The sequence below is a fragment of the Humulus lupulus genome, chromosome 9 (genome assembly GCF_963169125.1).
Source record: "Humulus lupulus chromosome 9, drHumLupu1.1, whole genome shotgun sequence".
Taxonomy (NCBI): domain Eukaryota; kingdom Viridiplantae; phylum Streptophyta; class Magnoliopsida; order Rosales; family Cannabaceae; genus Humulus; species Humulus lupulus.
Genome location: NC_084801.1, coordinates 149519200 through 149591288, shown reverse-complemented (window position 1 = coordinate 149591288; position 72089 = coordinate 149519200). Strand labels below are relative to the sequence as shown.

The 72089-nt window shown below is 36.8% G+C and overlaps 1 protein-coding gene across 1 annotated transcript; it reads left to right on the top strand.

Annotated features, from left to right (window-relative positions):
• The first annotated feature begins 58555 nt into the window (after positions 1-58555).
• LOC133800580 (uncharacterized) lies at positions 58556-67661 on the top strand. The gene is made up of 3 exons (XM_062238581.1): positions 58556-58908; positions 58992-59087; positions 63512-67661. The coding sequence occupies exon 3, from the start codon at positions 65424-65426 to the stop codon at positions 67659-67661; it is 2238 nt and encodes a 745-aa protein (XP_062094565.1). The 5' UTR covers positions 58556-58908; positions 58992-59087; positions 63512-65423.
• The last annotated feature ends 4428 nt before the right edge of the window (positions 67662-72089 follow it).

Sequence of the window (72089 nt, the reverse complement as noted above, 5' to 3'; positions counted from 1 at the left end):
GTGCCATTTCAATGCTTCATCGATGGTAATTCGATGACATACAGTGCATGTGTATATTTTTAAATTATTGAAAAGTTGTTCATTGATGCGCAATCGATGCTCTATCAATAGTATTTTGATGGATCAGTAAATGAAGGCGATAATCAATCGATGGTATATCGATATCATTTAGATGCTTGCATGGTTTTCATTTTTTTTGTATAAAATCGATGATATGTCGATGATGACTTCGATGCAATTTCGATTATAGTTTGATGGTATTTTGATGCTTTCTTGGTTTTAGTTATATTTTGATAAATCTATTAATTTCAATGATATGTCGATGTTATTTCGATGCCATTTCGATGGCTGTTCGAGCACATTAATTTGATGGTGATGCCTCGATGTTAATTCAATGCTATGTCGATGCGATGTCGATGGCTTTTATATGTTATCTATTTGAAAGATATTTGATGCTCCATCGATGCTATTTCGATGGTACATCAATAGAATTTTGATTCCATTTTGATGGCACATCGATAGTTTGTTTGTGTATTTGTAAAATCAGTTTTGATGGTATATCGATAGTATTTCGATGTTGATTCCAGGGTGGCTTAGTCAGTTGTATATCAATGGAATTTCGATGGTATATCGATGGCATTTCGATGGTATATCAATGGCATATCGATGCATTTCGATGGTATATCGATAGTATTTCAATGTGTTTCGATGCCATTTTGATGGAACATTGATGACAACAACAGACTGAGTATTTTTTGTAAATTCAACTAATTCTCTTTTTTTTTAGATATTTTGCAGATGCCACCCAAACGTATCCCACCGCTTGAGATCCTTTAGAGGATCATTATGTCAATCGTATGACCTATAGGGGTTCCAAGAGGTTAACAAAATTGAAGAAACGGTTTGAGGAGCATGGATTGTTGGGGAGGGTGAATGAGTTTGTTTTTGGACCATTCTTCACAGCCCCTGCCTTTTCATTCTCTAGGGCATTTGTGCACACACTGCTTTTGCGGAAGGTAAAGTCTCTGCGTGGTGATGAGGTGCACTTCTTGTGTAGTTGGACGACTGCTCTCTCAGCCAGCAGTCCTCCATCCTTGGCTTTCTTGACGTCTTGGCAAGGGTCGTACATTTAAATTATCTACTTGGACCACAAGTAGCATCGACAACCGATCCTTGGAGTTATCATCAGAACTACTGCACCCCTTAACTCTTTCATCGTCATCACCAAAATGGGCAACTAGATCATCATTGACATGAGGCTCATACTCATAACCATCATCATGCGGGAGATTTGTTGGGGGAAAAAAGTTTCATTATGACTAGGACCTCCCATGCATACACTTGGCCCAGGAGCTTTTTGTGGAACAGCCGTGCAGGATTGATTATGATTTTCCATATTAACACTCGCTCTAGGAGATGGATCAAGAAGAGCAATGTTCTTTGCAATCGAACTAACGCATAAAGGAACCTGATGTCTTAAGGACTTCAAATTGTCAAGAATAAGAGCATTAACTCCTTCATCATCTGTGATTTCAATGGGTTCTATGCTAAAATCATTGCATGTAAACGGAGCTTCCAACTTTATGTCAAACAATGACCTATCCACTTTTAGCTTTGAATACAACTTCTCCAATAATTCTATGCAACCAACATCTATTGGTATGTGTATTATAGTGTTCAAACCAGCTTTGAAATTCCATTTCTCTCCTTTCTGTTACTAAACATCGTTGTAAGAAACAATTATATTAACTCTGGAACTTACAAATTTACAAAAAAAAGTATAAGAAAATTATAAAAATAAAGTGCAATCGATTCTAAATCGATGATGAATCGATGCCTATGAAAATTTGTATTGCAGTTCAACATCGATGCCGGATCGATGACATTTTGATGCATAATCGATGTTGATGGTTGCCATATATACGTGATTCCATTTGGATGGTATATCGATGCTGAACAAAATCAACATATATGGCATCGATTCAGCATCGATATACCATTGATATTATATCGAACATAACATCTAAATTATATGTTCGCCCCAACTTCGAAATTTCATCGATGTACCATCGATATGGCATCGATATACCACTGAAATGTCATCGATGTATAATCAATGCTGATGGTTGCCATTTGTACGCGATTCCATTTCAATGGTAAATCGATGCCATATCGACGCTGAACCAAATCAATATATATGGCATTAATTCAACATCGATATACCATCATTATTGTATCGAAAATAACATCTAAATTAGATGTTCGCCCCAGCATCGATATTCCATCGATGTACCATCGAAATGCCATCGATTTTGGAATGGCACCCACATATTTCCAAATCCGAAGAACATATAAAAAAAATGCATAAAAAATACCACACTCAATTGCGAAACAGTTCAAATCTAATATCTAACCATGGCATTTCATATTCACAAGTAGATAGAATGAAAGGATACTTACCCATGATTTTTTCTCTTAAAAAACGCCAAGAATGACAATTTCTTCACTTGAAATGAAACTTGCAGATCCAAGCAGTCCAATTTCTTCACCAATTTGGCTATGAAAATCAACAATGGGTTGCTGTGAAAATGGCTGTAAATGATGGATGAGAGAGATTGATAGAGAGAGAAATGTGTGAAGTGTTAAATTTTACTAATGAGGGTATTTTTGTCCAAAATAGGGGAGGGGGCACATTAGTGGGAGAATTTTTATGATGGCATGTTAAAAAATTTAACTATATTATGATGCATATAGTGTAAAATTTCCCTCTAATAATCCCCAGTAATTCACCAAATTACCAAAATACCCCTAGGCTCTCCCAGAGCCGGGTATTAATCCTTGTTGTGACCATTCCGCTAATTGCTCAAAAGACTCGACTCGTGTTGAACATCTCAAATATATCCACATAATAATGTGGTCTGAAAAATATAACACATAATTACTGTTATACACATAATTACTATTACAATTATTGTCCTAAAATTACAGAAATGCCCCTTTTTAACAAAAGTGGGCCTTTAAGGATATTTAATACACATAAACATGCATAATCAGTTATATTATAATATAACTCATGTAATTCACATAATCATATAAATATTCAATAAAACCATAAATAAATTCAATTAAGTCCTCCCAGCCCACTAATCAAGACACTAAGCCTTATTAGGAATTTTGGAATGGTACACGTGTTTTGATGTATGGATTGATGCTAGCGTGTTTTTATGTATGGATTGATTCTATGGTTTAAGATCATGTATGGCCCATGCAAATGTGGGGTATGCTTGTATGTTTATGTATGGTTTTACATGATATTAAGACGAGTGTTTGATTGATTATTCTAGAATCGTTGTGAAGTTATCTCACCAATTTAATGGCTTGGACTTGAGGTAAAGAAGTTAGTAAAATTCTTATGTGTTATGTTAGATCATTGAGAATTGATCTTGATATTATGAGATGAATTGTATGTTGTTGATATGATGTATGATTGCATTCAAAGACGTAACTCATAGGGCAGACGCATCGAGGTTATTCTGGGACTTGAGATCATAGTTACCTCACATAGATATAGCTTATATGTTTATGTTGTTTATCATATGAAGTTTATGTTATTATGAATTATGTTACTTTCATATTAAAGTTATGATGTTTGAGACTAGTTTGCTTTATGAATATCTGTTATGTTTTGTGCGTGTACTTCCTTACTGGGCTTTTAACTCAGCCCCTTACTATCCACCTTTCAGGTAGACGATAGGATTTCTATTTGGCACGGATTATGATCTGGGGAGTTCCAAAGTCAAGTGTGTATGTCGTGGGGAGCTATGAACGAAAAAGATTTAGGAATGCCAATAGACATATTATGAGTTTTATCATGTTTTTATTTAACTTTCGGTTGTACTTTTTGTTATTTTCTCTAATGAATTGCATAAAAGATATTATATTTTTTATAAAACAGATGGGCCCATATTGCATGTTATAAGAAGGCCCCATTGAACCTTTAGATAATTGTTGTCATTTTTCTAAATAAGCATAAAATGGTATTTTTGCAATGATAGTTGAGATATGGCGTTTTATAGTAAACACGTTCTCCATTGTCAAGGCCATTGGGCAGTACATCCATTGGGCAGTACATTGAGATTAAGATCAAGATCATCGTTCCCAAGAACTTGGATGATTGTTTTTCTTCTCTGTGTAAAACTTGTTGTATCTATTTTCTAATATATAGAATATATAGACATTATTATCATAATAATAATAATCATCTTTAATAATAATAATGATAAAAGATAGTCTTACATTCCATTTTAAAACTCATTTTTAAATGTTTTATTAATTAATTAAATAAAATAAAAAAACCAATAACTGATCACAATTAGTAGTGCTACACGCATAGAGTAGTCCAAGCCCTATGCGTGTGGCACTATCCCTAAAATATGGGATTTGATTTTTCATATGTTTTTTTTATTTTAATTATTTAATAATTAGGAATTCAAATAATGTATCATCTTTTTAAGGAAAAGATAACAACTTAAATTTCAAAATTCAAAATTTGAATTTCCCTTATCATCTTATTATTAATTAAATAAATATAATAATCAAAACCAATTTGACTATCCATATTTATCCTTTCACACTTAAATAAAATAATTGATTAAAATAAATTTCTTTTATCTCTACACAATTTTGAAAATTGCACAAATGTAATAATAAATTGTGCAACTTCAATTATCACATAATTGCACATTTATCCCGAAGAATAAATATTCTCTCGAGTAGCTCATTCACAGTTTGACCCTTGTATCAACTCTTACCTTGAATAGTGTTGATAGACCCACCCCAGGGACCTATGGACCAATAATTCCAAGCTCCAATAAATAAAAGATTATTAACCAAAACTCTTTGATTCAATAATCATATTTATTAATCTCATGATTATTCCACTATAAATATGAGATTGTACTCTTGAGAATTAAAAACATATATTTACTGAGTACTTTATTGTGACCATAAAGTGTCCATTGATATAATCATTACAAACAAATTAATCTTCTATTGATGATTCATAATTAAGTGGGAATAAAATTACCGTTTTACCATTTTAATTATATCTTGATTCCTAGTATACCATTGACTTTACTAGTGAAGGATAATTCATAATTTGATTATGAATTTAACGTCAATAACATTTTCAATTCCAAAAGTCAACCCAATATGGAACCATCATTCAATCTATAAGAAGGTATAGATTCCATATCTGTTAAGCTATGTCCCCAGCCATATACATCATTGAGTCCCCAAAACAATAGTTCTTAGCCTAATCATTCTGACAAACCGTAACACATGAATCAAAGGATCCAATAACATATATAAGGGTTCATAGTAACTATGCCTCTCGGAGTTCAACCAAAAATGGAGACCATGGGACTTATTGTCATAATTCCCTCTCCCACTCACTATATTTGAAAATGTGTTTTTCTCAAAATCAATATTTTTCAATTTTTGTAAAACTAATTAAATTAATTTTACCAAATCATATTCTAATAAATACTAATCCAATTATGCAAAATAAATAATCATGCCCTAGATTTTATTTTTCCTTTTTAAATAGAATACCATTTTATTAAATAAGAAAATAAACAACTTTAAATTCTTTTTACCATCTTAACTAAATAAGACTAAATTAAGTATATGAGTTATCAAATAAAAAACACATAATCAATCCTAAGCATGTTTCTAAAAAATACATGTGCAATATGTACTATGTGGGTAATATGTATGGCATATTATTATGCATGATAAAGTATTAAACAATTTAATCATGTTCAAGCAAATAAATAAATAAATGCGGGTTAGGTGCTTTGGGTATTTCTAGAAAATTACAACACTTGCAAAAAATATACAAAAATAATTATACTAACTAAGGGCTAATGAAGAACAACTTCTTTGATCTTGGACCTTCTCATTTAGTCTTTGGGTCATTACCATTTTCATTATCCATTATGAATTAAATAACCTTTTAATTGTTTTAAACAACTTTAAAATAATCAAACTTTTGTTTTTAATTCCCAATAATTTATTGAGGCCCAATTGGAATTTGGACTCACCACAATTAACTCAAAAATTATAATTAAAACACTTTTAATTATATTGGGCTTAAAATGACCCAAATGGATAATTACACATCCATTAGGGTTTGCATGACACAAACCCTAATGGGTGTGTCAATGATGGGCGACGGCTGGCAGCCATGGGTGGCTGTCAAGGGTGCGGGGTGCAAGTAGCAAGGCAGTGCAAGCAGCGAGGCGTGCAGGGACCGCGTGGTGCAAGCGACGCTGGGGCTGCAGGGTGCAAGCGCGCATGCAGGCTGCAAGGGCAGCGACTCGGCGTGGTATGGGGCAGTGGCTTGGGCCTCAGGATTCGTGCTCGGGGCCAGGGCCATTACAGAATTTTATCCATAATTTAAAAAATAAATTACAAAATTCCTATGCCCCAAAATGACTTAAAATTTTTGTATATCTAGAAAAATTAAGAACTTTTCCTTATTCAAAAACACCATGAAAAATAACCCCTAAGTACATAAACGATTCATACATAAATATCCATTCATTCATATATTACACATAATATAAAAAATGACCCACACAGTAATTAACATATGCAGAGATTAAAGATGGCTCTGGTACCAATTGTTAGGAACAGTTCTTAGTGCGCAGCGAAAATTGTGGTAATGGTAGTATTGTATACAACAAAAAAATTTCATATAAACAACTTTATATGAGGATCCTTTAATGTGCAATATGTTAATCAATATATAATATGTAATGTAAAAAATAATACGAAATTATTTACATCTTGTAACCTATCAAGAATCCTTGAATATTTGTATATTTTGATATTCCTATCCTCGCTAGAGCACTCACGCCTAGATCTTCCAAGACGTTCTCTACACCTCAAGATGTGGGTGGGTACATAGAGAACAAGAATCAATTTTGTGAATCAAAAGTATTCTCAACACATGAGACTCTTGATTATAGGCTAGAGACAAAGGTTTTTCTTTTGTGTGAAAAAGATGATAGTTTTTCTTCTATGTGTAAAACTTGTTCTTTCTATTTTCTAATATATAGAATACATAGACATTATTATCATGATAATAATAATAATAATAAAAAAATTAATCAACTTTAATAATAATAATGATAAAAGACAAAGTCTTACATTCCATTTTAAAACCCCTTTTAAAATATTTTATTAATTAACTAAATAGAATAAAAAACCAATAACTGATCACCATCAGTAGTGCTACACGCATAGATTAGTCGAAGCCCTATGTGTGTGGCACTATCCCTACAATATGAGATTTGATTTTTCATATGTTTTTTTTTTATTTTAATTAATTAATAATTAGGAATTCAAATAAGGTATCTTATTTTTAAGGAAAAGATAACAACTTAAATTTCAAAATTCAAATTTCAAAATTTGAATATTCATTATCATCTTATTATTAATTAAATAAATATAATAATCAAAACCAATTTGACTATCCATATTTATCCTTTCATACTTAAATACAATAATTGATTAAAATCGATTTATTTTATTTCAACACAATTTCAAAAATTGTACAAATGCAATAATAAATTGTTCAACTTCAATTATCACATAATTGCACATTTATCCTGAAGAATAAATATTCTCTCAAATAGCTCATTCACAGTTTGACCCTTGTATCAACTCTTACCTTGAATAGTGTTGATAGAGTCGCCCCGGGGACCTATGGACCAATAATTACAAGCTCCAATAAATGAAAGATTATTAACAAAAACTCTTTTATTCAATAATAATATTTATTAAACTCATGATTATTCCACTATAAATATGAGACTGAGAATTAAAGACATATTTACTGAGTACTTTATTATAACCATAAAGTGTCCATTGATATAATCATCACATACAAATTAATCATCAATTGATGATTCATAATTAAGTGGGAATAAAATTATTGTTTTACCCTTTTAATTATATCTTAATTCCTAGTGTATCATTGACTTTACTAGTGAAGGTTAATTCATAATCTAATTATGAATTTGATGTCAATAACCTAAGCCAACCCAATAAGGAACCATCATTCAATCTATAACAAGGTATAGATTTCATATATGTTAAGATATGTCCCCAACCACATACATCATTGAGTCCCCAAAACAATAGTTCTTAGCCTAATCATTCTGACAAACTGCAACGCATGAATCAAAGGATCAAATAACATATATAAGAGTTCATAGTAACTTAAGGATTAAGATCAGTTTGTATATGATCATCAGTTGATGTGTTTTATAATACTACGAAACGATATTTAAACAAGTATTATTAAATCACATCTGATCCAGTTCTACATACTCTCAGCATGCAAAGTACCTCCACCAAAGTGTCCTACTATAGTAGTAACTCAGATCTAGGTCACATGTATTCATAATACTAGTGGACCGTACTAGCAGTAATTAATCTAAATATTCCATAACTTTATTTTACTGCGAACCATTTAAATTCATTATCTCAATCTCGATTGTAACGCCCTGGATAGCCAAGACCGTTAAACTGTGTACTTATAAAGGTGCATGACTCGCTAAACAAGTCATTAATTTGAAAACGTGTCACTAAACATGTAAGATCTATGGTTAAAAAGGTTTTGGTCTCAAAAGAATCATTTCATATATTTAAACTGTAGCAAACAAGGGATCCCATACAAAACAAAGTTAAAATAAGTTTACAGACTCCCAAAAGTACATGAGTATCCACTAGCCATACTAAGGCAAAACAGACAGTCTTTAGGTTCCATGTCCTTGCCTAGACCTCAACCATGGCGGCCGAGCACCTGGCTATGTACATTCCGCTCGCCGAGCTCTCCAGTCGGGGCTGATCTAACCTGCCCTTGCCTTTACCTGCACCACGTAGCACCTGTGAGCCAAGGCCCAGCAAGAAAACATCACAGATAACTCAAACAATAATAACAGACGAATAGCTCAGTAAGCAAGTATACCCATCAGACAATCCACAACAGATAATTAGCATGTACAATCCAATGCAAGATATATTCAATCACACATACTGTTCATGTCACATAATATTTAGGGCCGACGACTTAGGCCGCACCCTCTGTTTAACCCACTGACTCTGGCCCGCTTAAACCAAGCTCAGTGCATAATAAGCTGTCCTCGGCTACCAGTGGCCGAGCCGCGCCCTGTGCGCTAGTGAGACCCTTGGCACCCTTAGGCCGTTGGTTCACTAAATGGCTCGCATGGCATAATACCATCTTTTCAAGATTCTACAATAGGGAGCCCTTAGTCCCGTCACATATATTCAACCAGGTGCAGTTTTCTTACCTTTAGTTTTCAGATGAATTAGTTACGGGCGATACTCCTTGAGCGCGATCCGATCCTCGAGCCCTAGCTAAACACCTAGTCACAACCATCAGGAAAGACATCATTAACAACCTTAAATGAGTTTCCCAGCCAAGTTTTAGTACTCGGAACATTGAACTTCACCAAATATGGTAAAAGACTCAACCCCGAGCACCCTAGGTTAAATTCCCAAGCCTAAAATCTTAAAATCCCAAAATCCCTTAAGCGCCGCGGCATAGGCCACCCATTCCACGGCATGGCCCCAAACAGAGCCATCCAAGGCACAAAAATAGGTAAGGGCCGCGGCATTGCTTGGACCATGCCGCGGCCCGCCCTCCTTCCTCAGCATGCAACAAGCTCGAAGGGCTGCGGCTCACCAAGAACCATGCCGCGGCCCGACCCTTCGAACCCAGAAAAAACCACCATTTTCAATCTCTAAAACTCACCTTAAGCTATCCCAAAGCCCCCAACTCAAAACCAATTAATAATAACAACATTAGAATGATTAAAACAACGCAATCCAACCAGAAATGCAACTTAAGACTCACTAAAATCCCAATTCTAATTTCTGAAATTTCAAACCCACAGAACTCAAGACCAGCCATGAAAACTCTCAAATTCAACCATCAAACTTAAAATTAAACCTGACCTCAGTTGTAGAATCGTTTCTCCAAGAGTCCCCTGACCTATCTTCAAAGTCCCAAGCCTCAATTTCCACCTTAAATGTCAAAACCATAACCATTTAAAACTCAGACATTTCTTTAATTTCCTAACACCAAAAACGAAAAATTCAAAACTTACCTTAGCACTAGCTTAGACCTTGATCAGTTCCTGAGCTAATCCTCCAGATTATTCCCTTCAATTCCCAAAGACACAGCTCAATTCCAGCAGTTCCCTCTCAAATTTCAGTAGTTTTTCCTTTGCTAAGAGAGAAAAGAGAGAGAAGGAGAGATAGGGTCGGTTTATACTTTTCTGTCTAGTATTTTCTAAGTCTTCCAAGTATATCCTTAGATTATTAGACTAATCCCAAAGCTCGGGGTGCCGGAAACATCCCCGAGGCCAAAACGGTAAAATCCCCCAATAATCCCGCCTAGACATCCTAACCTCAAATGTGTCTCCAATTATTTATTTTCATCACCCGATAGTCTAAATCACTACCTGATACCTAAAATACCCCTGACTTGTCCAAAGTCAATTATAATACCCCATTGTGACTTTTCCCGCTATCTAGCCCTAGGATCGCCTCGAGTCGCCGGCTGCAGAATTATCCACATCATAATGTGGTTCTCGCATATATCTCAAACATTTATATCACATTATCATATAATATCATCAATTATCATAAACACACATTTAATCATATATTTACGCATTTAAATCAATAGCATTCATTCTAATCCCAGTTATGCCTTCCCGGCACACTAATCAAGGCCCTTAAGCCTTATTAGCAAATTTGGGTCATTAGAACTATCCCCTCCTAATGAGAATTTCGTCCTCGAAATTGACCTAAATAGTTCGGGATACTGATCCCGCATCGCTGTCTCTAACTCCCAGGTCGCTTCCTCAACCTTGCTATTTCTCCATAATATTTTCACCAACGGAATTGTCTTATTCCGTAAAACTTTGTCCTTCCGATCCAAAATCTGAACTGGTCGCTCCTCATAGGACAAATCTGTTTGTAACTCTAAATCCTCGTACCTCTGTACATGTGTCGTATCAGAAACATACTTCCGCAACATGGAGACATGAAACACATTATGAACTCCTGATAGCAACGGTGGCAAGGCCAGCCTATACGCCACCTGCCCAATCCTCTCCAGGATCTCAAAAGGTCCAACAAATCGAGGACTCAGCTTGCCCTTCACTCCAAACCTCCTCACACCCCTCAATGGTGAAACTCACAGAAACACATGGTCCCCAACCTGGAACTCCACGTTCCTACGCTTAGGATCAGTGTAGCTTTTCTGTCTACTCTGCGAGGCAAGCATTCTAGCTCGGATCTTCTCTACGGCCTCATTAGTCCTCTGAACCATGTCTGGCCCCAAATACCTTCTCTCACCCATCTCATCCCAGTGAATGGGCGATCTACACTTCCTTCCATATAACATCTCGTAAGGAGCCACTACAATTGTGGACTGATAGCTGTTGTTATATGAAAACTCAATCAATGGAAGGTACTTACTCCATGAACCCTCAAAGTCAATCACACATGCCCTAAGCATGTCCTCCAATTTTTGAATCATCCTCTCAGACTGTCCATGAGTCTGAGGATGAAAAGCTGTGCTAAACTTCAGCTGAGTCCCCATAGCTCTCTGCAAAGCTCCCCAAAACTTGGAGGTAAAGATAGGGTCTCGGTCAGATACAATAGACTTTGGAACCCCATGGAGACGAACTATCTCCCTCACATACAACTCTGCATACTGTTCCACTGTATAGGTCGACCTCACTGGTAGAAAATGAGCTGACTTGGTGTACCTGTCCACTTTCACCCACACCGAGTCATGAAGTCCAACTGTCCTGGGTAATCCACCAACGAAATCCATCGTAATGTCCTCCCACTTCCACTCTGGGATACCCAAAGGCTGAAGCAATCCCACTGGTCGCTGATGCTCAGCCTTAACCTGCTGACAGGTTAAACATCTGGATACATACTCAACTACATCCTTCTTCATCTCGGGCCACCAGTATAATGTCCGTAGATCTTGATACATCTTCGTGGTACCCGGATGAAGTGAGTACGGCATAGTGTGGGACTCATCCAATATCTCTCGCCTAATCCCCTCATCTGCCAGAACACATATCCGTCCCTGATACCCAAGCAGACCTGTCTCTGAAACTGAATAATCCTTAGCTGTCCCCACTAAGGCATGCTGCCTACTATCCTGCAACTGCACATCAGTCAACTGACCCTCCTTGACCTGCTCCAACAGGGTCGACTGCAAAGTGATATTGGCTAACTGGCCCACCACCAGTTCTATCTTTGCCCTAACCATCTCATCAGCCAAGTCCTTCGAGATCTGAGTAAAACTATACAACTGTCCTGGGCCCCTCCGGCTCAATGCATCTGCCACCACGTTGGCTTTCCCAGGATGGTAAAGGATGTCACAATCATAATCCTTAACCAATTCTAACCAACGTCTCTATCTCATATTCAGATCCTTCTGCGTGAAGAAATATTTCAGGCTCTTATGATCAGTGTAGATCTCGCACTTCTCTCCATACAGATAATGACGCCACACCTTCAGTGCAAACACAACTACCGCTAACTCCAAATCATGAGTCGGATACCTCTGCTCATACTCCTTCAGCTGTCGAGATGCATAGGCTATAACTTTCTTGTTCTGCATCAACACACAGCCTAAACCCATCCTCGACGCGTCACAGTAAACCACAAACTTCCCTTCCTCCGAATGAAGACTCAACACAGGCGCAGAAATAAGTCGTCGCTTCAACTCCTGAAAGCTGTTCTCACACTTCTCTGACCAGACGAACTTCTCATTCTTCCTTGTCAACTTTGTCATTGGTGAAGAAATCATCGAGAACCCCTCTACAAACCGTCTGTAGTAACCAGCCAACCCAAGGAAACTCCGCACCTCCAAGGCATTCCTCGGCCTCGGCCAATCCCTAACTGCTTCAACCTTAGACGGATCCACCTTAATCCCTTCTGCCCCAACTATATATCCAAGGAAGGTTACCTCTGGTAGCCAGAACTCACACTTCTTAAACTTGGAATATAACTGATGCTCCCTCAACCTCTGCAGAACCTGTCTGAGATGCTGCTCATGCTCTGCCTCTGAACTGGAATATACCAAAATGCCGTCAATGAAGACAATGACAAACTGATCCAAGAAATCCTTGAACACTCTGTTCATTAAGTCCATGAAAGTCGTTGGGGCATTGGTCAGACCAAAAGACATGACCAAGAACTCATAATGCCCATATCATGTCTGGAAAGCTGTCTTTGGTATATCCTCATCCTTGATCCTCAGCTGGTGATAACCAGATCGAAGATCAATCTTTGAGAACACCGTCTTACCTTGCAGCTGATCGAACAAGTCATCAATCCTTGGCAGAGGATACTTATTCTTTATAGTCAACTTGTTCAATTCTCTGTAATCGATACACATCCTCAGAGTCTCGTCCTTCTTCTTAACGAACAACATTGGAGCACCCCATGGAGAGTAACTAGGCCTGATGAATCCCAAATCCAAAAGTTCTTACAACTGTATCTTCAACTCTTTCAGTTCCGCTGGTGCCATTCTGTACGGTGCCCTAGACACTGGTTCTGTCCCTGGTGCTAACTCAATCTCAAACTGAATCTCCCTACGCGGCGGCAACCCTGGCAGATCCTCAGGGAAGACATCCAAAAACTCACACACCAATCTAGTCTCTCCCGGCCCTGCCGGCATGACCCTAGCGGTATCCACTACACTAGCCAGAAAACCTATGCATCCTCCCTGTAGCAAGTCTCTGGCTCTCAATGCTGAAATCATAGGTACACGGGGTCCAGACACCGCACCCACAAAGACAAAAGGGTCCTCGCCCTCCGGCTCAAAAGTAACCATCTTCTTCCTACAATCAATCGTAGCCCCATACCTAGCCAGCCAATCCATTCCTAGAATCATATCAAAGTCTCCCAAATCTAATTCAACCAAATCCACCGAAAGTTCTCTTCCATCAACCATCAATGGCAGTGCCCTAATCCACCTCCTAGAGACTACCAGCTCCCCTGTAGGCAACAAAGTCCCAAACCACGCAGTCCAATACTCACTAGGTCTACACAGTCTATCAATCACTCTACTAGAAACAAAAGAATGTGTAGCACCAGAATCAATCAATACTGTAAAAGGAAAGCCAGCACTAGAAAGCTGACCTGTCACTACTGAGGGACTAGCCTCAGCCTCCGCCTGAGTCAAGGTGAATACTCGAGCTGGGGTTAAGCTATCCACCTTCCCTGCTTCACCTTTCTTCACTGTTGGGCAGTCTTTCCTGAGATGCCCCACTACCCCACAAACGAAACATGCCTTAGCCTTGCACTCGCCCAGATGGCGTCTTCTACACCTTGGGCACTCTGGATAGGTCCTCCATGCCTCACCGCCACCCTGACGACCACCCTGACCACCCCGACCCCTCCTATCGGGACTAAAAGCGGCCAACGTGTCAGGACTCTTCCTCTTGAAGTCACTGGGGCCTCCGCCCCTACCTGTTCCGGAATAAGGAGGAACCGCCCTGCGGCCCTCACGCCTCACTGTGCTCTCCTTCCATATTTTGTTCTCCGCTTCCTCAACGGTAAGAGCCCTCTCAACGGCCTGGGCATAAGTTATTCCTCCAGGTACCGTGGTAATCCTAACATCCCGGGCTATCATAGCATTAAGCCCCCTGATAAAACGATCTTGCCTAGCAGCATCAGTAGGCACAAGATCCGGTGCAAACTTTGCAAGCCTATCAAACTTCAGGGCATACTCTGTAACAGTCATACTGCCCTGTACCAGACTCACAAACTCATTAACCTTCGCTACCCTAACAGCAACATTGTAGTACTTTTGGCCAAACAAATCCTTGAAACCTTCCCAAGTCAGTGTGGCAACCTCTCTGGTCTGCGATGCCACTTCCCACCAAATACGGGCATCCTCCCTCAACATATAAGTGGCACAGGCCACTCTATCCTGTCCTTCAACCCTCATGAAATCCAGAATCACTGTAATCATAGTTAGCCACTGCTCAGCTTTCAATGGATCTGGTCCTCCCTCAAAGACTGGGGGTTGCTGCTTCCTGAACCGCTCATATAACGGCTCCAACTTGTTAACAACCTCCCCAGGCTGCACAGCTGGTACCACCGCAGGTGGTAAAGAAGGAGCAGCACTCCCTGATGGAGCCTGCTGCTGTAGAATACGAATCAGTTCATCCTGGCTCTGTAATCGAGCCTGCATCTCAGCCATTAACTGCTGCCAGTTCTCAGGGACTGGCAGAGGTGTCTGGCCCTGACCATTGCCCCTGGTCCCGGATCCAGTGCCGGCTAGTCGTGAAGATTTCCTTGGACACATAACTATCCAAGTCAATCTGCAAATATCGACTCGGCGATCAGACCACAATGACAGGGTAAAAGTTTCTCCAAAACTCATCAACAGAACATAATCATTCACAGGTAGCCAACACATATAAGCATCCATGCACCATAAACAGTCAATCATCCTTATACTCATTTACATGCACGACAATGTTGATAAACATGCCTCAATACCTTCACACAGCAGTCAAGGGCCAGGCCCTATCAATATCTCATGCTTCCTAACAATTCAATCAATACAAACATGCATAACTCATCTCAGGTACATAAACACATAGACACACATATACACATTACCAAACCCCGACTTGAGCTTGTCTGCAGTAGCGAATGTACATATCCAGACTGTCTTCAAGAACCCTTAAACCTAGGACGCTCTGATACCAAGTTGTAACGCCCTGGATAGCCAAGACCGTTACACTGTGTACTTATAAAGGTGCAGGACTCGCTAAACAAGTCATTAATTTGAAAACATGTCACTAAACATGTAAGATCTATGGTTAAAGAGGTTTTGGTCTCAAAAGACTCATTTCATATATTGAAACTGTAGTAAACAAGGGATCCCATACAAAACAAAGTTAAAATAAGTTTACAGACTCCCAAAAGTACATGAGTATCCACTAGCCATACTAAGGCAAAACAGATAGTCTTTAGGTTCCATGTCCTTGCCTAGACCTCAACCGTGGCGGCCGAGCACCTGGCTATGTACATTCCGCTCGCTGAGCTCTCCAGTCAGGGCTGATCTAACTTGCCCTTGCCTTTACCTGCACCACGTAGCACCCGTGAGCCAAGGCCCAGCAAGAAAACATCACAGATAACTCAAACAATAATAACAGTTAAATAGCTCAGTAAGCATGTATACCCATCAGCCAATCCACAACAGATAATCAGCATGTACAATCCAATGCAAGATATATTCAATCACACACACTGTTTATGTCACATAATATTCAGGGCCGACGACTTAGACCGCACCCTCTATTTAACCCACTAACTCTGGCCCGCTTAAACCAAGCTCAGTGCATAATAAGCTGTCCTCGGCTACCAGTGGCCGAGCCGCGCCCTGTGCGCTAGTGAGACCCTTGGCACCCTTAGGTCGTTGGTTCACTAAATGGCCCGCATGGCATAATACCATCTTTTCAAGCTTCTACAATAGGGAGCCCTTAGTCCCGTCACATATATTCAACCAAGTGCAGTTTCCTTACCTTTAGTTTTCAGATGAATTAGTTACGGGCAATACTCCTTGAGCGCGATCCGGTCCTCGAGCCCTAGCTAAACACCTAGTCACAACCATCAGGAAAGACATCATTAACAACCTTAAATGAGTTTCCCAGCCAAGTTCTAGTACTCGGAACATTGAACTTCACCAAATATGGTAAAAGACTCAACCCCGAGCACCCTAGGTTAAATTCCCAAGCCTAAAATCTTAAAATCCCAATATCCCTTAAGCACCGCGGCATAGGCCACCCATGTCGCGGCATGGCCCCCAAACAGAGCCATCCAAGGCACAAAAATAGGTAAAGGCCGCGGCATTTCTTGGACCATGCCACGGCCCGCCCTCCTTCCTCAGCATGCAACAAGCTCGAAGGGCTGCGGCTCACCAAGAACCATGCCGCGGCCCGACCCTTCGAACCCAGAAAAAACCACCATTTTCAATCTCTAAAACTCACCTTAAGCTATCCCAAAGCCCCCAACTCAAAACCAATTAATAATAACAACATTAGAATGATTAAAACAACGCAATCCAACCAGAAATGCAACTTAAGACTCACTAAAATCCCAATTCTAATTTCTGAAATTTCAAACCCACAGAACTCAAGACCAGCCATGAAAACTCTCAAATTCAACCATCAAACTTTAAATTAAACCTTACCTCAGTTGTAGAATCGTTTCTCCAACAGTCCCCTGACCTATCTTCAAAGTCCCAAGCCTCAATTTCCACCTTGAATGTCAAAACCATAACCATTTAAAACTCAGCCATTTCTTTAAGTTCCTAACCCCAAAAACGAAAAATTCAAAACTTACCTTAGCACTAGCTCAGACCTTGATCAGTTCCTAAGCTAATCCTCCAGATTATTCCCTTCAATTCCCAAAGACACAGCTCAATTCCAGCAGTTCCCTCTCAAATTTCAGTAGTTTTTCCTTTGCTAAGAGAGAAAAGAGAGAGAAGGAGAGATAGGGTCGGTTTATACTTTTCTGTCTAGTATTTTCTAAGTCTTCCAAGTATATCCTTAGATTATTAGACTAATCCCAAAGCTCGGGATGCAGGAAACGTCCCCGAGGCCAAAACGGTAAAATCCCCCAATAATCCCGCCTAGACATCCTAACCTCAAATGTGTCTCCAATTATTTATTTTCATCACCCGATAGTCTAAATCACTACCTGATACCTAAAATACCCCTGACTTGTCCAAAGTCAATTATTATACCCCGTTGTGACTTTTCCCGCTGTCTAGCCCTAAGATCGCCTCGAGTCGCCGGCTGCAGAATTATCCACATCATAATGTGGTTCTCGCATATATCTCAAACATTTATATCACATCATCATATAATATCATCAATTATCATAAACACACAATTAATCATATATTTACGCATTTAAATCAATAACATTCATTCTAATCCCAGTTATGCCTTCCTGGTACACTAATGAAGGCCCTTAAGCCTTATTAGAGAATTTGGGTCGTTACATCGATCCTCTCATACCAATATGAGATTGAGACTACATAAATGAACTTGGGAATTTTATGATTTTTACTTAATATTATTGACAATAATATAGTACATAAGTTACATATATAAAATAATTCAATTCATTCTTTTATTTCATTAAAACTATTGTCAACTACAATTTCTTTAAGGGCACAATTCCCAACAGGTCGATTGTTGCATCACAGAGGGTTATTCCTTTACATTTTCAGAACTTCAAACCTAGCTCAAACCAACCACAACCTGAACCAAACCCAATATTTGCATCCCAAAACATGTATACAAGTTAACATACACCTAATAACAACATTTACACTTCAAATTGCAACCCCAAACTCAAAGATTCATGGTTTTTAGGTCAAAATTAATATTTCATTAAAACTCAAGAACTCGAGCCAATTTTCTGGTTTCCAATTTGAATTCAAACTTCAATCTCTTTAAAAACACAAAACATGTTTCAAATCATCATATAACCATTCAAACTAACCACAGCCACCAAATTACAAAAATTAAACCAAAACCTCTCAATAACATAGATGAACAAGCTAAAAGCATAAAAGCAAATCCTTACCTCTTTTCCAATCCGAAATTCCTAGCCTTAGTAGCTGCTAATCCTCCCCTTACAGCTTGAATTCTCCTCTTGATTTCCTTAAAAATCCAGCACCCAAAAGCTAAGTTCCTAGTATTTCTTTGAAAGCTTGAAGATAGCCAAGAAAATGAAGTAGATGAGCATAGAATGTACAAGGAGACTTTAGCCGCAAAAGACCACTCTACCCTCCCTATATACTTAGAACCTTAGCTAACCTAAAGGGTAGCCTAGTAATTCCCTTTTCATTTGCAATAATACCATAATTTCACTCTATTTCCATAAAACCAACTCAACATAAAAGTCCCCAACTAATACCACAAATTCAACTAAGCACCAACTATCTCACTTTGTGACTTTCTACTAATTGCGCTTGATGGGACCCACCAATGCCGAATTCGCTGAGCACATAGCATATAATTACAAAAATACCCTCAACGAGTTAAATTTATGAAAGTGCCCATGTTTACCAAGAATGGGACTAAAACATAATTATACTCACATAACCACAAATATATTCAATTATAAACATATAATTTCACAAATATTCACTTATATCGTCCCAGCACACTAACAAAAGTATAGAACCTCATTAGGGATTTTTGAGACGCTACAACTATCCCCTCCTTATAGAAATTTCATCCTCGAAATTCACCTGAACAACTCGGGATGTATTCACTCTTGGTGGAGGATTTGTAGTCTGGAGAAGTATTAAACAATCCAGCATTACAGATTTAACCATGGAAGTCGAGTATATAGCGGCTTGTGAAGCAGCTAAGGAGGCGAATTTGTTGAGGAAGTTCTTCACTGATCTGGAAGTAGTTACAAATATGGATAAATCACTAATCATGTACTGTGACAACAATGGAGCAGTAGATAATTCCAAGGAACCTAGAAGCCACAAGAGAGGAAAGCATATAGAAAGGAGATACCTTCTGGTTAGAGAGATTGTGCACAGAGGTGATGTGACTGCTATGAAGATAGCATCGAAACAGAACTTGGCACACCCGTTTACCAAGACACTTCCTGCAAAGTTGTTTATGTGCCATGTATGCAACGTGGGATTAAGGGAGATGCCTCACTTTCTTTAAGGGCAAGTGGGAGATTGTTAGAATTAATGCCCTAAAAGAATGTAATGACATTTTATTGATTTAAATAAAAGTACAATTTCATTATGTTTGAATGTTATTATTAATGTTTGAATTAATTATATGATAATATCAAGAAAATTCCTTCCTCATTCATAAGAATATGATCTTGTATTAGTAAGAGAGAATTAAGACCATATATAATGAATAAAATAGTCAGTAACATATTAAAGTAGGGAATCTTTAATGAATGGTTAACAGTATGGTTTACTAAGCATACGGGATGTGAATGATCTAGATTCGGATTATTGATGTAGATAGACATCTTACTAAAGGTTTTATATATAATAGAGATTATATATGACATGATTGATGAGAATTAATTATCTTTATATACTTGTCGTTTTCATAAAGATTTAATTATTATCATAATATATGATCATTTGTAGATCAGTCTAAATCCTAAGTAATCATGAACTCTTGTTTGTGTTTAATGGATCTTTTGATTCACTCGTTAAGTTTTCTTAGTATAATGAGGCTAATGACTTTTGATTTGGAGATTCAATATCATGAATGGCTGATAACATGATTTACAATAATGAAATCCATTCTTTCCTAACAAATCGAATATTAGTTCCCTTAAGGGTTATTTTGGAACTGAATAGTTATTAACCTCAATTCTATAATATGATTATAGATTAATTATTCACTAATGAATTAATGGTACTTAAGGATCAACGGGTAATTAAAAGGGTAAAATAGTAATCTTGACCAGCTCTAATTAACGAACAAATAAATGGAGGACATAACTACATTTATTGATTATATCAATGGACAACAAGAGAAAACTTTGTATATATAATTCTATAAATACTTAGAGTCAATTCCATATTTATAGTGGAGTAATCATGGAATTAATAAATAAGACTATTAGATTAAAGAGTTTAATTAATATTCTGGTTTATTGGAGCTTCGTATTATAGGTCCATGGTCCCCAGATCACCTCTGTCCTATAGTGTCAATTGTAAGGATGTCAAAAGAAATATTTGTAGAGAGAAGGACTTAATTGCAAATTAATTAATTTTCCAGGGCAAGGAAATAATTATGTGATGATTATAGGCAATCGATTAATTATGAATTAATTTATTATTTAACTATATAGATTTTATTTTGAAAAATTATATGTTAAAATAAATATTAATCATGTTTGGATTAATATAAAGAGAGATTAATAATTATCTTATTTAAAATAAGATATTTATTTATTTATTTAAAACTAATATTTTAAGATAAAGTTAATTTTGAATTAACTGATATTTATTTTGGGATAAATATATTTTCATAAATATTAATTAAATAAACGAATGAGAAAATTAGGGATAATCCTAATGTGGCTCACGCCACTCACTGTATTGCACAGTGAGTGGCGCCACACAAAGGGATTCCCTATCCTTGGGATTTGAATTTTGAATTTCAAATAATTTTTTTATTTAATTATTCTTTTTAAATATGATTTAAATTAAATAATTAAATAAGATTATAACTTATAAATTTTATTTTAAATAAAATAAAGATTAATTAAATTAGTTAATTATCTTTATAAACCTTAAAAGAAGCGATACTTTTCATGAAGTGGTTTTCATAGATTGTCAGACTCTCTCTCTGAAAAGAAAGCGATAGTTTTTCCATAACTGAAAAACTATTCAATACATCTTCTCTCAATCTAACCTCTCTAGACATCTTGTGTTGAGTACATCTAGAGGGTCATAAATCAATATTTTGAATCCTACGTGCCCACACACGTCCTTGTGTGTTTAAGGATTGGTCTGGAAGATCAAGGTGTGAGCTTTCAGAATTTGGATTGGAAGATTGTTGATTTATACAAAAAGATTTATGGATACTTGATAGGCTTCCAGAGGTAATATCTAATCTATTTGTATGTGATTTAATATATCTATATACGTATGATCTTATTTAGTATTAATAAATTTTTAAAAACCACAATTTCTGCTGCGTATCTCTGATTTACACTTTTAATACCAACACAAAGCTGGAGGCATAGCTAATATGTAAGTCACCTTTCCAATCCTTTCCAGGACTTTAAAAGGTCCAACAAACCTAGGGGTCAACTTGATTTTCTTTCCAAACCATTTACCCATTTCAACGGGGAAACCCTAAGAAAGACATAGTCCCCCTCTTGAAATTCCACATTTCTACGCTTCAGATCCGAGTAACTTTTCTGTCTACTTTGCGAGGCGAGCATTAGACCTCTAATCTTCTCAATGGCCTCACTAGTCTTCTGAACTGCCTCAGGGCCCAAATATTTTCTCTCACCTGTTTCATCTCATTGAATTGGTGATCTATACTTCCTACCATACAACATTTCTTATGAAGCTACTCCGATGGTTGACTGATAGTTGTTATTATAGGAAATTAAATCAAAGGAAGATACCTACTCCAGGATCTCCAAAGTCTAATACGCATGCCTGTAGCATATCCTCTAGTATATGAATTGTCCTCTCAGATTGTCCATCTGTCTAAGGGTGATAGGTTGTACTGAACTTTAACTGTGTACCTATAGCCTTCTGCAGGCTTACCCAAAATATAGAGGTAAATGTTGAGTCCCGGTTTGACACTATCAATTTTAGAGCCCTCTGGAGACGTACAATATCCTTCACATACAATTCAGCATAATGATCCACCGTGTAGTTTGTTCTAACAGGCAAAAAATGGGCTGTCTTGGTGTACCTATCCATGATCACCCACACAGAATCATGTTTCCCTAGCATTTTTGGCAACCCAACCATGAAATCCATGGTAATATCTTCCTACTTCCACTCAGGAATCCCCAAAGGTTGTAGCAATCCTACGGGATTCTGGTGTTCAGCCTTCACCTACTGACAGGTTAGGCACTTGGCCACGTAGTCAACTACATCTTTCTTCATCCCTTGCCACCAATACAATGATTTAAAATATTGAAACATTTTCATTTTGTCTAGATGCAAAGAATAAGGAGTGGTATTAGACTCATCCAGAATATCTCGTTTGATACTAGAATCCATGGAAACACAAATCTTCTCCTTGAACCTTAACATGTCTGTCTCTGAAATAGTACAGTATTTAGCCACTCTAGCTAAGATGTCCTCCTTGTGTTTCCTTAATTGGGGATTTTCTCTTTGAGCTTCTCTTCTTCTTTCGAGGAGTGTAGACTAAAGAGTAATGTTGGCTAACTAACCAACCACATGTTCTATTTTCACTCTAGTCATATCTTTAACTAACTTTTCTGATATCTGTTTCAAGCTAAATAATTGCCATGGGCTCCTCCGACTCAGTGCATCTGCCACTACATGGATTTCCCTAGATGATATAGGATCTCACAATCATAATCCTTTACTAGCTCCAACCAACATCTTTGTCTCATCTTCAGGTCTTTTTGTGTGAAGAAGTATTTCAAACTCTTGTGGTCAGTGTATATTTCACACTTTTCTCTATACAAGTAATGTCGCCATACTTTTAGTGCAAATACCACCGCTGCCAATTCCAAATCATGAGTGGGATATCTTTGTTCATACTCTTTTAACTGTTATAGGCAATCACCTTTCCATCTTGCATTTAAACACAACATAAACTCTGCCTCGAAGCATCACAATAAACTACAAACTTTTCTTGGTCTGATGGAAGACTTAAAACTGGAGAAATAATCAATCACTGCTTCAATTCTTGAAAATTGTTCTCGCACATGTCCGTCCACACAAACTTTAAATTCTTACGTGTCAATTCCGTCAATGGTGTTGCAATTCTTGATAGCCCTTCAACAAATCGTCGGCAGTACCCTGTCAACCCAAGGAAGCTTCTAATCTCTGAAGCGCTTCTTGGCCTTGGCTAGTCTCTTACTACCTCTATATCTGTTGGATCTACAAAAATCCCATCCTTACTAACAACGTGGCCTAGGAATGTTACTTGAGGTAACCAAACTTCACATTTCTTGAACTTAGCATATAACTTATGCTTTTTCAGCCTTTGTAGTACCAAACGGAGGTGTTTCTCATGTTGTCTGTAATGAGAATAAACCAATATGTCATCGATGAAGACAATTACAAATTGATCCAATTAATCTTTAAATACTCTATTCATCAAATCCATCAATGTTGTTGGGGCATTATTCAATTCAAACGACATAACTTAAACCTCATAATGTCCATATAACGCCCTACTAATCACAGACAAGCATAATTATAATCATGCTCATTAACTGGGCTCGAGCACTAATCATTTTTACATTTAACAGTTGGACCAAGCCCTAATCATATTACATTTGACAGCTGGGCCAAACCTTAATCTTATTACATTTAACAGCTGGGCCAAGCCCTAACCACTTATCTCACACATCGGGTGCAATTTTCTTACCTCGATCCTCATGCGAATAATGAAACGACTCTGAGCGTTATCCCTGGCCCGAGCCTGGTTGAAATCCTAGTCACAACACAAGTATATGTTCATCAACAATTAACCCATGAGTCCGAGTTCCAAACTGAACTCTAACTCTCAAAACCATTTTTCCCAGTCAACGGGGTGCTAGAAATGTTCCTCGAGCCCCCAAGTGGGCTTCTAATTGAATTCCCGAGTCCCCGGGCCTAGCCCTAAAAATTCAGCATTTCAGCATTTCCAGGCCCATGGCGCGATCACACCAATAGAAAAATTAGGACTTCTAGGCCCCCTCGCACGGTCGCGCCAACCTCTGGCGCATTTGCACCAACCCCTAGCCCGATTGCGCCCCATAACTGAAGACCCAAATCGAAACTCAATTTCTCCCAGCGCGGTCACGTTAGGTCGCCAAAAATAAAAAAATCTGCCAAAACATGGTGTTCTTCCCCAAATCGCAAACTCTGCGATTTCTCAACAATTTCAGACCCCAAATCGACCCAACCAGAAACATAATACTAAGCCTACGTAACAAAACCCAACGTTCAACTCATCACAGACACCCATAAAACCTTAAACTAGGAATCAAAATCATAAAACTTAAGAACAACATTAGAAACTCAAAATAGAGGGGTCTCACCTCTGAATTCGAATTCACTGGAGTAAATGATCGCCCTAGAAATCTCTAGACCTGATCCTCAGCTGCTACTCCACAAGAATTGGATCCAATTTTCACCAAAAATCGAAAGCTTGGCCTAATTTGGAGTGCATTGTATGCTTCAAGGAAAATGCTCCCAAGCTCAAAGAAATGCCTAAAATGTGAATGAGCCAAAATCTTCATCCTTAACCCTTCGTCACACTAGCTAGGTGGCCAAAAGACCAATCTACCCCTAGCCCTTAACTTAGCCCCAAAGCATTCCCAAGGGCACTTTAGTCATTTTCCCCAGGATTCCCGTTAATCCCAAATTACCTCACATAATCACAAATAATTCTATCAATCCAATATTCATCAATTAATTCGCGTCACTCTTTAATTCCCGGCAATTGACCAAATTACCAAACTACCCCTAAGCTCCCCACGAGCCGGGTATTTTACCTCGTTGTGACTTTTTCGCTAACTTGCTCCCTAGGATCTTCTCGTGTCGGGTAACTCAAATATATCCACATATTAATGTGGTCATTATAAATCACACATATTTACAATTATACCATCAGCGGGTAAAAATTACAAAAATGCCCTTCTAATAAGAAATGTGCCCACATGCATATTTAATACACTTAAACATGCAAGCATAATCATATCATAACACAATTCACATAGTTCACATAATAACATGCTCATAACACATAAGCACCTAATTAACTCAATTATTGCCTCCCGACCCCCTAATCCAGACACTAAGCCGTATTAGGGAAATTGGAGCATTGCAATTATCCCCTCCTTACAGAAATTTCATCCTCAAAATTTTACCTGAACAACGCAAGATACTGATCCCGCATGTTTGACTTTCATTCTTATGTCGCCTCCTCGACCTTGTTGTTCATCCATAATAAATTTACCAAAGGTATGGTTTTATTCCTCAGGACCTTGTCCTTCCTGTCTAATATTTGGATTGGCTGCTCCTCAAAGGATAAGTCTGTCTGTAGCTCCAAATCTTCATAACTTAGTACATGAGCCTCATCAGATACATACTTCCGCAACATCGAAATATGGAATACATTATGCATGACCGACAATGTTGGAGGTAAGGCCAATCTATAGGCTACCTGACCAATCCTCTCCAAGATCTCAAAAGGTCCTACAAACCTAGGGCTCGTCTTTCCCTTCTTCCCAAATCTCCTCACCTCTTTCATTGGTGAAACTCTAAGGAAGACATAGTCTCCCATTTGGAACTCCACGTTCCTGCACTTTGACTTCGCATTACTTTTCTGTCTACTCTGTGATGCGAGCATCCGTGCTCTTATCTTTTCGAAAGTCTCATTGGTCCTCTGAACTGCTTCAAGACCCAAGTATATATGTTCACCCATATCATCCCAATGAATGGGTCATCTACATTTCCTACCATACAACATCTCATAAGGATCCACTCCAATGGTCCCCTGGCACCTGTTGTTGTAGGAAAACTCAATCAGACGCAAATACTTACTCCAGGACCCTTCAAAGTCCAGTACACATGCTATCAGCATGTCCTCTAATATATGGATAGTCCTCTTAGACTGACCATCGGTCTGAGGATGATAAGTTGTACTAAACTTCAACTGTGTGCCCATCGCCTTCTACAGGCTTCCCCAAAACTTGGAAGTAAATGTGGGGTCACAATTTGACACAATCGACCTCAGAGCCCCATGAAGACATACTATCTCTCTCACATAGAGATCTACATACTGGTCAATTGTATAAGTCATCCTCACTGGTAGAAATTGAGCTAATTTGGTGTATCGATCTACAATAACCCACACTGAATCATGTTGACCCACTGCCTGGGCAATCCCACAAAAAAAATCCATTGTGATGTCCTTCTACTTCCACTCTAGGATATCCAAGGGCTGTAATAGCCCCGTTGGTCTCTGATGTTCAACCTTGACCTGCTGACATGTTAGACACTTGGCCACATACTCAGTTACATCCCTCTTCATTCCAAGACACCAATATAAAGTCTTCAGATCCTGATACATCTTCGTGGTGCCTGGATGCAAAGAGTACAAGGTAGTGTGAGATTCTTCCAGAATCTCCCGTCTGATAACAGCATCCATCAGAACACATATCCGACCTTTGTATCTCAGTAAACCCGTATCTAATACTGTATAGTCCCTAGCTACCCCAGCTAGGGCATCTCCTCTAATCTTCATCAGTTATGGCTCTCTCAATTAACTCTCCTTTATTCTTTCTAGAATAGTAGACTGCAGGGTGATGTTGGCTAACTGGCCCACTACTAACTCTATCCCTACTCTAGTCATATCCTCTGCCAACTCCTTGGATATCTACCTCGAAATATACAATTGTCAAGGACCTTTCTGACTTAGGGCATCTGCCACCACGTTGGCTTTCCCTTGATAATAAAGGATTTCACAATCATAATACTTCACCAGCTCTAACCAATGCCTCTGCCTCGTATTCAAATCCTTCTATGTAAAGAAGTACTTCAAACTCTTGTGGTCACTGTATATCTCACACTTCTCTCTATAAAGGTAATGCCTCAATACCTTTAATGCAAAAACCACTGCTGCTAACTCCTGATTATGAGTAGGATACCTCTGCTCATAATCCTTCAACTGGCGTGATGCATAAGCAATCACCTTCCCTGCCTGCAAAAGGGCACAACCTAACCCTTTCCTTGAGGCATCACAATAAATTATGAACTTCTCGTGATCTATCAGAAGTCTCAAAACTGGAACAGTAATCAAATGCCACTTCAACTCCTAGAAGTTGTTCTCACTTCTGTCTGACCACACAAACTGCTAACTCTTGCATGTCAACTTTGTCAATAGGGTAGCTATCCTTGAGAACCCTTCCACAAACTGCGTGTAATAGCCCACCAATCTAAGGAAGCTTCTAATCTCAGAGGCATTCCTTGGTCTTGGCCAATCTCTGACAGCCTCAATCTTAGTTGGGTCCACCTTGATTCCATCTCTGCTAACAATATGACCCAATAAAGTCACCTGAGGTAACCAAAACTCACACTTCCTGAACTTCGCAAACAATTTGTGCTCTCTCAGCCTCTGTAAGACCAACCTGAGATGATGCCCATGCTCTTCCTCTGAATATGAATAAACTAAGATATCGTCGATAAAGACGATCACAAACTAATCCAGATAGTCCTTGAACAACCTATTCATCAGATCCATGAAAGGTTTCGGGGCATTAGTCAAACCAAATGACATGACTAGAAACTCGTAATTCCCATATTTGGTACAGAACACTATCTTTGGTATGTCTTCTTCTTGATCCTCAACTGGTGATAACCAGATCGAAGATCTAACTTTGAAAATACCATTTTCCCCTATAACTGGTCAAGCAGATCATCTATTCTTGGAAGAGGATACATGTTCTTAATGGTCAACTCATTCAATTCCCTGTAGTTCATGCCCATTCTTAGAGAACCAATCCTTCTTCTTCACAAATAGGACTAGCGCACCCCATGGTGAAAAATTGGGTCTAATAAAACCCAAGTCTAACAACTTCTGTAATTGTACCTTTAGTTCTTTCAATTATGTTGGGGTCATTCTGTAAGGTTCCCTAGAGACTGTGTAACGCCCTGGATAGCCAAGATCGTTACACTGTGTGTTTATAAAGGTGCAAGACTTGCTAATCAAGTCATTTAACTCAAAACGTGTCACTGAAACTATAATAGAACTACGGTTAAAAGATTTTGGTCTCAAAAGCTTCATTTCTTATAAACAAACATTCTTTTTACATGGGATCCCAAAAGAAGTAAGTTAAAGACCGTTTACAAAAGAATCAAGGTTTAAATACAGTTGCTAGCCACTCTAAGGCAAAACAGACAAATAGGCTTTTCTCGTCCTGTTCCACTCCTCGGCCTTGGCGGCCGATCAGCGGACTATGTACATTCAGCCCCGCAGCTCTCCATCTCAGCCTCAAATTTAAAGCAACCAAAAAACTTAGTGAGATATCAAAAAGAGACTTATTATGTTCTATTTAATGTTGGGGTTAGGCCTTACACAACCTTAGTTTTGTGTTGCAACTCAATACAAAAGCTACAAGTAATCTAACTTTAATGGTAGAAAATCACAAATTACATAAACACAAAGGAACAAAGTATGTAGTGGACCTTTCCTGAAGAACAACTCTTAGAACACAAATCACAAAGCCGTGATTTTATATGAAACACAAAAGTTGCAAGGCTTGACACAAATGTAGATTTGTTGTCCAAAAATATCTATTCCTAGCCTTCTCCTTGGAATTGCTTGAAGCTACTACAATGGAATGAGATTGGGATTCACAATTATTGATCCTTCATACAGGTCAAGCTTTCTTGATGAAGATCTTGGGGAAAACTAGTAATCTTGAAAGCTAGATAGAGGGAGAGAGAGAGAGAGAGTTCTTTTCTAGAGAGAGAGAGAGAGGTGAGTGATCAAGTCACCAATTAACTCATATGAACCATTTAAATATTATAGGAACCTCATTAGATTCAACCAATGAGATTAAAGCATTTTAATTTGAGTTTTGGAGCCAAAAACACGTCATTTTATGGCCTCATACGGACGGCCCAGGCAACACGTCGCCTAGCACTAGGTGATGCGTCACCCATCACCAGGCAATGTGCCACCTGGTCCACATTTGTGAGGCTGAGCCTAGAGGCGGTGCATCACAGATGCCTCTGACTTGGTGCCACTAAAGTTGTCTCAAAACATCTCAAAATGCTCCCAAACTTTTTGGTTACTCTTATATACTCCAAAGAAACACTTTGGACCCAAAAATATGATTTATAAATGTCTATACTGAAAGTTAACTCTCACATGTTGACTTTTGCAAAATCATTACGGTTTTTGCACCTCTTCATGCCTAAACAATTTCACCATGTATTTAACCAAGCACAACATTTAAAAGTTACCAAACAATATCCTAAAGAATCTATTTTAAAAAAAGTTACATTAAATGTTTCTAAAATAGCTTTAAAGTTTTTTAGAATACCATATGGTATCTTTAAAATGTAAAATAAGAATACAAATTTTGGTACATTAAATTTTATTTAAGTTTAAAATTTAGTTACTTTTTGAGTAACAAAATGTAAAAAAGAAACTAAGAGGTTATTTTTTATTCTTGTCATCTTCCCCGAAGACGGCAAAAAATATAGGCCTCCCAGTTCCCACACATCAAAATGATCACCTTGAATAGTAGGTCGTGATGGTACCACTCTTGAGCCCAACTGACTAGCAGTGTGGCCAGAAAAAATTTATGAAGTTAAGGAGAAGAGAGAGAAAGAAAGCAACGTTTAAAGAAAAGAATAAAAAACCTGTAAAACAGTATGAAAGAAAGTGTAAATATGTTTAGAAAGCTACTTGAAATGATAAATTGACTTCATGATTCTTGAATGATAAATTGAATTGAAAGTCCTGGTGGGATTGACTTTTACTATCACTATAGTACTAAAGTAGTTGGTATAGTTTGGATTAATAATTGTTAAATTCAATAACGTAAATGACATTCATCAATTCGGTACTGTAAATGACATTCATCAATTATCATTCCTATTCTATTATTTTCATTACTCCCAACCAAACATATGCTCAATGTTCTTAAAATGGTGAAAATAGCCTTTTAGACTGGTTTTTTTAGACTTTTTCAAGTGCTCTTTGTAGGATCTCATTTATATAAGTATATATGCATGCTCCTTATTACACAAAATAACATACAATAGAAAACATAAATACATGCATAGAAGTGATTTTCATACAGAGATTCGTAAATACAACAATAAAACCATTAGAGTACTTACGAGATGCGTAGCGGAACAATGACTACACCCTTTGGATTCCCTAACATTTTGTCCTTGTTGAATTATGCTAGGTATTGCAAGGAATCCAAACCGCTTTTAAACAAAACCACAATCTTCCAAGTCTTTCTCTAAAACAACCTAGTGTTTGTGTGGGCAAGTCTCAACACATAAGAAGAGAATTCCTAGACAGAAAACTAAGAGAGAATGAGCGGCTAGGTATAGAATATTAGTAATGAATTTTTACCTTGTCAAATTCATCTTACTTAATGCATTCTATAACACTAGTATATATATCTATATGTGCAATTAGCTAGGAGATAAATAGGTTTTAGTTACATGTTTTGTTTAATTATTTAATAATTATAATTAACTAAATACTTGTCAAAATTAACCAATTATAATTTTGATCTTTATTTAATTCATTTTATTAATATTAATACCAATTTATCAATATTAACAAAATTGTCTCAATTGGCTATAATACTCTCTTTTTTAGACTTTGCAATAAAAACCTCAAAGTTTCTTCTATTTCTTTTCTCACAAAATATCAATAAATAATTTAACATTATTTATTTTCATTGACCTAATCAATATGATATTTTTATAATTAATTATTCAAGACTACTAGGTTCAGTTTGATAAGAGATGACATGGGGACCATGGATCCATGAACTCAAGCTCCAATAAGCTACCGCGTTTATTTATAACAAATAATCTCACTACCTTATTAATTCCTCGTGACTCCACTATAGACTCAGAATTGCACTCTTGAATTCATAGAACGTTTTACACCAAATGTAAATACGTTATCCATTGTTATAACCATAACCATCATTCAATCCTCTATAGATTATCTACTAATGAGACGGATGCAAATTACCGTTTTACCTCTCATTGGTATTTTATCCTTAACTCACACTAAGTTCCTTGTAAATGATATTTCTGTAAATTTAATTACATAAATGAGTACTCTATCATTTAACACTTGAACCAAGCTATAAGGAAATCATCGTTTCACTTCTTAAACAGAAGCTATAGATTTCATACCTATGATAAATACTCCCACTCAATTATACTACCAAATCTCCAATATTACGTATGAGCTAGTCCGTAGGGTAAGCTGGTAACGAACAAATCAAAATACTTGAATAATACAATTAGCATAACATTAATCACTCATAATTAAGATTGAATTGACATATGGTCAACGTTGTGATATGATTAGATTAGATAATAACGTGCAATGACCCACTAATCTAGACTATTTGGACCATTAACGAATCTATACATAAAACTTACATTTTTGCGGAAATACCATAATTTATTATAAACTTGTAGAAACAAAGGTTACTTTCATAGAATAAAGTAGGATATGGGTACCCATTGTCTTTAAAACAAAAATAACTTAAAGTAAAAAGAGTTACATAGAAATTGCGGAAAATACATTTAAAACCATAAAAAAAAAAACATAAACAAGACTACATCCTCGAATCGAATAACGCTCGGCCCCTTGACTCCATTCACCATCGATACACATCCTCTAAGCGTCACGAATCTTTCCACCTCTAAAGCTTATTTCCTGCACATAAAACATAAAGGAATGAGCCTAATGCCCAGCAAGGAAAAATCTAACACATAGTCATAAACATAATTTCATAAGAAACATAAAGACATATCATAACACATAATACACTTATTATAATGGCCATTATTACTTGGGGTCCCATAGACTAAACAAGCATATGCCCATGGAATTAGTGGGGTCCTACTAGCTAAGTAGGTCATATGCCCATAACCCATTTGGGGTCTTGTTAGTCATATGGGTCATATGCCCAAGCCTACAAACATACATACATAACTTATTCATAACATATCATAACATAACACATAAGATAACATAAACATAAACCTATAGATTCTAGCCTATTTTCCTTACCAAAGTTACCGGGATATAATGGACTGAGTTGGGACCTTTTGGAACACTCCTAAAACCATAAGAAAGAGTGAGTCTAAAGAAAGGAGATGAAATGAAAGAGATGGAAAGACTAAACCATAAAAACATACTTACCGACTTATATGCTTAAGAACTTGGATTCCCTAACCAAAATAAGAATGAGGTTAGGGGACTGAGTAGAAGGTTTTGAGAAAGGAAATAACATAAAATAAGTGAAATAGAGTTTTGGGTTTACCTCAAAGATTTGCAAGATCAATCTAACCTCCACCGAAATACTATAGAACTCACTTCCCAAAGTGTTTGATAAGCTTATGATGTTTAAGCTTATAGTTTTTCCCAAACCAAGTGTTTACACTCTCTCACTCACTTAACACTAGCAGCTTCTGAACTTAGAGCAAATGGTGAATAATGGCTGGGTACTAGGTCCTATTTATAGAGTTTGGGAATGAAAGTATCTTGATTTTACTTGAATAAAAATAATGGCTTTTTAGATGAAAATCATTTGAATAATCGTTCAGCAGAGGCTGAAGACTCGTTCAAAAGATGCTGGACTTATGGAGGAGTTTGAATGGCTGAAAGGAAAAGAATTCAAAAGTATTTGAAAACATGCTGGTGGAGGCGATACATCGCCCCCTATAGGCGATATATCGCCTGGACCACTGTTCCCGAGGCGACCGTGCATCGATTCGTGTTTTCCGTATCTACGTGCTGCGATATATCGCCCCCTATAGCTGCGATATATCGGCATACGCTGAATATTTAAACACGAAATTACACAATTTTAGCTAAGTTTGAATGGGGTAAACAGCCTTGACTAAGCCCTCAACGTATTCAAAGCTGCTGACTAACCCTATATCATTCAAACTTTACTCCATATTAAATTTAATCCTCAAAAATACTTAATCCTTAATCACCATTCATAACATGTGCTTAAAATCCTATTGGTTGATATCTAAACCTTATAGTATAATAAATATGATCCTTAATATCAGTCACATTAATCAAACCTTAGGTTAACTTAATATTCTTAAACTATAGATTAAACTTAGAAAATCTATAAGTACTACTATGAGTGTCCAAATAATTCCCGGTCTGAACCAAAAATCCACAGTAACAAAGATAATACTATAAATACTATCATACTATTATCTATCTTAGCTAAGTAAAGTTCTTGGACTCTACATAACGATACTTACTTATCTTGTCAATAATCAATATCTGTCAAGTCCAATGTAACAAAATACATTTGATCTTATCTACTTGGTCAATGCCTTAGATAAGACATCACACCCCGAATGTGTAAGTAAATCATATCGTAGACTACCAGATCAGTGAAAATCCAATGCACTGACTTAATCTTAGGACTTGTTCTTCTGAACATATAATTACAATTATAATTCACTGTGACCTAGTCACTATAATTGTAATTATTTATATGCTCGGGATTTTATAAATTTTGTATTATTCCAATAATCATGTAATAAAACAAGCAAGCAACACGGTTGTCAAACTAAATGATTTCTACTTCTTTTATTGACAATATAAAATTACGTTACATGTCCGACATGGTTTTATAAGGGCATAAAACCCAACAAACTCCAACTTGCCCTTTTAAAACAAATGGGACATGTTTCTCAAAACTATTCATTCTACATGCTTCACAATTATGTTCTTTGCTTATATATTTGTAAGGGATATGAAAGATTTCCTTACAATGCTATCTTCATCACCTTCACTTCACACTTTCACCACACATCTCCAATAATGTGGTACTTTCAATATGCTTTGCTCTCTTGTGGCTTCGAAGTTCGTTCAAATTTGCTATTGCCTCATTATTGTCACTAGAAAAAATGAGTGGTTTATCCATTTTTGGAATAACACCGAGATCCATATAGAACTTCCTCAACCTGACTATTTCCTTAGCCGCCATAGACGCAGCTATGTACTCAACCTCCAAGGTGGAATCTGAAATGGCAGATAGCCTAACACTTCTCCAAATCATAGCTAATGATATGGAAAAAACCTATCGCTTCTCCAAATCATAGCTCTACCCCTAAGAGTAAACACATTTTTTAGAAGTAGACTTCTTGTCATCAACATCAGTCTAAAATCTGAATCTGTGTAGCCTAATAGGTTCAAAGATCCACCCCGAATAGACTAATCTATAATCTCTAGTCCATCTAAGATACTGACCGCTATCTATTGTTCATTTCCAAGGTTTCACTGGCACTTGATCACCACTCTCACTGCATAACAAATCTCCAGTCACAACACACAACATAGCATGCATTAGACTTTTAATTGCAAATGCATAAGGAATTCGTTTCATCTATTCTTTCTCTTGAGGAGTCTGTGAAGACTGCTTCTTAGAAAAATAAATTCCATGTGACGACGCTAAACATCCTTTATCAAAATTTGTTACAGAGTAATGCCCAAGCACCTCACCCAAGTAGGTCGCTTGAGTTAGATCCAGAATTCAGTTCTTTCTATCCTTGATGATTTGGATACTAAGGGCATGACTTGTTACAATGAAATCTGGAATTTCGTTTCCAGGCAGTTCTTTATGTCCGATAATTTATTGACATTGTTTCCAATGATTAAGATATCATCTACATAAAGGATTAAGAACACCACAATGTATTTTTCCCGAATTTGATTAAACACAAGGCTCAACTACATATTTTTCAAAACCACAGGTATTAATTTCTCCAGTAAACCTTAATTTCCAGGAGCGCGAAGCGTATTTAAGTCCATAGATTGACCTACTCAACTTGCATGTCTAGCTAATTTAAATCATCCTGATTGATCCATGTTAATGGTCTCATCAAGATAGCCATTAAAAATGCTTCTTTGATGTCCATTTTCCTTATCTCTTAATCAAGAATTGTGCTATGGATAAGAGTATACTAAACGAATTTTAACATGGCTACTGGAGAAAAAGTTTTCTCTAAGTCAACTTTCTATCTTTGCCACGAATCAAGCCTTAATTGTCTCAACCTTTCCATCATCTCCTCTCTTATTCTTATAGACCCACTTGCACCCCATGGGCATAAAGTTCAATGGCGCATCTACAAGATCTCAGACAAATTTAGAGTACTTAGACTCAATTTCCTGGTACTTGGCTTCGAGCCAAAAATCCCTTTCAGACCTACCCATTGCAAGTTTAAAGGACAACGGATCATTGTTACTTGTGTCCCCAACCAGCTTGTGGGTTTCACTATCTGTCTCATAGGTATCGGGTTCCGAGAAACCCTCCCACTACGACAAGACACCGTAACTTTTGACTTGGATTAGTGGTTTCTAAATCTACCTTGTTTTCATCGACTTGCGACGGTGAGGATGGAACATTAGTTTACCATTTTTCATCTAATATTATTTTCTTACAAGGCTTGAAATTCATTATGTAGTTGTTATCCAGAAAAGTAGCGTTTGTAGAGCCAAACACTTTCTTGTCTACTGGACTATAAAACAAATCACCCCTAAGTACATTTAGGATAGCCAACAAACAAGCAAACCTCAGTTCGTTGTTCTAGCTTTCCTACCTTTTTCCTCAGGACATGAGCAAGACACCCCTAAATTCCATAATGATGTAAACCAAGTTCACAACCATTCCATAGTTCTAAAGGTGTTTTAAAGATAGATTTAGACGGCAAAACCATTCAAACCTCTGTATAGCATGTCCCCAAAAAGATATCGAAAGAGTTGAATAACTAATCATGGACTGAACCATTTCCATTAACGTGCGATTTTGACGCTCCACAACACCATTTTATTGCAAAGTACATGGGGCAGTACTTTGATATGATATCCCAAGTTCAGCTAAATGATCTTGGAACTACATATCCATGTATTCTCCACCCCTATCAAATCGCAAGATCTTTAACATTTTACCTAATTGGTTTTGAGTCATTCCAAGGAATTCTTTAAACTTCTCAAATGTTTCAGATTTCCTATGGATTAGGCAAAGACACGAGTATCTCGAGTAGTCATCAATGAAAGTGACGAAATACTCACAACCACCCATCGCTTGAACATTCAGTGGTCCACATACATCTAAATGAACTAGCCCTAGTGGTTCTATGGCCCATTCTCCTTTTGCAGAGAATGGACGCTTGATCATTTTACCCTCGAGACAAGATTCGCAAACAGGTAGGTCACGCATTGTGAGTTTCCTCAAAGGCCCAACCTTTGTTAGTCTTTTGATCCTATCATAGTTAATATGACCAAGTTAGAGATTCCAAAGATACGCCATTTTATCGTTATTGATCTTTTGTTGTTTAGCGATCCTAGATCTAGCAACCTTAAAACTCGTTATTAAAAGCGGAGGGTTTGATAGGTCGTAAAAGGTATAGCTCGTTTTCCATACATTCACCCCACAATTTACATCTTTTTAACGAATATGATTTTATTACTTATGAAAGTAACTACAAATTGTTGTTGATGTAATGAGGAAAATTGAAATTAAAATTTCCACTGAAAAACGGAATAAAATAAACATTGTCTTAAAACAATAGACTTATTTCCAAAATTCATTCAAGCTTATCATTTTTCCTTGTCTTATATGAACAACCCTTGTCAGATTCCAAGCTTTAGCTTTTCATCCTTCATGGATTTCCTAATGCTAAAAGGTTGTATAAAGGTATATGCATGTTTAGTAGATCCTGGTCCAACGATCAAAATCCGAAGAATCATCATCTAAAATCACATGCATCCAAGACAAATATTTTATTATCTTTGGTTCCATATGCCTTCAGTACTAGGCAATCTTGTCCCAATTCCCATTCTCCTTACAGTTGGAAACACTCCCCTTTAGTGTACTTATAATCGGGCCATGCTCCAAGATGCTTTGCAGCATTTGGTGCCTTGCCAGTGGACTTCTTGTGCTTTTTGTTTGAATTTCTTCCTCATTTGCTCTAAGAAAAAGAAGCTTAAGGCAGTTTTTCCTTGAGCATGTTTGGTAGTATTAGCCTTCTTTCATTTGCTTGATCCACCATCAACAATCCTCCTTGAAGGATTTGGTGATCGTTGCATAGGAAAGATAGGAATATCTTTGATCATCACGAACTCGAGTTGTCCATAATCAACAACATGTTGATGTTGGACAAACATTTCGTGAGGTTCTCATCATAGAGTAGCATTTTAGAGATTAGAGAGAGTATGTGGTGTGAAGCCTAGAGCTACGATTATCAACTAAGTAGAAACTAACGCATTGCTTGACAAACATTCACTCAACAAATTTGTATAAATAGCATAACATACAAAATGTTGTTGAGATAAGAAAAATACTAAAATGCTTATCTTCTATTTCTTTGGTACTTTAACTAGCAATGAACCCATGTGTCTCGGTAGGCGGGAGTCACAAATATTCACTTAGATAAATAGAGAAACATCTCAAATAATAAAACATCCTAGACTTTTATTAACTACCTATCCATTCGATCAAAGTAATGAAAACCCATGTGTCCCGGTAGGCGAGAGTCACAAATATTTCTTACTTTATGAGTTTGACCCACGGTTTCGATTATTATAGACTTAATTCATATAGTCACCGTAGGGATGAGTCTATAGAAGGTCCATCTATAACCATCTATCTTAAGAAATTTAACCCTGTTAAGGAGTCCAGTGAACACCTTCCATAGGGAGACGAAATCAAAGCGCCATGAGGCCCCACTGAACTCTGACCTTGTTAAATCAACGGTGGAGATCGAATTCAAATTCCAAAAAAAAAACTCATTATTAAATCTTTTAGTATTTTATTCTTTATAAAATTACGAACTTTGGTTTTCCAAATTATTAAAATAATCAATAAACCATAGTTTATAATTTTCCTATTAATTCTAAAATTACCATTGAAAATTAATCCAAAAACTCAAATTAATTTGTTTCTAATCAATTATTAGGTGCAACTAAAAAGATTAACCTGATACAATTAAGTCTGACTTAGGTAAATGGGTCTTAACAATTCGAGCTTGTATGAAGGAGAGTTGGGTTCAGTATGTCGTACTAAGGCTCCCTAACTTCTACACCTATCAAGATTATTACCCAAAAAGACAGGAATTTGAACCTTCGTTTTATTATTTGTTATTCAATTGATTAGACTCAATCTAGTAATGCAAAACAAATGGGTCTTCACAAGTGGAACCACTCACAATAGAGGAATTTAAACTTTACATGTTCAATTGGGCCCAAATAAAACCTATCAAGATTATGACCCATTTTATTAGACATTTTTCTCATTATCTAAAATAATGGGCCATCACTATAAGCCCATCATCTAAGCACAAATTTGCAAAAATGACAATTACAATGATGCTTGACATGTTAATTAATTGGATGGTTCTAGCATACAATCTATATGGCATGTTACTAATTTATGCATATATACATTTATTACCAAAATAAATGAATAGCTAAAAAAATTAATCAATCAATTAATTAATCACAATCAATTTTAATTCAATCAATCTTCAAAATATTAATCAAGTTAAAATTAATTCAATTGTCCCCATTTGAAAATATATATATCTTTATTCTCTTTTTAGAAAAAAAATATCAAAAAGATATTTACTTGCACAAAAATACTATTGTTTACTGAGATTTTCGGAAACTAAACTAATGAATATTAGCTAAGACTAATGATATGGAATTTAGGAGATTAACACAGGATTTTTACGTGGTTGGGGCGTTAATGAGCCTTAGTCCACGAGTCAGTTGTATTAGAGCTTGGAAAGTCTTTTACAATGGAAAATCTCTCTATGTTTTGACAGAGTAACTGTATATAAGTTGAAGAGATATCCTTTTTCCAGTGCTCTATCGCCTGTATTTATAGGCTCATAGGAACACTGGACCTGGGCTGGGTATGACCAGGGCCCATCAAAGATGTGGATACTCTTGGCTTCTCTGGCGGAAGCCCAATATAAAAGATAAAAATACATAGGTCCGAGAATAATTAAGGCCCAATAGGGCGGCCCAAGAACTATATATCGCCCGACAAAATGGTGCTTTTGGTTTGGGACCTTCGAGTTACGAGGCAGATTCAAGGGACAAGGCCAGTCAGAGTACTTGGCAGCGCAGGTCTGAAACAGCAGCGTGCAATCCCGAGGTAGCCTTTTCCGCAGGTGAAAAGTGGGGACAACCCCCACGCGTCATGGGGCGGCTTCAGGGTCACGGATGCTTTTCCTTGCCAAACCAGGAGGACCTGATCCGGGTTCGTTTCCCTCTGTCCCTCTTCGTTTACCATAGGCCCGGACCGTTTACCAGGCTCCGGGATCGTTTTACGTATACTTCAACTGTAATCCCAACTGTCCATACGTCTCCTGGATGACTGTCCTGGTTCACCATCCCGGACACCATCCGGGTCCAGAATCACACTTGGGCCGTAGCCCTTGGTTACTCCTGTACCAAGCGGGCTTGGGCCGAACTCATATCCGAACGCCCAGACCATGGGCCTAGACCATCGTCCCGGGCCCACGACAGGAAATGGGGATAACAACTATTTATTAAAGAATTAAGAATACAAATTCAAAATAATTTTTTTTTAATTTCCCTCCATATTAATAAATATGTTACCATCAAAAAAAAATATATACATATATAAATTTATTCCCAAAATAAGTCCAAATACCATGACTACACCTTTCCTTTTTTCTTATATGTTATACATATATACCATACTTCATACTATCCTACTGACGAATCTCTATTTCAAATCATGGCAAACGAAACCTCATCTACAAGTTCTGCAAACTCTAGTACTCCTATAATATCACCCTTGTCACTTACTCCTTCTCCATCTTTCAACAAGTCCACAACCAAAAAACTTGACTTTCTTTATGAACTATCATATGTTCCTGAAGAAAATAAGATTACCAATAACAACCTTCCTTTGATTAACCCATACCAAATTTTCCCTTACTCCTTTTACCTGGTCCATCAAATCTCTCATCAAACCATCCTACAAAGCCCCAAAAGAATATATCCAAGCTTCTAAATTGAGCGAGTGTCAATTGAGACCTACTCCTGAGGTCCAATTCGTTACTTTACAAATCCCTCCTGAATTTATTCCCGAGTGGATTGCGTAGGGATTCACCCATATTCATTTTGGTGCCATTCTCTTAGCTATTCCCCTTCATGGCCGAAAGGGCCTTCCAATCGGCTGTCGAATGGGTCTGCTCGACACCCGAATGAGGAAATACCAACATGCAAGAATTGCAACCATAGAAACTACATTAAACGCAGGAACAGTAATAACTACACTATTTCCTAACTTTAATATGTCTCTCAAAGACAATCCCTTAATTGAAGCTTTCAAAGTTGAGGTCCAACTGTCTGGAATTGACCAAGATCATACTTCCATTGGAGCTACTCTTCACTACTAGATGGCATACAAACTCCAAGATCACGCTCTAGACCTTTCTTTGCCAACAGCTGAAGAAGCATTACTGGTCTCGGTAGACTCTACCCAAGTTCCAACATGCACTCATATTCCAAGGCAAATTTTGAAAATTTTGCCCAGTTCATGGATAACAAACTATGAGATGCTCTATCAACCTCAAAAAGTTTTCCAGACTCTTACTGAACCATCTTATCACAAGAAAGAAGATGGCTCTATCGAAATATTCTTTGATAGAACTCAAACAAAAACTCCCAGTTGCTTTACCACCCAGTACATGATGACTTCAGTCACACCACCTGATGTGGAAATCCAATCCTTTGATTCTCAAGGCGGCCCTATTTATGCTTTCGAATCTTTGGATGGACATAAGGATTGGGATGTTTGTGAATGAAAAAGCTACCTAAAAATAGAAAAAGACCTCCCAAAGCCAAAGCGACATCCTAGCTCAGGAAAATGACATAAGAACAGCTAGATCAAGGAGAAAAAGGACTAGGATTGTTAGGCCAACCCTCTGGAAAGTTTGACTATATAGTCAAATATTCTACTCCCAAAGACTTATCTGACTCTCCTCCTGAACCAACTGGATGGGACATTTAGCTTCCCCCAGCAAGCTCCTAAGAGCCTCCACTTTTGGCTCCTCAACAGAACATTTTGCCATGCTACAAAAAAGTAGCAAAATGGATGCAACGTCATGGAGAAGCTTTTCCTGCTCAAAATTGGTTCCAACAAATTCCACAAGTATGTATGATTACTAATATTGATTATGAGTCAGATTTTCCTCCTCTCAAGAAATTTGATAAACAAGACGACCAAGGTACAGTCTCTCACCAACCAAAGGTTCAAAACCCCACAACCAGGAACGTGGATGGGTCTCTCAAAAAAAGCATCTCCGACCGAAGAAGTTCTCAACTGGCAATCAAAAAATATGATTGCCCAAAACAAGGTCTTAAAGCAAGTCGAGTTACTAAATACCAGAATAGAGACAACAATAAAACAATCTCATACTACTGTCATCGATAAACTCACTGCATAGATCCAACAGACTCGTGAACAACTTCTAGCCATCATCAAAGCAAACTCAGTCCCGATGCCAGTGTTCCTGGCAAAAGAAGCCGAGATGAAGAGCCTTAAAACTCAATATGAATCCCTCAAGAACTAGTTCTGCCAACAAGAACCGACAAAGGCTCCTTCAACGAGCTATTTGGGAACCTCGTCCCCATTCGGGATAACTACTACGTCGGTTCCTTGGCAGTTTGCTACAATACCAAAGACCTCCCAGCCTTTTCCTATTAGTGGATCTGTGCAAGAGGACTTTGTTGTAAGACTAAGACGCATGCTTGATAAAAACCAACAACAGAAGACGAGAAAGGGGAAGAAGAAAGAATCACCAAGCCAACCAACAGACGAACTCAAGCAACTTATGGCTCATCCAGCCACAAATCCTCTGTCACAAATGATTCAAAATACAAGCACTCTCCACATCGCAGAAAAAGAAACGGACTCAGACGATCAAAGCTCTTCGGCTAGTTTAGACAATTCTTCAGATGACTGGTCTGAAAAAATGAGCTCAACTTCTGATGATACTATACCTAGTGATCCCAAAAACTTATCCAGCGATGATGATGGAGTATTTCCACATCTGATGGTTCAACCTGCTGAATCAAACTCACAGACCGAACCAATTATCACAAGTGAAGACGAAAATGGAAATGAATCAACAACACCGCATGTTCCCCAAAAACAAAAGAGTAATGGTTCAAACTTTCAAATTTTTACTTTAGATGACCTCCCTCCATCAAAATGGCGTGAAAGGTTCCAAGAGTTTCAGGCTTGGCTCAGCCTAGAATCACAAAGACCAGAAGCACAGACAGGAACGATTCTCCTCAACTTTGTCTCCCGTTTTACAGGCACCCTACAAGACTGGTGGACAAGTCTGGGCAATTACAGGAAAATGACATTTTTACAACTTCCATTTGTCACCAATGCCCTGACCTATCTATATATTGAATTCTGCGGATAGGACGCTCAAGTCACTGATAGACTACGTGCAATATTCTTTAAACTAAAATGTTGTTCAATGGATAAGAGACATTTGGAGAAGCATTACAAAAAAAATGACTCAACGATTCTACCAAATAGGTGGAATAGACGATCCAAATCTAAAACAGGCTTTCCTCTCTTCCATACCAGAACCACTAGGAGAAGAAACCTTCAGACTTCTCTCAGGAACAAGAAGAACCCTAGCTGATGCTACGATTGGAGAAATCTATCAGATAGTTCTAAATGCATTGGAAAAGATGTGCTCTCAGCACAAATTTATCCAAGAATTCATGAAACCAATCCAAGAATTCATGAAACCAATCCAAGAAACTCAAAAAGGTTTGCAGCCAAAAGGACCTACGAATCAAATGTCCATCAGCATCAGCATGTTCTTGTCTTCTAGAGAAAAGTAAACATAACAAAAGGTTTAAAACCTTTAAGACCTTTAAATCCTCATAGGAAAAAGAACGTCGCTCATTCAAGTTTCTAAGGAGGAAGCGCTCTTTTAGGAAGAAGTCTGACAGATGTTTCATCTGTGGCGACAAAGGACATTATGCCAAACAATGCCCCAAAGGGAAAACTGCCAAACTGATCTCCCACATTCAACAAACAATTGGCATATCTCTCGAAGAGAATGACCTAGAATCCATCTTCTCGACTGATGACGAAATAAATCCAGAGTCCCTCTGTGCATTCCAAAAACAGAAGGCTTCAGATGGATTCTACCACGTGGCATCTATCAATACAATACAACCATCACCAATAATCTCCATGCAGATCCTCTCTACAAAATATGCTCACCCAGTAAAAGTAGCAGCCTTCTTCGATACGGGAGCATCATACACCATGATGAACCCTGATGTTCTCCCACCATAATTTTGAAGGAAAGAAAAACAATTCTTCCATGCTGCAAATGGAAGCATTTTATGTACAGAGCTCTTTAGTAAACCAATTATATTACAATTCTTCCCTTGATGCTCTATCATTCATAAAGTAATTGGCTCAAAATTACCAGGGAAAAATCTAATTATTGTTTTTGATGTCTACACCAAGAAAAAGGGTTTACGAATCCTTCCTGGTCGCCTTGGCTACAAACAACATTTTTCTCCATGGGAATCCATACCAAACTATTTTCTCATGCCTCCTCATCCATTCTCCAAGGTCAGACAACGGCTCATAGAAAATTCCTGTGCCACAAGTCATGCCGAATTCCTCCAAAAATGTGAACGCCCTCTATGGAAAAATCATCAGTTCTTCAAAAGTTTACCATTCAAGCTCAATGAAGACGTTAACCCTACCAAGGCAAGTCACCCAGGCATGAACCCAGAGCATCAGAAAATGGCAACCGAGGAATGCAAAGAACTACGACAACAAGGATTGATTGAACCAACCACCTCTTCATGGGCATGCCATGCTTTCTACGTCAATAAGAGATCAGAGTAGGCTCGGGGAAAACAAAGGTTGGTCATTAATTACAAGCCCTTGAAAGAATTTTTGGCATATGATAAATTCCCCCTACCAAACAAGAATTCCTTATTTGCAAGCATGCCAAAGGCTCAAATATTTTCAAAATTCGATCTAAAGGTGGGATTTCGGCAGTTGGGCATCAAAGAGGAAGATAGGCCCAAAACGGCCTTCTGTATTCCAAATCACCACTATCAGTGGACTGTCCTTCCCTTTGGTCTCAAAATAGCCCCATCACTATTCCAAAAGGCCATGACTAAAATCTATGGCCCCAGTCTAGATAAGGCCCTAATCAACATTGATTATATATTGCTCTTCTCACAAGAAGAACAAGCCCATCACAATCTTTTAGCCCAGTTCATCTCTCTCACAGAAGCCCATGGGGTCATGTTATCCGAAAATAAGATGATCATTGGACAAGCCCAAATTGACTTTCTGGGGATGAAGCTTATTAAAGGCCAATATGAGGCCCAACCTCACATCGGCTAAGAATTACTGAAGTTTCCCGAAAAGGACTTCACAAAGGTCCAAATCCAACAGTTCTTAGGAATTGTAAACTATTTACGGGATTTTGTCCCACGACTTTGGGAAATGACAAGACCACTCAATGACATGCTTAAAAAGAAAACTCCACCATGGTCACAAGAGCAAACTGTAGCAGTCAAAAAACTGAAGGAGATAATGTAGACACTACCACCTTTGCAGATTCTTTCTGATGGGAAAAGAATCTTGCAAACAGATGCTAGTGATCAGTATTGGGGAGCTATCCTACTTGAACAAGACAAGACAGGGAAAAGAAAAATATGTGGATATAAGAGTGGCCACTTCAAAGACTCTTAGCTCCACTATCATTATACCCTAAAATAATTATTGGCGATAAAGATGGGTATTAAAAAATTTGAATTCCATCTGATAGGTCATCGTTACTTGGTAGAAAAAAACTTTGCCGCGTCAAAAGAAATGATCGGTCTAAATAAGAGCAAAACGAAAAATGCCCAACTATTGAGATTGGTAGTCTGGTTTGACAACTACTCTTTTGACATTAAACACATACAAGGCAAAGACAATATTGTGGCTGATTTCTTATCCAGATCACCCCTTGCCATAAATCTAGCCTCAGGATACTCACCAAGAACCAATCCAATTTTCGTCCAAAAATCATCACATACCATCCCATTCATACCCGTGATGGCTTCTTCCTCCTCTTTCAAACACAACCAATCTTTTCCCCGGGATGCAAAAAATAACCTTTCTTAAATTCCGTTTTTAGTAATTACCAAATTAATTAAACCATGTGAATTAATTAAAGTGCAGAATGGTAATTAACTGTTTAAACAAATTGCAGTTTTGTCGGGATAGAATCCAAACTTGTCACGATAGAAACTGAACACAATAAAAAGACAGTGCAAAACAATAAAGAACACAACGTATTTTTACAAGGTTCAGAAACCCTTTCAGATAACCTACTCCTTGGGGCCACGCCCAGAGAATAAAACCAATTAATAAAGAATCACAAGTAAAAAATATTGACTTAAACAATACAAGACTCCCTCTTGAGATTTGGCACAACTTTGTTGTACTTCTCTTCACTAATCGGATCTTGATCGAAACGCTCAACCACTTGAACTCCCTTCAATGGCCAGCAAGTTCTTGCATCCTCCCGACGCAAGGCTTGTAAAAAATCTTCTCTCGAAGACTACAAAAGTTGTGTTCAAATTACAATGTGTATTCACTCATGAACGCGGTATAAACTCACCACAAAATCTAAACACACATATTTCTACAAGATCATATGAATACTATAATCTTGAATACAAATAAGGAACTCTCACAAATATTACAATACACTCATAAATTATGCATCTAAGAGTTCACTTTTTCTCAAAGCCTTAGACACCTATTTATAGAGTCCATTTTCGTGCTCATAAAGGCTGAGAAGGAATCTCCTAATAAAGGCAAGAATAATTGAAGATATTCTTGATTGATGAAAAATTGTCTTTTTTAGAAGATGCTGATCCGACAGATACGATTTTGGTGGGGACAGCTCAGACCTGTGTCGGATTGAAAACAACCTCAACATAGAAAGAACAATTAATGACATTAAAGATTTAGTTTCCTGAATTTCAATTCTTGAGCTGCACGAAAATATAATGTCAAATATTCTAGTAAGCATTTTGAGTAGGTACTAAATATTTGCAAGATATTACTTCCCTTTATAATCAAATAAAGTTAAATAAGGAATGTAAATATTCCACAATTCACAAGAAAGGGAAAGTTTAATTCTGAAAAACACAATAAAGGAAAACACGAAATTGATCTTTTAATAAAACGATATTTCTATAAAATATGCCAATTTTAGGATTTATACTTTCGAAGACGTCCAACAAATCAGCCAAAGAAAGAGTAACTCACAGAGAAATCTTTCTTCAGGATTTTATGATTTCCAAACTTAGACCTTCTATACAAAATGACTTTGGAATCCATCCAAAGTATCCATTTGCTCAAATCCTACCTCTTCGAGATGCTATCTTCACACCAAAACCAGTAGCCCACTTTTTCTAGTATTTGTCTAGTGTTTTTACCATAGCTATCGAGGTGCAAACTATGGCCTTGCACACATCCATAAAATCATTATTGGACCAAGAAAGGTTCAAACCAGCTTACCAAGTCCAAATGGATATTCTGTCCTCCATTGGAAAAATGGAAAAAGGTCCTATCGACTGAATGGAAAAAGGTCCAGAATAACAGACCCACTTTTATCTACCCACCAGGACCAAATGTGGCGAGCCTAATGAACTGTTATATTGTTATCTTTCTTAGTCTTGATGCTAAACTTGATGCAGAACAGAATATAGTTACCAATCCGGCATTTGAAGTCTATTGGTCAAAAGAAGAGCCACTATTTGGTCTTGGGGGCCAAGAATACATGGACATCCAAAAAAGTCTATTTGAAAATAATCAAACTATACCCCCTAAATTATGGCCTAAGCCAGAAGAAGATGCCCCTTGGGATACGTTCCCTATAGAATATACTCACAAAATAATGAGGGCCCTTGAAGCCTTCCATATTTCAAAAACTGAAACAAACCAGGCCGCCAAACTCGAAGAAACTTTAGAGCAAAAATATATGTCACTATACAAATTGATCGATACTGAAGGGGTAATTTTGCAAAAACGTAATTACTTTGAAGATTCTCAAGACCCATATGCTAACACTGTAGATATGTAAGATCCTTATCTCTTCCAGTACATAGGAAAAGAATGGAATATGGCATATACAGACTACGACGCCTGCCCTCTAGCTGGCAGTGATCAGGATGAAGAAGAATTGACAGGATGGAACCCACTTCACGAAGACCCAACATATGACTCTGACTATGAGGTCAGCCACGAAACAATCTTTAAATAAATATTGTCTTTTAGCCTTTGGTCAAGGAATCTTATCCCTTATCTTGTATGCTTTACTTTATTCTTTTGTTGTTTAGCCTTTATGCTTTTGTCAGGGAATCTTATCCCTTATCCTGTCCCAACTATGGTTGGTTTTGACTAGGATGGGTTAAGTTTGTATGTTTGAGTACATAGCTATATGAGGCCATCATCTCTCTTTGTGTAGGGGAGAGAATTACGAAGTAATAAAATATCAGAGTGTTTATAATAAAAAAATGTCCTTCTAAATCCTTCCTTCAGAAATTTCTGAAGTAGAGACAGTATGCAATAAGGATCATATTTGAAGGCAACTATTGTTATAAGTTTTTAGATTAACCTTTGAGTTAACTGATCTAGTATGCTATCCTTTATGATCATAAGTCACGCAGTTTTGAGTGTAAGTCGTGCAGATCTGTGTGAGAAATTGATGGGTTTATTAATTCGTTAGGTTGTCTAACTAACTTATAGAAGGAACCTTATACGTTTTATATATATATATAACTTTAAAAAAAAAAATTATTATTATTATATGCATCAAAAAAGTGAAACAAAAACTGTATGGCCGAAAGAATTAAATATATATGTATATAAATATATATATATATATATATATATAGGAAAAGGAAACAAGAATGCTAAAACGAATATCCATAAAAAAAATATTTTTGTGCAATTTTTGCAAACTTTGATTTCATGTACATAGTTTATGGGTTATATACAACAAAATAAAACACGCATAAACAATCATAAACATACAAAAAAACAAGAACAATATTCTTTTAGCATCACACATACATAAAACATAAACACACAAATAATTATGCTACCATCCAATTAACCTATATAACATGTCAAAAAATTACATACATGTATATAAACATATAAACTAGCAACCATTGGCTCTGAAGTCCGTTGTTGTAACGCCCTACTACCTTAGAGCCGTTACTAAGTGAGTTTAAAACGGAAATTGTGCATTTGACTGACTCTACGAGGTTTCTAAAACCAAAAGTGTGACTAAACCAGAGGTTAAGGCTGTAATCTTTGAAAATGTTTAGTTTCATTGAAAACATTAAGTATCAAACATCTGGGATCCCAAAATAAGGTTTACAAAATATTTACAACTCAAAAAATAGATTTACACTTGATTAACTATCAAAAGAATAGGTTAATACAGCCATAATCAAAACACCCCCAACCAAAGCAGTCGGGCAGGCCGAACATGTACGCGCCTCCCCCACGCTCTCCATACTCATGGCCGGTTGACTGACTCCTTGCTTTTACCTGCCACACAGAGCACCCGTGAGCCGAAGCCCAGCAAGAAAACTCATACAGTATATAACATATGCATAGAATATAGCTGACATATAATCCACTGATAAATAGGAAAACCATCAGACTGAACAAGCACGGCCATGCCGCCCCAGAGGCCTTACCAAAGCCTGGGGTCTCGGTCCTTACCGTAAGGATAACTCATGTATCCATTGGGTCCCACCCTGGCTATAAGCACCCCGCGTGCTAAGTGTTACTTTCGGCCCCAAGGCCGTTCTCGGCCTTAGCCGTTCATTTCCTTATAATCACACATATAGTACATTTCGAAATAATCATTCAAACATATAATAATTCATTTAAGGTTATACATTCGCACGTAATACAATCTAGGGCCATGCCCTGAAATAACACTGTGGGCCCATGCCCTGTCCTCGGGTGTTACGGTTTTCTTACCTTTCAATTCGATAGCCTTGATCACCTGACTCCTCGAGCACGATCCTACTCGAGCCCTAGCGCTTACCTAAGCAAAATCCATAAGTCAAAGTCATTACCAAACCTCAAGTCCAAAACCTAGCCTCGGGACCAAACCCGAGCCCCCGGGAAGTCCTAGATCCCCAAAACAAGGTGGTGAAATCGAGCTCCGAACCCTAGGTCAAAATCCCTCAACAAAAGCCCAAAAACCCCTTTCTGTGAACAGTGCAGCGCTACAGCGCTCTTAAGAGGGCGCTGTAGCACTACAAGCAGAACAACACACCCCCAGAAACAGGGCCTAGCGCTACAGCGCCAAATGACTAGCGCTGTTGCGCTAGTTGCAGACAGGCCACACCCAAAAATCGTTTTCTGCGATTTCCTTCAACCATTCCAACCCCAAACTTGTCCAAATCTTTCCCAAACCCAAAAACAAACTTATCAACACCTCACACTCATCCCAAGCATCCCAAGAACTCATACCCCAAGCTTAAGCAACCCAAAACTCAAGATCTACCATAATGAACCCTAAAACCAGAAATTCATTCAAACATCAAAGATAAGGTCTTAGAAATTATACCGTGGATGGAAATTCGACCTTGAGTTGAACCCTAGACCTCCTTAGCTTGCTCCTTCTCAATCTTGGCCTGATTTCCCAAAAATCCCCCATCTATTTAGCTTAAATACACAGCTCAAACCAGTCAAACCCTAAAACTGAAATCTCCAAGAACTTACCTCAAATTTCTGATGTGATCTTGCTAATCCCTTGCCAATCCTCAAGTCTAGCTTAGGATCCTTGATGCTCAGTCTACCCTAGCTCTCCACTCAGCTTAACTCCAAGAAAAATGAAGGGAAATGGTAGGAGAACCACAAACCGTTCCTTTGAAATAAAACCCCTCTGTTTTCTCTCTTTTCCTTTTTTCTTCCTTCTTTCTTTCTTTTTCAGCCTTAACTCTTTTTCTACCAATTCCACTAAGTATAAAGCTCCCTTTAACTTTTCTCTAACAAGCCTAAAGACCAAAATGCCCTCCCTAATAATTCTAAACCTTTTTGCCCATGTAGGGAAATTTTAGTCCTATTGCCCAAATTCCCACTAATTCCTCAAGTGTTCCTAATAATTTCCCGCTCGCTACCCAATACCTGATTAATCACCAAATATACATTCCTCATCATCAAGATTAACCCAATATATTTTCCAAATTCTCATTTAAACTCCCCAGGCTTGACCCAAGCCGGGTATAAATTCCCGCTTTGACTTTTCCGCTAACCCGCTCATCTTAGGATCGTCTCGAGTCACAGATCACAGATATCAACATAGTCATGCCCAAAATGGCCAAATTATAATTATGCTCTTTCTAAGATAATCAGGTCTACATGCATACTAATTCACATAGTCATGCATCTCAAATAATCAAATAGTCATATAACGTGCATTAAATCATAATCATGCATTAAACTCATTAAAGTCACACACAAAATCCCATTATGCCCTCCAGGCACACTAATCAAGGCCCTTAAGCCTTATTAGTGAATTTGGGTCGTTACAGTTGTAGGGTCTCATTTATATAAAGTGTATATGCGTGCTCCGTATTGCACAAAATAACATACAATAGAAAACATAAATACATGCATAGAAGTGATTTTCATACAGAGATTCGTAAATAAAATAATAAAACCATTAGAGTACTTACGTGATGCGTAGCAGAACAATGACTACACCCTTTGGATTCTCTAACCTTTTGTCCTTGTTGAATTATGCTAGGTATTGCAAGGAATCCAAACCGCTTTTAAACAAAACCACAATCTTCCAAGTCTTTCTCTAAAACAACCTAGTGTTTGTGTGGGCAAGTCTCAACACATGAGAAGAGAATTCCTAGACAGAAAACTAAGAGAGAATGAGCGGCTAGGTATAGAATATTAGTAGTGAATTTTTACCTTGTCAAATTCATCTTACTTGATGCATTCTATAACACTAGCATATATATTTATATGTGCAATTAGCTAGGAGATAAATAGGTTTTAGTTACCTGTTTTGTTTAATTATTTAATAATTATAATTAACTAAATACTTGTCAAAATTAACCAATTATAATTTTGATATTTATTTAATTCATTTTATTAATATTAATATCGATTTATTAATATTAACAAAATTGTCTCAATTGGCTATTATACTCTCTTTTTGAGACTTTTCAATAAAAACCTCAAATTTTCTTCTATTTCTTTTCTCACAAATATCAATAAATAATTTAACATTATTTATTTTCATTGACCTAGTCAATATGATATTTTTATAATTAATAATTAAATTAATTATTCAAGACTATTAGGTTCATTTTGATAAGAGATGACACGGGGACCATGGATTCATGAACTCAAGCTCCAATAAGTTACCATGAGTTTATTTATAACAAATAATCTCACTACCTTATTAATTCCCCGTGACTCCACTATAGACTCAGAATTGCACTCTTGAATTCATAGAATGTTTTACACCAAATGTAAATACGTTATCATTTTGATAAGAGATGACATGGGGACCATGGATTCATGAACTCAAGCTCCAATAAGTTACCATGAGTTTATTTATAACAAATAATCTCACTACATTATTAATTCCCCGTGACTCCATTATAGACTCAGAATTGCACTCTTGAACTCATAGAACGTTTTACACCAAATGTAAATACGTTATCAATTGCTATAACCATAGCCATCATTCAATCATCTATAGATGATCTACTAATGAGACGGATGCAAATTACCATTTTACCCCTCATTGGTATTTTATCCTTAACTCACACTAAGTTCCTTGTAAATGATATTTCCGTAAATTTAATTACATAAATGAGTACTCTATCATTTAACACTTGAACCAAGCTATAAGGAAATCATCATTTCACTTCTTAAACACACTACAATAAAAGAGAGTATTAGAGGCGGAGGCTTCCCCCGGTAATGCATATTAGGAGCAGGGGTCTGCCGGTAATACTCGGTCGGTGATTAGGGGTATTACCGGCGGACTGACACCCCGCCGGTATTCTATTAATATCTGTGGATTAATAGGGGCGGGACTCCGTCGGTGTAAAAAACAGTCAATCTGGCTTGACTCATTTAATATCAGCGGGTCTCGCCCCTATTAATCCGCCGGTAATAAATTAATAATATTAAAATATAATAATTCGTTTGATTTTATTTAATAATAAATATACATATAATACTTATTTAAAGATAAGAAAATTTAACATAAATTAAAAGTAATTATTAATAACACAATTAATATTCATCAAACAAAATTACATATAAACTAATCATAAAATTAACATAATCAAAATATCAATTGTCTTAATTTAATTACATATAAACTAATCATAAAATAAACATAATAAAATATCAATTGTCTTAATTTAATTAAAAAATATAAATTAATTATTATTGTTTGGATCGGGCCAACCAGGCAAGAAATATTCATTATCATTCATGTCAATATCTTGATCACCAATGTTAGGGCGCAACAATGGTAGTGAAACAAAGTGTGGTGCTGGTGGTGAAGGGTAATAAGCTTGTGGAGGCTGCTGCTGCGAAGATGATCAAAATAATTAAAACTTTTATTAAATAAAATTATCAATTACTATATTAATTTAATGCTATTTAATATTAGATAATGTTATTTAATAAAAAAATTAAATTAAATTAAATTATTTAATTAGATAATGTTATATCAAACTTTTATTATTTAATTAAGTAAATTAAGTAAAAATAATTAAATAATTAAAAAATAAATTATTATTTATTTAATTCCTTATTCATAAGTTTTTAATTTGTAATAATAATAATAACAATAATAATAATTTTACAAATTAATTATTATTTAACTTTTAGACTAATTTATTTTTTTAAATAATGGGATAAATTTTATTAATTTTTTTCATCATTATTTTATAATTAATATTTAAAACTTATCATTTCTGTGTCGATATCCCTATAATTGATGGTTGTAGTAAAAAACCATCAATCATAAGCATACCGGGATAGAAAAAATAAATTAACTTCTAATTAAATACTAATTAATTTTTTTAATAATTTTTAATTTATTATAATAATACTAATTAACTAAATTAAATAATATTCATTACAATTCTCATTATGTTGACATAACATATAACAAACAAAAATTAAAACTGCTTTACTTAATAAAATTTCACAAAAAATTCGATAGCATAACAACTTAATACGATCATATAGTTTTTTTTTTATTTTGACAACATAACAACTTAAATTTTTCATATCCCAAAATTTAAAATCTCCAAACAACAAACCTAGAATAACTAGAACAACAAAATATTTATTAAAATAATATTACAACACAAATCAACATAAACCATAATATGATTAATACCAAAAAACAATAAAAACATACATTAATAATTTGATTTTTTTCTTTCAAAAGTTTGATGCTCTGCTAAAAAAATAAAGCAACATACTAATATGTTTTTTAATTATATTTTTTTAAATCAAATCTCATTATTTTAACAATAAATTAAATACAATATAATACAACACAGAAATCTATTTTTTTAATAAGACCAAAACAATTTTTTTAATAAATATTATGAAACCAATATCATTAAAAAAAATACATAAACTCGTGGTGGTCCGAAAATCCGGCGTGGGGTCCAAAACTCCGGCGTGGTGTGGGGGGTTCTGAAAATAAATACGAACAATTATAATTAAAAAAAACTACACACAACCAATTAAAATTAAAATTTTAATACATACAAAATTAATACTCTCCGGCGTAGGGGCGGTGGTGATGCTTGGACAGAGGGGCAGTGGTGGTGCTCGAATAGAGGGGTGGTGGTGGTGCTCGGACAGGGAGGTCTCAGACAAAGGGGCAGTGGTGGTGCTCGAACAGAGGGGCAGTGGTGGTGCTCGGACAGGGAGGTCTCAAACAGAGGGGTGGTGGTTCTCGGACAGAGGGGCGGTGGTGGTGCTCGAACAGATGGGTGGTGGTGGTGCTCGGACAGAGGGGCATATTGAGAGAAGAGTGCGTCTGAGAGAGGGACAGAAGAAAAATGAGAGGGACGGAGGAAACGATGTGCATAATTTTCAATATGTAAGATTATTAGAGGCGGGGACCCGCCGTTATTAATATTATCCCACCAGTAATAAACTATTAGCAGCAGGATCCGCCGCTATTAATATATCCCGCCGGTAATAGTCTTATTACCGGTAGATTTTTACCCGCCGCTAATAGTAATAGCGACGGATAGTCCGCCTCTACTAAGGGAAAATATCTGCCACTAATAATTTTGAAACTGAACACCCTTTCGTTTCCCGAGCATTGTATTAGCGGCGGACTACCCGCCGCTAATAATTAGTAAGTCCGCCGCTAATAAAAAAATTAATTTTTTTTTATTAATTTCCACATTATTAGCAGCGGACCTAGTAGTCCGCCGCAAATAACTCGTACATTACCGGCGGACTAAGTCCGCCTCTAATTTCAGACTTTCTTGTAGTGACAGAAGCTATATATTTTATATCTCTGATAAATACACCCATTCAATTATACTATCAAATCTCCAATATGTAAGTATGAGCTAGTCCGTAGGGTAAGTTGGTAACAAAAAAATCAAAAGACTTGAATAATACAAGTAGCAGAATATTAATCACTCAGAATTAAGATTGAATTGACCTATGGTCAATGTTGTAATACGATTAGATTAAATAATAACGATTCTTATGTATCTTGTCAATAATCAATATCGGTCCAGTCCAATGTAACAAAATACATCCGATCTTATCTACTTGGTCAATGTCTTGGATAAGACATCACACCCCGAATGTGTAAGTAGATCATATCGTAGATTATTATATAAGTAAAAATCCAATACACTGGCTTAATCTTATGACTTATTCTTTTAAACATATAATTACAATTATAATCCACTGTGACCTAGTCACTATAATTGTAATTATTTATATGTTCGAGATTTTATAAATATTTGTATTATTCCAATAATCATGTAATAAAACAAACAAGCAACACGATTGTCAAACTAAATGATTTCTACTTCTTTTATTGACAATATAAAATTGTGTTACATGTCCAACATAGATTTATAAGTGCATAAAATCCAACACTCTTGTATATGCTTCTTCTACTCCTTTGTTTTTGTGATAATTTACTTGTAATATTGAATTTGAATTTTTAATCATCTTTCTTATCTTGAGTTCTAATCTTGATTCTTATTCATAATTTAGTGTTGTGATTGTAACTCTCCCCTAATTTCTTAACCATAATTAGTTGTAGGTTTTGATATTTTCGATGCTAGTTTAAAATATGATTTTGACGCATCTAATAATAAGTTTACTGTTATAAAACTATGGAATTAGTTTGTGTGGTTGTTCATATTCAATAAAGTGTATAACCCCATTTATATTGTAATATTCATTTAATATTATTATTATGAGTTGTAGATTAATATACCATTAAGTGGTATTATATATTGGTGTAACCTAAAAATTTTGTATTGTATACTTTATATTTTTTTAGTCTATATATATGGCATTGGAGAGCTTGTATTATTGACAACAACAAAAAGATGAATGAATGAAATTCTCTCTGTTTCTTGCGTCTCAGTTCTCTCTTTCTCTATATAGTTTCATGCATTTCTTTTCTTTATTTTGTTTCTAGCCACTATGTGAAGGTACATGGTTACTTATTTCTAAGGTAAACTTCTTATTCTCTTGGTTTAATTTAATCACTTTCTAATTTATATATAATTAGTTTTTGATGGTGCGTGATTTTTATAGTGATAATTTGTTTTATTACGTGTTTCTACTTTTGATTTTCTTTTTTATAATCTATTGACTTAAGCGCATTCCCTGAAGTGAATGTTGCACTTTACAATTATGGAATTTAGGCATACACAAAAAGAGTGGCTATTATAATTTGGATGATAAAATTATTTGAAATATTTCTCCATTATAATATTCAAAATATTTTGACAATTCAAATTATGTGTTTTGCAAAAAAAAATCAAAATAGTACTCTAGATCCAATTTCAGTAAAAACATTTTTAATTATAAGATCAGTTCTTGGATCGTTGGTGATGCGAGAAAGCGGAGAAGATGATCGAGGAATTGAGAATGAAATATTATATTTTAATATATTTTGACGAAAATCGGGTCTAATGTACTATTTTGATCCATTTTATAAAACACAGGATCTGAAATATTATTTAACAAAATATAGGGGTTGATCGCTCATTCGAAAGAAAAAAAACAAGGGTCAAATTTGTATTTTTCCTTTAAGTTATTAAGTTTAGGATATAAATTAAAGTCTTATTTTTTTATTTTTTAATTAAATACTACATTTTTATTTTAGTTTTAATTTTTAAAATTAATTTAATATAATTAATAATACAATATTTAGTAAACCCGAGAGTATTTTGGTCATATTAAAAGATAATGTGATCGAAATTGGGCCTAGGAGATTATTTTTATCAATTTTTTAAAATATGATAGGTAACTATTTGGTACCCTGTGTTTTTGCAAAGTATCATTTTGGTACCATGTGTTTACAATAATGCCCATTTGGTACCTTGTATTTTGAAATCGTACATATTTTGTACCCGTATTTTAAAATCATACATGTTTGGTACCCTAAACTCAAATTTAACTAATAAAATTTACTTGTTTAATCTGCTCTCAATTATATGAGTTTCAAATTTAAATTTAATTACTTAATTATATATAAATGATGACAGTTTGGTCATATTGACAAAATTTTATCTATAAAATATGAGTCTAGGGTACCAAATATGTATGATTTTAAAATACAGTGTACCACATGAGTATTATTTAAAACAAATGGTACTAAAACGATACTTTGTAAAAACACAAGATACAAAATGAATAAATTTCCTTTAAAATATGGAGTTCAAAAATCAAAATTTCAAAACAGAGAAAGTTCATATAAATAATCGGATAAAACACAAGCCAAAATTTTATTTTTCAAATTAAAAAAATAATAATCTATATATGCTCATTATTTTTCAATAAATTTTTACATGTTTCAATTGTGACTCGATATCTTTTCTTCTATTTTGATTTGAGAGAGTCTCGAAAATGTATCGAAATAAATAAATAATAAAAAAATACTTTATTAACAATTATATTGACTTAATATCCATATGTATAGAATCAAAATCTTTTTCATATTTATAAATTTTGACAACTCAATTTTTTTAAATAATAATAAAAAAAATATTACTTTATTAACAATTATACTGACTTAATATTCATACGTATAGAATCAAAATCTTATTTATACTTAAAAATTTTGACAACTCAATTTTTTTCTTTCACATTTTTTTAATCTAGAATATGTAAAAGAATACAGAGTATGGGAGATATTAATAAGTTATATAGTATAGAGTGAAGAGATTGATAAAACTTATCAGATTCCAGAGTAACTCATAATCTTATCAGTGAGTTCATATCTTTCTAATCTGATCACCAACCAAAACCACCAGGCCTTAAATACGAAAAATCTCCATTTGGTCACCAAAACTTTCCACCAAACTTATGCGGCTCCAATCCATCTTGCAATATATAAGTGAAAACGTATTAAATTGACCCCAACAATTCTGAATATTTCAACCGTGCCCAAAAGAGAATTAATTGTGATATATACATATATATATATATATTTATAACTCTATCTATATTCTCCACCACAAAATGAAATGATGTCTCTACTATCTCATTGATTCAATCTATCAATAAATAAAATTGGGAGACAAGTATAAAGTGATAGTGCACCAACTACTTACTTAGCTCTTTCGCGACATGTATATAATGAAAACCAATACTACACTAGCTAGTACTATATATCAACTAATAAAACTTAACAAAATATATATTTATATATATATAATGAAAAAAACGATGAATAGAAATAACAATAGTCTAATTATTCTGAAGTTGAGTTGCATATGCATAGTGGTGTTATCATGCATGAGGACGCCGACGCACGCCGCGAGGTGCGTCCCGGCGGTCCTCTCGTGTGAGTCCATGTACACCATGGTGGGTACTTGCATAGAATTTCTGAAAGGCACCGGGAGTAAACCTCCAAAGCAGTGCTGCAATGACCTCGTAAGTCTTAAACACATGGTTTGGAATGAAACTTGTGATCGGCGTCGTCTGGCTTGTAATTGCTTGAAAAATGGTTTGCGCAGAATCCGTCACTTAAGGCCAGCTCGTATTCCACCCCTCAATAAACAATGTAATCTCGGCCTTAAATTCTCAATCTCTGCCAACATCAACTGTGAAAGGTATATATATATAAATATAAATACAAAAATTTGTATGACTATTATATATTTCAAATAGATAAATAATATTATATATAAAAATAATCACATAAATATATTAAAAAAAAAATTACACTAAAATAATCATTTTTTAAAATATATATATAATAGGGACTTTTTTATTAATACGTTTATATGAAACTTTTGTTTTATTTATACGGTAAGTAAAAGGTTATTTTATTAATACGTAATTTAGTTTTTCTATTTTCGGAATTACGGTATGCACAAAACCTCATTCTATGTCTCTCTTCCTTATATATCATATTAAAGTCACCATTTTGTGACTGTTGGCTATATAAATGACTCCATATATATATATATATATAAATATATATATACCAGATACGATACAAGCAATGTTGTTTGTTTAGTTTTATTTATAGAATTTATTAATTATTTTTATCAAATTTATATTAATGTCATATAAATTTTAAATAAATATGTTATTTTAATTGAATAATTTATTTATTTTTGTTTAAGTTTATGTTTGTTCTAGTTTTTGTTTAAGTATATGGAAGTGACAACAATAGATTATATATTATATATTTAATGTAATTATTAAATATTATACGTAAATTTTAAATTTAAGTTTCTTGTTTTTTTTTAATAAATTTGTTGCTAATTCACAGTACATTATATTATATGTTTAATATAATATTATTATAATAAGTGAATTTAAGTTTAATTAAATTTTATTGAAATTATAAAACATATGATTTTATTATTTTTAAATAATTATCATTATAAAATATCTCAGAAATATTATATTTTAATTTGTTTAATTATTTATTATTTTTAAATATTCATCATTGTAAAATATCTCAAAAACATCTTACTTTAATTTTTTTTAATTATTTATTTATTTTATTTAAATTTAAGTGTTTACAAACTACCGTTAAATATAAGAATATTCTGTTAAATATATGAATATTCCGTTAAGTTAACCCTTAAAAAATAAGAACAGTTAAAACCAAGAATTTTCGTTATCTACACACTTATTATATATAAAGATATCATCAAATTGTAATAAGAGAATTAAAATATATTTAGATATAGTATATGTAGTAGTGTCATCATATATATTATATATTTACAAAATAAAAGTTCGCACATTTACTCCTACTACATGCAATGCTAATAATATGTAATTTATCTCCATAAAATTTAATCATATGAAGAAAAGCCACAATTACTTGACAATAATTAATCATTATTTATATATTTATGTATTTATAGCTACATATATAGTTATAATTTCTATATATATGCAACGAAGATTGAGTTAGTGATGAGATAATTAGTCATTTATATTCTAAAATTAAAGAATTCAACACCCTTGAAATGGATATGTGAGATCTTGGTTGCCTTTTCATATAATTTTGTTATTAGCTCACCTTTTTTAAAGTTCAACAATTTTGTCTCTAAAAAAACGAGTTGTGCTAATATTATGAATGGTAGGTGGATGTGTTCAGCTACCATATAGTACAATGAACCATATATATTAGTCAAATGTCTGATATAATTTTATTGAATAGTACCACATAGGGATTTATGAACGAACCAAGTTATCATGACATTATTGCATGAAATGCATAAGGATGAAATTAACATATGAGTTTTTTAAGTTGCATTAGATTACATGAGCATGCATTTGAGATTGTAGTCAGTTGCTTTAGTTTGCATTGGGATTGCATTTGAGGTTGGTTTAGGCCATATGAGTTACATAACGATGAAATTAGCATATGAGTTTTAAAGTTGCATGTGTGGGCTTACATTTGAGGTTGCTTTGGATTGCGTAAGTATCAAATTTGCAAATAATTTTTTTAAAGTTTCTTTATGTTGCATTAGGTTGCATGGGGTTGCATTGGAGGTTGCAATGGGTTGCTTGGGGTTGCATAGACTTGCATTTGAGGTTACAATATGTTTCATTCAATTGCATAGGATTTGAGATTGTCGTAGGTTACTTGAGGTTGCATTAGGTTGCATGAGCTTGCATTTTGCAGTGGATTGCATGAGTTACATAAGGATGATTAAGTTGCATAATGATGTTGCTTAAGTTGATTTAGTGCATTTGAGGTTACAGTGAGTTGTTTTAAGTTGCACTGGGCTTGCATTTGAGGTTGTAGTGGGTTGCATGAGTTGCATAAGGATGAAATTTGCAAATGAGCTTCCTAAAGTTGCTTTAGGCTGCATTGGGTTGTATGAGATTGCATGGGGTTCGCCTTGAGCTTGCATTTATGGTTGCATGAGTTGCATCATGGTTAAATTAGCATATGAGCTTTTAAGTTGCAATAGGTTGCATGAGCTTGCATTTGAGGTTGCAGTGGGTTGGTTTATGTTGCATTTGAGGTTGCATTGGATTGCATAAGAATAAAATTTGCAAATGAGATTTTCTAAAATTGGTTTAGATTGCATAGGACTTGCATTTGATGTTGTAGAGGATTGCATGAGTTGCATATATGAGTTTTAAAATTGTCATTAGTTGCATTATTAGGGTTGCAGTGGGTTGTATTGACTTGCATTTGAGGTTGCGTAAGTTACATAAGGATTAAATTTGCAAATGATGAGCTTTTTAAAGTTGCATTAGATTGCATTGGGTTGTCATTTGAGGTTGTAGAGGATTGCATGAGTTTCATAAGGATGGAAGAAGAAAATGAAAAATAATGATTTATTTACCTTCTGAGTTAAAAGTGGTCTTGCACCATTACAAGGAAAATCATTGGAAACAAACTTAAACTCTATGAAAAATATATACAAAAAATTACTTAAGAAAACTTCAAATTCAACAATCTATAAGATATTATATATAGGAGAAAAAATATATCATATATATGTGTAAGGTGGAACTTATGATTTATATATTTAATAAGATTATGTACTGTATTTCTATCACTATTTAAAGTTTTTCTTTAATAATGTTAAATTTGAAAATTATAATGATATACAGTACAAATCATTTGTTTTTCAAAGTTGAAATATATGTATACATGGGAGTGGTTCTGCCTGTACAAAATGAAATTCTTGGATGAACAAATAAACTCTTTGTACACACTTGGTTTTATGACATGGGAGAGAAAGAGCAAATAAATAGTAAAGAAGAAATAAAAAAATATTTAAATCGTAATTTTGAATAAAAGGTTTTATAAAAATGAAAAGGAAAAATAAATAACATAAATATGAAAAATAATGATAAAAGATCGTATAAGGGATAATTTCCCTATATAATATGATAATTTTTTAGATAACAAATTATCTTATTTAAGATATAAAACATTCATGATGTTATTCAATTTACACCTTAATGATTGAAGAATAAGTTTGTTTATTCTTGATAAAAGATAAATATTATTCTAATTTCTTATGTAGTTACAAAGTCATACTATTTATATACACACGACACTTATATATAATATGGGTAAGACTACTATTTCACCAGTGTAGCCAGTGGGTTATTTTCTACACTTAGATAATTGTTTTTCTTATTTTTTTTTATATGACAGTGTACATTGTCATTTAAGATATCCTACAAATTTTCAATCAATTTTGAATAATTTACAGTGCATAAAACAAGGAAAAAACTAAGTACGCGTGTAACAAGTTGTTTGGACACTATTTTTGGTACGGTAAATTATTTGGAATTTATTGAAAATTTACAGGATATCTTAAATAACTACAATGTACACCATCATGTAATAAAAATTGGAAAAAAAATTATTGAGGTGTAGAAAACACCCACTGGCTACACCGGTACATCCAAAAAAGTAGTTGCACCATAGTCTTTCCTTATATAACATATGTATAATATTTATTATTATTTAATATGAATATATATATAAGTTAGATTAAATAAAAGAAATAACATGTTTTCTTTTTAAATATAAATCATAATTTTTTAATAAAGATTAATATTATGTATTATATATAATTATAATAATATTTTATAACATTTAAATTTATATTAATATAATTATTAAATATCTAGTCTTCTATTATATATTATTATAATAATGATAATTTATAATATTTGAATTTGAATTTATATTAATATAATTATTAAATATGTAGTAGTATATTAAATATTATTATAATAATGATATTTTATAATATTTTAATTTATATTAATATAATTAATAAAAATTTATTTTTAATTAGTTTTAAAGATATATTCCGTTAAATATTTATAATATTATTTTGAAGTTAACATAAAAATAAGTTAAAACTAAAGAGATATGATATTAAGTTGTTGCTATAAATATATTTATGTAGCTGAACTAAATATATTACATTCATGTAGTTTTAAATTTTTATTAATAATTATATTTATGAACGAATTGAATTTTAATTAGTGTAGTAATTTTGATTATCTCTCTTTATTATATTTGCAGGATTTGATAATTAAAATCAACAAGCTAGCAATATATAGTGTGTCTGCAATGTACTTTCAGCCAAGATACACTACAACAAAATAGGTATTTAATGGCTACATGGAGGAGACATTGTAGACATTTAATGTCTCCCCCTAGGGGAGACGTTGTTGCAAGAGTCATCTAAAGTGGTCCTATGATGACTCACATGGGGAGACTTTGTAGACATTTAACGTCTCCCCCTGGGAGTCATCATAGGGTGTACGTTGTTATACCCAGATTTCGAGCCATAGTAAATATGACCTCGAAAGCTGAGTTCGCATTAAATGGTCTCGTGAGGGTTAGGGTATGCTCTAGGATGGTAAATCGAGCCTGCAAAGTATGATATATGATCTCGAATGTGGTGACCTCGAAATGATCTCGATCTCGAAAGGTAGCTCTGAGAACACCCTCATCTTCAGGAACTTCGGAGCATGGGTCTTGAGCTCGATGTACTATCTCGAAAGCAATGTTAGCTCGGGAGATGTCAGTGGCTCGCACAATGACATGAAACCTGAGATGCTGAAGCCTTGGAGATACGCTACAACCTCCTTGAATATCTACAAGTATTGTAAACATGAGATGTAATCCTCATTTATTGATGTAAATCCCCAAGAATCGTGGGATATTATTTAGTCAGTTATGCGTTTCCTGGTCTTCAGGGACGTTTCCTTTTTTATCTGATTAAAGGCATTTAAAGCCATTTATTTTATTCACAAAAGAGTAACTACCCAAAATATGTGGGATAGTATTCTGCATCCTTCTCTATAAATAGAGAAGCCATGCACCATTGTAATGGACCGAAATTCTGATCCTTGAGAGAAAACTCTGAACAATTCATGCTAAAGAATTGTTCAGAGATAATCTTAAGATTAATAACAGAGACTCGTGGGCTAGGCAGATTTAACTGCTGAACCACGTAAAAAACCGTGTGCTTGATTTGTTTGTTCCGTTTGGCCATCGTTATTCATTGTTTTTGTGCTCTTCTTTTATCTGTTGATGAAAAACGGCGTCAACAGTTTGGTGCTTTCATTGAGAGCCTTAAGCACTCATCCCTGAGAGATTCATGGCTGCAAACAATCAGAACACTCCTGAAGAAAATTACCCAAGGCGTCCTGGAAAACAACCAATGGAGAACCCGGATGCTGATGAAAGAAGTGGGTCCTCTGATTCCTGGGGACCACCTCCACAACCAAGGGATGAGGACATGTACTACAATCCTGAACGTTATGTTCCTATTGTAGAACTAGAAAATCGGCAACTGAAACAGCTGCTGGCAGAAGCCAACAAACAGAATGAGGAGTTGACTAGGATGGCCGCAGAGGCGTAGGTGGCTCAGCCCCCGCCTCCGCGCGAAAACCAAGTCCCTCCTCCGAGGGACGTGCATGTTCCTCCCCGGAGGCCCCGTGGACGTCCATGGAAAGATGCTGCCACAAGGAGGCCGACTCAACCTCCGGCACTAGCAGAGCCATCTACTCCTTCTAGGCCCCAGAGGAGTACCCGAGCTCGGGTCCCGCCTAATCCACCTGTGGAAGTGCCTGCAGGAACTGAGAATAATCGAGCTCCTGCCGAGGCTCGGACTCAGGTTCCTGGTAGTGCACCGAATGCGACTAACCCATCTCGGGCAAATTCTGGACCCTCTAGGCCGAGGCAAGGGCGGCCACCACCGTCGCCTATACGGTTCCCTCCGTCTCCCGTAAGATATCCTTCACCTCCCCGTAGAAACGCTCAACCTGATCGAAATAAGGATCAAGGGCGTACAGGGGAAAGACAAGAAAACAGGGAGACATTCCGAGAGCGGAGAGGCGCACCATCTGAGAGAAGTCAGACGTCTCGGTCTCGCACTGCGGAGACGAGGCGACGTGGGAAGAATCCACCACGAAATGACCGATCAATGAGTTTTACCAGTGACGAGTCCGGAGAGACCAGATCCGTCAGTAAACACGACCGAGGTCGCAAAAATACGGGAAGTCGCAAGAATCATCCTGACCTGCGGAATCATCTAAATCAGAGCAGGGGGAAGGGAGATCGGACAAATCCGGACCTAAGGAATCACCTAAATGGGCGTAGAGATCCCTCACGGAGACGCGAGCCTGGGATCATAATCAATGACTGTCAGTTCCAGACACCACCTAAGGACCCAGTCCAAGAAAGGATCGATCAGCTCGAAAAAGCCTTTAGGCTTTTAAAGAATGAACGAGGGAATGGTCGATACGAGGACTCTGATGAGGAGCTCGAGCCGTTTGCTCCTAATATTTCCAACACTCAGTTTCCTCAAGGGTTCTGGATTCCTCACGTCCCAGCGTTTGAAGGAAAAACCGACCCATGCAGCCACTTAAGTACATTCAACACTATTATGAGAGCTAGTAACGTGGGTTACGAGCTCAGGTGCATGTTGTTTCCGACATCATTGGCCGGACCTGCCAAGAGTTGGTTCGAGAAGTACAAGAGACACTCGATAACTTCATGGGATCAGTTGTCTAGAGACTTCAAGAAGCAGTTCCGAGCTATGATGGGAGTCAGACCAGAGGCATCCACTTTGACTAACGTCCGACAACAGCCGGGCGAAACACTGAAAAGCTACCTGACAAGATTTAATCTAGAGGTCGCCCGAGCTCGAGATGTGGATGACAGTGGGCACCTGATGGCTATCCGAGCTGGTGTGTTACCCGAAAGCGCCCTTTGGGATGACATGCAAGGGAAACCGGTGAGGTCAATAATCGAGTTTAACAGACGGGCGCAGAGATTTGTCAATGTAGAGGAGGCGAGGTCAACGCTCAAGGCGACCTCGCAGACCAAAACTACAACGATAAACATTAACTCCACCTCAACCTCGGCTGACCCAGCAGCTCCACAGCCTACCTCGGAGAATCCCTCCAAGAGGAAAAAGAGCGAGGGAAATAACCCCGAGGCTGAAGGAGGAAAGAAGAAGAAAGGAGAAAGGTATTTCTCTGTATATAAAGTGCACACCGAGCTCAACGAGTCTCGGGAAAACATATACCTGGCTAATGAAAACCAGGTCCCCTTCAGGCGTCCGGACCCAATGAGGAATCAAAAGTCCAAAAGGGATTCCAGCAAATATTGCCGGTTCCATAGAGACACCGGACACACAACTGATGAGTGCCGACAGTTGAAGGATGAGATCGAAGGGTTGATCTCGAGAGGTTATTTCAGGCAGTATGTCAAAAACCAGAGTACTGGACAGACTACTGCAAGCCAGAGAATAGCCGCACCTTCGGCGGCACAGAATAATAACTCCCGATCTCGGGAAGAAGACAGGCCCCCGCCGATAGATGGAGAGGACGTAATAACCATCTCGGGAGGTCCTCATCTCGCAGGAGAGGGTAGAAATGCTCAAAAGCGATATGTGAATGAGCTGAAGACAGGGGACGGGTCTCCTTATGAACCCGAACCAAGGGCACCAAAAAGCCAAAGAGTTGAAACTCAACCTATAACCTTCACCGAGGAAGATGCCTCTCATGTCCAGTTCCCTCATCATGATCCATTAGTCATCACCCTGCAGCTTGCCAACAAAAGAGTGCGCCGAGTTCTCATAGACAATGGGAGCTCAGTTAACATTCTTTATAAAGCAACACTAGAGAAAATGGGACTCTCCCTTCGCGACCTGAAGGCTTGTGCAACCACTTTGTACGGCTTTTCTGGAGAAGGAACCGCCTGTATGGGGTCCATCGAACTCCTTGTGACCTCGGGAGACTATCCAGTCTCGGTGACCAAGATGATGGAGTTCGTGGTAGTAGAGTTACCATCTGCCTACAATGTACTGCTCGGGAGACCCGCCCTGGTCGGGCTGGGGGCAGTTTCATCTGTAAGGCATCTAGCCCTTAAGTTCCCAACTCCGAGCGGGGTCGGAACATTGAAAGGAGATCAATTGGCAGGGAGAGAGTGTTACAACATCTCTTTGAGGGGAAAGAAACAAATGAGCGCTCAAGCACTCGTTATCATACAAAATAAGGATGGGACGGTTTTAGAAATTGACGAGGAAATCGATCCAAGGATTGAGGAGAAAGTTGACCTCGAACCATTGGAAGAGCTCGAAGAAGTTCAGCTCGACGAAGCTGAACCCTTGAAGAAGGTAAAGGTCGGAAAACACCTCCAAGACGAGGCAAAATAGCAATTAATTTGCTTCCTCAAGAAAAACCAGGATGTCTTCGCATGGTCACACTCAGACATGGTGGGGATAAGCCCAAATGTTGCGAGCCACGCATTGAATATAGACAAAAGCTTTCCCCCGAAGCAACAAAAGCGAAGACAGCTGGACGAGGATAGAAAGAAAGCACTAAAGGAGGAAGTTGACAGGCTGAAAGCAAACAATTTCATCAGGGACGCGTTTTACCCTGACTGGGTAGCCAATCCAGTGTTGGTCCCGAAGCCCAATGGGACGTGGAGAACCTGCATTGACTACTCGGACCTCAACAAGGCCTGCCCGAAAGACTGTTTTCCGCTGCCGAGAATTGATCAACTCGTGGATGCCACGGCGGGGCATGGCCTGGTGTCATTCATGGATGCCTATTCTGGATATAACCAGATTCCCATGCATGCCCCTGACCAAGAGCATACGAGTTTCATCACAGATAAAGGGCTCTACTGCTACAATGTCATGCCATTCGGACTCAAGAATGCTGGAGCCATGTACCAGCGACTTGTAAACATGATGTTTTTAGAGCAAATAGGGAACAACATGGAAGTTTACGTTGATGACATGCTTGTAAAGTCTCAACTTAACAAGAACCATGTTGACGATCTCGAAGAGTGCTTTGGCGTACTCAGGAAATACAACATGAAGCTAAATCCTATGAAGTGCACTTTTGGGGTGTCTTCGGGAAAATTTCTAGGCTTTATCGTCAACTCTCGAGGGATCGAGGCTAATCCCGACAAAATAAAGGCCCTGATTGATATGCCTTCACCTCGGAAGCATAAAGATGTCCAAAGCTTGACTGGGAGGATGGCCGCCCTGAGCAGATTCATCTCGAAGTCAACGGACCGTGGCCTTCCATTCTTCAACTTATTGAAAGGAAGTAAGAAGTTTGAATGGACAGAGGAGTGCGAGCTGGCCTTTCAGGAGCTCAAAAATCACTTAGCCGAACCGCCTATCCTCTCGAAGCCTGAGACGGGAGAAGTATTGTTCCTGTACCTCTCAACCACCGAACACGCGATAAGCGCGGTGCTCGTTCGGGAGGAAGAGAGGGTGCAGAAACCCGTCTATTACATCAGTAAAAGGTTACTGGGGGCAGAGTCAAGATATCCATTGATGGAGAAGCTTGCCCTCAGCCTAATCCACTCATCTCGCAAGCTCTGCCCCTACTTTCAGGCACATCCCATCCATGTACTGACAGATCAACCACTTAGGCAAGTCCTGTCTAAACCAGAGGCGTCAGGTCGGCTCCTTAAATGGGCTGTTGAGCTCGGACAGTTCGAGATCACTTACCATCCGAGAATGACCATTAAGGCACAAGCCTTGGCAGACTTCATAGTGGAGTGCACTGGTATAGCCGACGACGAGGTAATAACCACGGCCCACGAGCTGTGGAAACTTTACGTCGACGGCTCGTCAAATGAAAATGGAGCGGGGGCAGGAGTTATTCTGATCACTCCTGCAGGGAGCAGATTTCACTTTGCTTTAAGATTTGGCTTTAAAGCATCTAATAACGAAGCTGAGTACGAGTCTCTACTCGCGGGACTACGAATAGCAAAAGAGCTCAAGGCCAAAGCTATACATTGCTACAGCGACTCCCAGCTCGTGGTTAATCAAATCTTGGGAGAATACCAGGCTCGTGGCACAAGAATGGCAGCTTATCTGGAGAAGGCAAAATCCGCATTGGAGTATTTCGAGTTTTATGCAATTGAACAGGTTCCCCGAGAACAAAACTCAAATGCAGATGCCTTAGCTCGGCTCGCCACTTCCGCCGAAAATGAAGAGCTGAATGTTATACCCGTAGAACACCTATCAGCACCCAGCATTACTGAGCCAGACGAGGAAGATGTGTGTATGATTGAAACAGAACCAACCTGGATGAGTCCGATAGTTGATTATCTCGAAAATGGAATTCTTCCAAGAGATCGAAACCAAGCTCGAAGGTTGATGTATCAACTTCCTCGTTACACCATTCTGGATGGAAAGTTATACAGAAGAGGGTACTCCATGCCGCTGCTTAGATGTGTAACTCCTCCCGAGGCTAAGAAGATCATTGAAGAAATTCATGAAGGGTTCTACGGAGACCATACCGGGGGGCACAGCCTATCCAAGAATATTATACGCCAAGGATATTTCTGGCCAACCATAAAAACAGACTCTTTCGAGTACGTGAAAAAGTGCGACAAATGCCAGAGATTCGCCACGATACCCTGAGCTCCACCTTCCGAACTGACCATGTTGACATCCCCATGGCCTTTCGCGGTATGGGGCATCGACCTCATAGGCTCACTCCCAACTGGCAAAGGCGGGGTAAAATATGCTGTGGTCGCCGTTGATTACTTCACGAAATGGACGGAGGCTGAACCATTGGCGACCATAACTTCGAAAAAGATCCTTGATTTCGTGGTAAAGAACATCGTATGCCGATACGGAGTACCAAGAAAGATTGTATCTGATAACGGAACCCGGTTCGATTGCGACTTATTCACCAACTTTTGTAACAAGAACGGTATAATAAAGAGTTTTTCATCAGTGGCTCATCCTCAAGCGAATGGTCAGGTCGAAGCCGTTAACAAAACTCTCAAGAGCTCTCTAAAGAAAAAGCTAGAAGAGGCAAAGGGACGATGGCCCGAGGAATTGCCTCAAGTCCTTTGGGGATATAGGACTACAGCTCGGACATCAACAGGACATACTCCGTTCTCTCTAGCGTACGGCTGCGAGGCGATGTTGCCCATCGAGGTCAAAATTCCGACGATCCGAACTCAGATTTACGATCAAAGTTCCAATCATACTCAGCTCGAAGAAACCCTAGACTTGATCGAAGAAAAAAGAGAAGAGGCTCAGCTGAGAAATGCTGCTTACCAGCAACGAACCACGAGATATTTCAATAAAAGGGTTCGAGATCGAAAGTTCGGAGTGGGAGACCTGATTTTGAGACGAGTATTCTTAGCAACCCGAGATCCAGCAGCTGGGGTGCTCGGGCCGAACTGGGAAGGACCATACCAGATAGAGTCAGTCATCCGACCTGGCGTATACAAACTTGCGAGATTAGATGGGAGCTTGATACCTCGAGCATGGAATGGCGAACACCTTAGACCATATTATCAATAGTGTAGAAAGTGTCGCCTGTAACCATGATTTTCTATCTGTATTTAGTTTGTTTTTTAATTTCATCAAATAAAGGGTCTACTTTGTTTCACATGTAATTTATTTTTATTTTTGCAATCTCTCTTAATTTAATAACCTATGGTCACACTTATAGGATATTAAGGGGGCATCATTGGTATACATACCACCAGCTTAAAAAATAAAAAATATACATAAAGTATTTGGATATAACCAAGTACGCGAGCTTAGATAGTTCGGACATAACCGAACTACCAAAAAGATAAAAGTATTTGGATATAACCAAGTACGCGAGCTTAGATAGTTCGGACATAACCGAACTACCAAAAAGATAAAAGTATTTGGAGATAACCAAGTACGCGAGCTTAGATAGTTCGGACATAACCGAACTACCAACAAGATAAAAGTATTTGGAGATAACCAAGTACGCGAGCTTAGATAGTTCGGACATAACCGAACTACCAAAAACCTAAAATGTTTGGAGTTAACCAGATGTGCAAACTTAACAAGTCTGGAACAAACCAGCCAAAAAATTAGTCGATGATAAGTAGGAACTTAAACCTATTTCGAGATAAGTCGAGATCGAGGCTGGAATATCTTAAAGAAAAATAGTTTCGAACTCTTAACCTCGGAACAAAAACTGAGGATGAGGAAAAGTGACTAAACAAAAAAATATATAACCAGATCATTCATATTACACACCATATAAGTACTCTTGAGTTCATGGTAAAAGTAATATCCGACCTTGATAGGTAACGAGGTCAGAAGCGGATAATTCGAATAAACTATGCATGAATGCATCGAATTTCGAGCCTAAAATCCAAACTATGTTTGTATGAATAAATAAACATAACCGGTTCATCAATATAAAAATGTGCAAAATATTTCGAGCCAAGAAATGTAAGCATATAAAAGAATAGTAAAGGGAATTGTATCAGCCCTGTGGGCATAAATTAAAATAATTACAGAAATAAGGGGATGCAACCCCGATAACTGATCTCCCTGAGGTCAGAGTCAAAGAAGAGGAGTCTCCTTGGCCTTCTCAGCATCAGTGGCACCGGACCCCTCAGGACGAATAGCATGACTATCCTCCTGAGCTTCCTCCGAAACAGTGCCCGGAGCAGCCTTTCCCTTCTCGAGCTGCTCAGCCTTCTCCTTCTCAAGCCGTTCAGCCTCTTCCTTCTCGAGCCGAGCATTCCATCGTTCAAGAAACGGCGCCTCATGGGGACCCAAAAAGCTGGTGTCCAGCTCTTCGTTATAAGCCCACATCCGGTACATGGC

What these genes read in the sequence shown, in the direction of transcription:
- LOC133800580 (XM_062238581.1), top strand. Translation starts at nt 65,424, where the DNA reads ATGAGTTTTACCAGTGACGAGTCCGGAGAGACCAGATCCGTCAGTAAA.